Here is a 72,089-nt window from a genome sequence, read left to right on the forward strand (position 1 = left end):
GTTGTAAGATACATGCGCGAGCATGGCAGTCAGCGGGTTAGACGTCATTAGTCCTGCTTTTATATAATTTTCAAAAAGAAATTTTTGAAATATTTTTGTCGTTTGTCTCCATCCAGTTAATATCGAAGTCGATATGACATCATTTCTTTGTGGAAAACTTGATAATTCCGTTTTAATGTCAAACTGCCATATTCCATGTTTTTAGACAATGATCGATTGACACGCGTAACACTCTTGTAATGAAACTATATCGAATCAAAAAATTGGCGCTCTCTATATACATTGAATGTGGTGATGCGACAATACGCGATTCTGTGATCAGCCACTGATCTAATTCTTTGATCCAAATCGAAAGGACTATTAAGAGATCTTTTATTTAACAAACTAAGATTACGTAACGAATCAATAATATTTTAATTGATAGTACAAAATTTCCATATATTTCAAATTTGTTCGAATTGTTCAAATGAATAGACTATAATTATATTAGTTCTATTTTGAAAAATATTTTTTTCGATACAGATAAGTGAAAAAAACCATTTTCGGTCAAAGCGTATGTTGATGCTTAGTAATATTTTTTGCATGAATCTTACAATTGCCGGTACATAAATTATGTACCGATTATTTGTCGATCCTAAATCTTAGCTGGAATACGTAATTTCATAAATTAAATTAATTTAATAAAATAATTTAATAAGATAAAATAGAACAATTGAAGGACTAAGAGCCAGTTATGTAATAAAGAACATTTAATTTAAAAACATAAAAATAAAAATAATTACATAAACAAATGTTTCGACGCCGATCGGATCATTCTCAATGTTATAGTAAATACATTATAAATTAACTAGTAGTTTTTTTGAACATGGTCGGAGATACTACCGCGTTTCCTGATAATTAGGGTAAAACCGCCTAAAAGTGCGCATTGCTCCAACGTTCGCACTTTACGACGAAACTATTTGATCGTAAGAACTGTATTTCACATAAAATATATCTTTTTGGTTTACTGATCTGTGTATAAAAAAATCGTTGTGATCGTTGCAGCGATAAAGGAGATATTAAAAATTTTGTGATTTTGATCATTTTCTTTCTATATTTTTCAAGGATGAATCGATCGATTTCTACATTAAATCGTTGTTTAGTGAATCCATACTATTTATATTGTATGCATGTATGTTCTGCTTCGTATTTATTGATATATTCACTTAATATTTGTAATAATGTTTATATAGTTATATTAAAAGTAAAAAGTGAAAATTGCGAATTAATGTGAACTCTTGAGAAGACACTTGCTCAAGAGTTCGCATTTTCCCCTTTCCTTAGTAAAATTAATCTCCTATAAAAACAAGTCATAGTATTACATTGATACTTGATAGTTTATTTTAGTTTAAAGTGTAAAGAATAAATTAAGCACCATTTTACTGTCTGAACTCAGATCCTTATATAGGTTATATAATCTCAAAGAAAAAGTGCGCACTATTGGGCGGTCTTACCCTATAAAATTATTGGAAATCTGTAAAATATTGCTTCGTAGTAGTATTCTCGTTTTTTTTCCTTATCATAATGTTGCAAGTTAATAAATTAAAATAGTCAAATTGGTTGTTGAAAAATTCATAGCAGTAATGCAGTAATAATCTTATTGAATAAAATGTTGAGAGTCAATGAATAAAAAAACGCAAAAAGAGTTCATCGTGGTAATACGCAGTAGTTGTATAAAAATTTGTTGGAACAAGATTGCAAATGAAGTAAAGAGTAAGTGATTTCGACGATGTCAAATAACTAGCTTTTATGGCAAATTTCTTCACTTCCAGATAAATTGCGGATAACTTTATCCAGGAGATATCTCCATTGTATTTTAGGAAATATCTCGTAGATAAGTTATCTAGAGGTGAAGAAATTGAGTATTAACCCTTCAATTGTTCTATTTTATTTTATTCTTACAGAGCTTTATTATTACTTATTAATTTAATAGGAATTTATGTGGTTTTTGCTTATTTGTATTGAATATTTCTTGGTTAATTTTTACTTATTTTTTTCAGTGTAAATTAAAAATTGTTACTATCATTTAAATTGCGTGATAATTATTGTTGACAAATGATTAGTAAGTTTCGCTTATTGACACGTTTTTACATATATTTTTTAGTCTTATCTTTGTTATATCGCAGATCGCGATCCGATTCATGCGAGTGTCTTCTGCGATGAGATAAAGCGCAAACGGGACATTTATTCCCCTAATGTCGATCTCATAACAGCGGGCCGAATTGTCTTAGTGAGGCCTAAGTGTTAGTAACTAGTTTTAAGAATTAAACGAAGAACATAGTTTCAAGAAATGTCCGTTTGAAAAATTCGTATTGACGCGCGTTGACGGGAATACGTCCAAATAATCAGTTTTTACAGTGATGCGCTAAAACAGAGTTCAGTAAACGCTCGTTAATGATCGAATGCCGATTCCCTTGTAATGGCTCGCGTCTTAAACGGCTATTTGGTATCAGTCGAATAATAATTAATGGTAGAACCAACGAACTTTTGTCCGCGAATGTCGTTTAATTCGTCGAGACACATTCGAGGGATATATTCTTTACGTGTACTCTTAGTATTTGCCGTAGGTTTTTGCATTTGCGTGGCCTTTGTTTACAAGACAAAATAATAGTTACATAAAAATAATAGTTACATAAGACGCGGACTATCAGAGTTGTGCGCTTCAGAAAATTGGGCGATAATATCCTTTAAGCACCGATGATAGTGCGAGAAAAAGAACTAATCTAACTGAAAATGAGGATTGGAAAAAGAAAGAAAGACGACCTTCTCTCGACACTGTCGAAGTGTACGCCCATCGTAAGATCGCATTTTTAAACATACAAGAAGACTAGAAGATCCTCGGTTTTTTTTTTTGTACCAAGTACAAGATGCATTTACGTGAGGATAGTACCACAGGCAATACCACGCTAATATCCAGTGCCATAACATAATGAAATATACCCCGTGTGAACGAACGGCGAGCGTTTCCCGACGATGACCGTACATTCGCATGTCGCAATGTAACGTTACTAGAGCGTTCTCTCCCCGCGGAATAAGCAAACACAAATGATCTATTTTACATATTGCATAATCACCGAGGCAAAAGCGTTCAAGCGTTCTCGTTTTGTAGCGCTGTAGAACCGCGTATTTCGGCGCTGTTTGCTAAAGCGACGAATAAATATTAATTTATTAGCGGATGCGTGGCATTCGAGGCGCACGTGTTTTATTTTTACTATACGCATCGTAGGAAGAATCGATGTTAATTCCGCGCAGCGAAGGAAAATCCGCGGGATCTCACCGTGTTGAGAAATCCTGTATAATATCTTTGAGATATTATACATGTAAAAGAGGTATCTTGGAAAATATTTTTCAGACTCACGTAACTGTCGCCACATATATTTTCACTATAGGGCCCAAGATATTCTCAGAATGCGTCTTGAATCTTTTCTTTGTGATTGCTATATATATAATATTTTACTGAGATAACTTCTAAATATTTCATATAAGAGAGAAAGAGACAAAGCGTTTTAGTTTTTTGTGTTTTGTAATTTTAAGAAATTGTGTTTTGTAATTTTATAAGAAAATCAGCCTATAGGAATCCTAAAATGGCGAAATTAACGACATAGGTTGAATAATTCTTTGAATTGATTCAATTTTTAACGAGAAAATTGAAAAGTTAAAAATTTATATTTATCATTATAATTTTATAATTTTTCTTGTTAGATCGACTATTTTTTCTGTCAATATTTTAATTGTATATGTAAACGGATTTTACAATCTGTATTTGTATAGCCAATTTGAAGAATTTTTAACTTGTAATGTTGATCATTCTGTCATTTGCTCTCTTTATACAAACTATTTGTGAACTGATACAATTGGAAAGATGGTGATTCTATATGAAAAAATACATAAATCGAAAACATAAATAGAATAAAATTTTTTTATATAATGCTTTGTTTTCTAGAAAAAGAATTTATAAGAAGGAGCGAAGAGTGACTACGCGACTTTCTCATGCAATCGATTCACGATTTGTAGTTCCGAATTGCACTCGTGACTTACATATGCATATATGTTTTTCCATATTTAAAGAATATTTTTTCCAATATTCACAGATTAAGCATATTTATATTGCAGCCTTTCGGGCATTTTCAATGGAACTGTATGTAGCTGTATTCATGTTTTGAAGTTTTTTGCAAGATTTAGAAACCTTACAAAAATATAAAACTTCATATAAAAAACTCATATAAAAATTTATATAAAAACCAATTAAATATCGAAAGCCAATGCGAGTCAACACAATTAAATCGTGTGTAAAATCCATATATTTGAAAAAATCGATTACAGACGTTTCAACCCTTTGTTCGGATTCCCTTCAGTGTGCGAATAACAGTGAATATAATAGTATAAAACTAAATATATATGCATACAGCTCTTATTGTTAACAATTATTAAATTGGTATAAATATAAAGAGGGCAACGAGCCAAGTAAATTATGAAATTATAATTTGATTTTAAATAAAATAAAATTATAATGTGTTTTCTATATCGTCTGACGTATCTAATAGAATACTTACAATTAGATCAAACATTTAACATTACCTGTAAATTAATGAAATTTTAATTTGTCAAAATTAAATAATTTCTTTAATATTAGGTTTAATTTTGATAAAACTTACAATTAATTAACAATGATCTGTTAAATTCAACGTCCCAACACCACGACGTTCTGAGAGTATATGAGAGGTCACGAAAAATTATCAGTTATTAGAGAAAAATATATGGAATAATAAATTAATAGATCAATACAAAAACACAACTTATAGATATCAATCTTAACAAATAAAAATAAAATATGGAAATGTCAATCTTTTTTAAATAATCATGATATAACGAATCCAATAAGTTTTATCCTTTTGTAAATTCAGTCTATTTTTTCCTATAAGAATATTTTATACGTTTTCGATTTTTTTTTTATATAGAATCACTCCCTTCCCGGTTATAATTCATGATCATTTTGTATAGAATGTCCGGTAATGATCGTATAATCTCTCATGAGTAAATAGAGCGGATTAAACTGTCAAAAAGTTCTCTACCATTTTGCAAGTTTCACAATATTTTTTAGTTACTCACTAAACAGAATGACTAAAATCGATGCATAAGACAACTTTAAGACATCTTTAATGGGCTTTTTACAAAAAGTCATTAAAAATAACTGTGTGATATTTAAAGGCGATAAGAGTCAACAAATAAGAAACATTCGAAAATAAAATTATGATAAACATTAATAAATACTAAATAAAAAATTTAATAGAGCTAACAAAAATATAAATTACATGTTTTGGCTTTAAGTTCAAGCCCTCTTCAGATGTAATACAAAAAAAGTGTACGCAGCGAAAATAGATACTAATAATGAATTGCAAGATGCAAAAAAATGCAAAAAATAATTTCGTTGAATTGGTAATGTTGGATGAATGTATGAAACAGAGGAAACGGAAAATTGCTCGCTAACTGGTTAGATAATCGATTGTGAAAATAATTTTTCGTTGTACTAATAAGAAAAAAAAATTAAAAAAAGAGAAAAATATATATATATACAAGATATAAAGAAATAAATTAAAATAAAACCTTAAAAAGTAAGAGCAAACAAAGCAAGCAATGAAACGTTTCTCTGATAAAGATTCGCCCCAATGTCCAAATATCAGAGACACTTGTCAGAATGTAATGATCATCAATGGTTATATAAAATAGAAAATCTATAGTCAATTTAAAAAGTCATTACTTCAAGTCTTAAATTATAAGAAATTGACCAATCACAGTCAATTATTCTTTTTACATTCAACTCTGATTGGTCAATTTCTTACGGCTTAAGACTTAAAGCTTCAACTCAGTATTTAGTTCGCTCTACTTACGAAAGATTATACCGGACACTGTATACTTGAATATCTGGATATATTCAGGAAGGTTTTAATGCATCCCGCAAATTTTTATTGTTGCGCAGAATAATATCCGTATATCGAAACTACAACGACCGATGTTGCTCTGTAGCTTGAGAAAATAGGAAACGCCATCGGTTGTTCTAGTTTCGTGTTTTGATATATTTTGATATGATTGACAATGGAAAAGGCAAAGTTCGATCATCGCCGTTCTGTCAAACAATCTCAGCGAAAAATTTGCACAAGCTAGAAGCGGACAAGATGTATTGTAAATTTAAGAACAATAGCTCATCGTGCGTTTAGCGTTACGTTTTCCTTAATTTGGCTTCTCGCAAGTCTTTTCTTTAAATAACATAAACAAGCACATTTAAAGTCTGTTGCGCCACTGATCTTAGCATTGATAGCGTCCAAGCTTATTGAAATTTCTTTCTCAACATTTCCATAGTACGAGGTTTGTTCATTTTAGTTGAACTTGTATTGTTCATCTTGCCTCTTTTTTTCTTCAACGTGAAAAAGAGGAAAGATGAACCATATAAGAAATTTAGCTGAAAAGAACAGGCTGATGGAAGTGAGGCATAATTTGGCACGATTTAGCGTTATTCAGTCGACATAATTGATTCTTAACGCTAAACGCGCGGCGAGAGTGCAGGCCTACGTAAGCACAAACACCCAAGAGGAAGTACCATTTGTACATAAAGAGGAATAATTTATTCTATTTATGATAAGGAGGAAGGGAGGATGGAAAGAAGAGTCGGCGATGAGTCGCGCACTGTTGTGTTACATTTGAGTTGTTTTGCATGTGCTTCGGTGTCTGTCACACGCGGCTGCAAGCCGCGTGGTGAGTTCGTAATGCATTCTATATAAATAAATATATATATATATATATACATAGCGCAGTTAGAGAGTGATAAACCGAAATCGAGATACGACGATGACGTGCGAGGCGTAAATGTCCGTTCAGGTGGTCCCGCGCGCCGGCGTCGCGCGAATTCTCTCTTGCAACAATTATCGTCTTGGCTGGAATTTCGCGCTCGCCAATTATCACGTAATTAAGTTTACTTTAAGCACGGTTTATTTGTGTGCCGCCGCCCCGCGAGAGTCGACGGATTGCTTTACGGTCGGTCGCATGTCCTCGCAGAGTACCTAGGAATATATTCTTAATATGTGAAGAAGATATAAGAATTACACGGTGTCTCGTTGTATTTGTATAATATGGTGTAAAGAGAGAGAACGAGAGAGAAAAAGGAGGGAAAAAAAAAATGGATAAAAGAATGGTATCATTCTCATGGTCATTGAGCGACTCGTATTTCTTAAATGATGCTACGCGTACAGGGTGCATTCTAAATTGCGTTAACGCGGCGTTAACTGCGTATTCGTATTTTTTATCTTGGCAAGATAGAATTGGGACGATCGACTCTGTGATTCAGTAACGAAAGGAAGACGACATTGAGAATTTTTAAAGGATCGAGCCTCGTACGAGTTGAAATTCGATTAAATTTTGATATGTAATCGACATTTACATCTCAAATGTGTTGATATATTCTAATGTCAAGTTGAGCATGATAGCACTAATTTTCCTAATTCTAGCGTATTGATGTTCGTCGTGGAATTAAAAGTCGATGTTTGTGCAAGATAAGTAAGCGGGAACAAAGTGAGATCGTGTGGCTAAGGGTGGGCAAAATATTGTGACGGAATTAAATCACGTTTCACGCGTCTCGCGTATTATTAATATCGACGACGTTTTCCAAGGAGAAACGATTGGTAGAAAATATTATAAAAAATTACAGGCATAGTGATGTGAAGGTAAAAAGATGCTTTTGGACGTGTTACTTTTTATGTCGTTCAGCTCGCGGCTGTGATCATTTTAGAAACATCCATGTACGAACCCGAACCAGCAATCAACTTTGTGATAGTCTGTGTACCGAATCTGAACATCGTTAAATTAATCCCATCTCCTATAGATAAGGTGTAATAATTATTAGACTTTCATCACGTACACGCAAAGGACAAAACATATTTACTACGTCATAAAGTGATAACGAAATTGTGTTGTTCCCTGATTTGTATCATGTAGGCACGTTTAATAATAAATCGAAATATTATCTATATCACCTTCATTATTTTCACCTTTCATGCTGATTTCCCTTGAGACGTCGATGTTGTTGATGATCGATTCAATCATTTAGAAATAACTTATGTATATAAAATGACTTAATTTTTTCTAAACAATTAAAAATATGCATTACGTACACTGTTAGATAAAGAGCAATGGTAACGCAATCCCTTAAGTTAAATAACTCAATATTATTTAACTTTCATGTATATATCAAAATATAAAACAATTCATTTCTATGTTTAGTGTAAAAAATCCATATTAACGTGTTATGCATTTAATAAATAATAAATTAAATTTGAATAAAACTTACATTTTCTCGAATTGTTTAATTCTATTGTTTTAGTTAAATTAACAACGTATATTGATACAATGGCGATCGGTAGAACTTCTTTTGTAGGATTACTCATCATCTTTGAATTTCCTACAAATTATTTTGATAGTCCAAAACAATTATTTTTACATTCTATATCTACCTATAAATTTTTAGATATATCAACAAAGTCGTTCTTTCCAGGGAATGGAAGTAACTCGTTACTTGTAACGAAGTTACAGTTACAAGTTATTTTTTTGGTAACTTTACTGGTAACTGCGTTACTTTTTTTTTGGTAACTGTAACGGTAACGAGTTACATTTTTTGGATAACGATAACGAAATTTACAGTTACTTTTGTCGTTACTTTGCACACGATTGAACACGATTCGATTGGATACGTGCCATTTATAGCTTATCAATAAGGCTTGAAAGCCCTTAAGCATTCGGCCGTCATGATTCAGTAATTATTTTACACTTCTATCTTCTATGTAATAATACATAGGATATACAAATATTTCAGTTTGCTGCATATTTTACAGGTTTTAGAATTACAAAATTGTTTAAAAAAAATTAAAAAATAAATTAAATAAAAGTAAAATGAGAAGGGCTACGAACCCAAAAGCGAAAGAATCTGTGAAACTGGCACGACATTCTGTCGATATCAAAAAAATTACTACAGTTCCAGTAGCACTTTTCATAGTTCTACAGTTCTACCTAAAAACAAAAAATAGTTCCGCAGTTTTAATATGAAAAAACTAAAGTTGAAAATATGGCGTGCTAACTTCGCGAATCTGGCATCATTTACAGACTCCAACTTTACAGAGCTGCTTTGTGAAGTTGGCATCTTAAATGCGAATATTGGTAAAATCATTATTGCATTCGTTTCTACACTGTTTGTTCACGTTTGTCCACCCGTTATTTTCATTTGTCCACCCTCCAAAAAACAGTTATACAAAAAAAAATTGTAACATCCCCAAGTGGTTATTTTAGACTATTACGGAAAATATAATTAGCATAGGGTGGACAAACGAAAATAATGGGTGGACAAACGTGGACAAACAGTGGACAAACGAATGCAATAATGATATTATCAATATTCGTATTTAGAGATTTCAACTTCAGAGAGCTGCTTTGTGAAGATGACAACTTAAATGCGAATATTGGTAAAATCATATTATTGCATTCGTTTGTCCACTGTTTGTCCACGTTTGTCCACCCATTATTTTCGTTTGTCCACCCTATGCTTATTATATTTTTCGTAATAGTGTAAAATATAAACTACTTGGGGGTGTTACAATTTTTTTTGTGTATAACTTTTTTTTGGATGGTGGACAAACGTGGACAAACAGTGGACAAACGAATGCAATAATGATTTTACCAATATTCGAATTTAAGGTGCCAACTTCACAAAGCAGCTCTGTGAAGTTGAAATCACTAAATTGGTGAAAAAGTGACGTGCTGACTATTTCTATCAGTTTTAACGGCAGTTCTCGTTAGTTCTCACAGAGTTCTATGCATTGCAATCATTTATATTTTCTACAAGTGTCGTGCTGTACTCAGGTATTAAAAAATTGATTAAAAATATGTAGAGGCCGGAACTCTACTTATAAATGATTGCATTGCATAGAACTCTGTGAGAACTAACAAGAACTGCCGTTGAAAATGGTAGAAATAGTCAACACGTCACTTTTTCTAGAAGTTTTATGCGATTTTCTATATATAGGATGTATAAAAATTGTTAAATGTTATTTTTTTATTTTGAAAATGCATATCTTAGTTGGTTTTTAGTAGCACTATCGGGAACTGTTGCTAAAAGTGCAAATATTAATTTTGTTCTCGTACTTTAAAGGAAATCTGACGTGCCAGATTCGCGAAGTTAGCACGCCATATTTTCAATTTTAGTTTTTTCATATTAAAACTGCGGAACTATTTTTTGTTTTTAGGTAGAACTGTAGAACTATGAAAAGTGCTGGAACTGTTGTAATTTTTTTGATATCGACAGAATGTCGTGCCAGCTTCACAGATCCAAAGCGAAACAGTTTATTTCCAATAAGACGATGACATTAGTGTCGAAACGTCGTTTGTTTTTATCTTGTTTTATCCATGTTATTGTTCTAATATATATTACATTTAATTACATTGTCATCGTCATTCTTATCGGAAATAAACTGTTTCATTTTAGGCTCGTTACCCTTCTTATTTTTCTTTTATTTAATTTATTATTTAAGCCATTCTACATTGACTTATTAAAAAATAAAACTATATATTTGTCAGAGTATTACATATAAAAAAAATGCAAAAAAATGCAAAAGTACATTTTTAGATTGATTTTAAAAAAGTAACGGAAAAGTAACGAAAAGTTATTTTTCGAGTAACGGTAACTCGTTACATTTTTTACTTGGTAACGAGTAACTGTAACTAGTTACTTTTAAAAAGTAACTTTCCGTGTGTGTATATTTCTTGTGTTTTATGTAATATTTTTACATTCAGATTCAAGCATAGAGGAGAGGAAGAGAGGGATGGTATCAATCCATAAATTCGATGTATTGGTCTTTTCACTGGCACGTATCATCCATGTGCGTCAGTAGAAAAATCTTCATTCCCTTCGTTTTACGAAAATAGTAGCACGGCCGTCCAATCTATAATTAAACGTGGCCGCCGCGTTAGCGAATGCCGATCTGTTCAGTACGATAAAGTTAGCGGCCAGTGAACGATGTTCTCGCGATAAATCTGACCTAATTATTTCACTGGGAAGTAATTGAATACGCGTTTAATAAAATATAATAAATATATATTATATTTTAATTACGCGTCTATTATGTTACTTCATTCTCAGCTCTTAAATCAATAAACTGTAAGTATGTATCAAATACATTACATAAAGCTTGAGAAAAAAATTGTTATGCAAAGTACAACGTACTTTCCATTCATACATTCTCAACTGTTCTTCTTCGCAGCTTAATTAAAATTATCGATCAGATTCAAAAGCTTGAATGGTCTAAGTTTGACAATTAAATTCTACCTGGGCAATGATCTTAAGGATTAACTAATCATGGACGGTGATCTGAGATATGGAATATGCCCGGTGTGCGGTAAAAATGCCACGTTAAAGTGCGGCAGCTGCAGACGAGAGTTTTACTGCGACAAGTCACATCAGTCTCAAGACTGGCCGCGTCACAGGTCCACGTGTAACGGTTGGGAAATAGATCGCGACCCCGTGCTCGGACGGCACTTGCTGGCGACTAGGGATCTAGCACCGGGAGACGTAATTCTCACAGAGACGCCTTTGGTCTGGGGACCATCGATCCACGACGCGAATCAACGGGTTTGCGTTGGATGCGGTGAACGATGCGACGACGTCGACGCAAGATGCAGTGGGTGTTGCTGGCCAGTGTGCAGGCTCGATTGCGAAGGGTTGTCCGATAAGAAGAGGCACCAGCTGGAGTGCGTTCTCCTTGCTCGAGTTAGGATTGTTCCTAGGTATCGCATACTTCATCTGACGTAGATAGGATAGTGATAGAGTATCTATTTCGAAGCTAGAATTAGAGGAACGTTTAACAAGGAGATAGCCTAGATAGCCAAGCATTTCTTTAACGTATATAAGAAAGGAAATAATTGTTTGACATAAATTTATAGTTAAGCGTTTCTAGTATTAAAACAAAATTATCGCACAATTATCGCGGAAAGTTAAATTTTTAAAAATGCTTTTAAAGACGTTTCTCGTTAAATTTATTTACGCCATTAATTTCACGCTGTGTTTACGTGACAGATGCGAAGTGCTTTTAATAATTCGTCTACTGATATTGTGGCGCATGAAATCGCGTCGATGGACGTCTTTGGCCAATCTGCAAAATCATGTGGAGTCGCGAGGACCCGGCACGGAGGCTCACGATGAAGTGTTGAGTGTGAGCCAGCGTTTGGGACCACTTTTGTCGATGGTATCCGATTGCAAGGATGTTTTACCGATAATTTGTGGCCTGATTGACGTAAATGCGTTGGAAACCACGCCGCCAGAAGGTTCGGTAGCGATTTACGAGCATGCATCTCTTTTGGAGCACTCCTGTATCGCGAATACGCGGCACAGCTTTCGCATCGATGACAAAGGCAGGCCGCGAATTACGATATACGCAGTTACGTCTATTAAAAAGTACGTAGTTAATTTATCTCATCAAAAATTTTTTATTTCCCTAGTAAAAAATTTTTTATATTTTAAATTTATGAAGATTTCTAAAAAAATATTTAAGATTTTGTAAGATTTTTTCTAAGTTTTCTTTGAAAATTATAGAATAAGAGGAATAAATCTTATAATTATAGAATATAAAGAATTATTAATTTAAATGTAAACTTTTTCATTATAATATAGGTATGAAAACTCTCATAATATTTTTCTCAATACTTGTAAAAAGTAAAGTGTTTCAATTTGTATAAAAAAATCTAAGAAATTTTTCGAAAAGAGAGTTATAAGATTACACAAAAAATCTAAAAACATGTTTAAATTGATTATATAAAAGTTCTGAGAAATGATGTGAAAAATTATAAGAAAAATTCTCATCAATGCTATTTTGTGAAAAATATATATATCTGATATTATTGTTATCTCGCATTTTACAATTGATATTTTCAGAGGAGAACATTTGAGCACGATGTACACGCATGCGCTTTGGTCCACTAGAGCCAGGCGAGAGCATCTCCTTACCACGAAATACTTCGCTTGTCGATGCAAGCGTTGCGCTGATCCCACGGAATTGGGCACGCATTTAGGCACGCTGAATTGTCCTTGCAAAAACGGACTCATATTACCAAATGACCCCTTAAACCCAAATACCAACTGGTCCTGTGACACGTGTCCAGGAACAATAACATCGGCGGAGATAGCGGAGTTGACCCATAGACTGGAGGAAGAGGTCGTAGAAGTCATGAAGCAAGCGACTGAGTATACTCTATCCGAACTTCTTTCACGGTAAGATATTATATTTTTTCATTTGATTCTCCTGCGACTATTATTAATATTAATTTCTATCAATAATTAATAATAAATAACTAAACCTTACAAAATACTAGAAAGTCGCATTCATACATGGAAAAACAATTTTAAAATATTATATTTAAAAATTTAGCTAGATGCAAATCAAACAAATAATTTTGTTGGATCATCAAAATAATTATGTAGAATGCTAATTATTAGAAAGCAAATTATTAAAAAGTTAAAACTTTGACATAGTAATATGTTTAAGCATTCTACACACATAATTAGAGTCTGATAATTTAACAAAATTATTTTCGTACTTATATTCAGCTGAATTTTTAGATATTTCAGGAAAATCATTTTTTTTTTTCATTATGTTCTGCGCTACGCAAAAGAATAATTTTTTTTAAATATCTAAAAATTTTGCTAATTATATGTCTAAAAATAATTTTGTTAAAATAATAATGTAGGACATTCAAGTTGATTACTAAAATCAAAACTTTTTGCAGTATTGCTCTTGTATTGCTATTGTACTTGAGTTTTCTGCATAATTATCTTGTTAGAATTGATTAAATTTGTGTTACTTGAAAACTCAATGAATTATTTAGGCTTACGGTGTTGCTGCATCCCGGCCATCAGCATTGCATATCCGTGAGTCACTCTCTGATACAGCTACTGCCGGCAACCGATCCACGAAAGTCAGAGTTATGTAAACGCATCATGGATACGGTAAGCCGATTGGATCCGTACGGCACTCGTCTAACGCTTTATACAGCGGTCACTCTACGAGAACTCGCAATGTGTCCTGGCGAGGATAAGCGAGTTCATCTCGCTAAAGCGGTCTTGTTGTTGAAGGCGGAACCACCGAATTCACCAGGAGAAAGGCTCCGCAGGCTCATCGAAGTGGAACTCTGATTTTAGCCCGTTGCAGAACGGCAGAAGTAGTTATATTTTTGTTATTACACAATCCAACATGTAAGACAAAGAAGGATTCTTATAGTTTTTACTACAAATGAGAAAGTTGCGCACGCCAGATTTGCGCGAGCAACAATTGCTTGCTTGTCTGTCTAGATATTTGTTTATTCGTTTTCTCAATTTCAAGTGTATCTCTATTCACAACTACAGGTAGCCGTAAAAAAAAGTGGTAAAAATATTCATTGTACTTATTTAGAGGGTGAAAGGAGTACGTATAAAAAACTTATAACTATATAAAGAATGTATACATACATGTTATACAAATATCAAAATATATATGTGTACGCTTGTGGTCGCTTCGCATTTATTACGGATGTGTGTGTGTGTGTGTGTGTGTGTGTGTGTGTGTGTACGTATTTGTATGGTTGAACGTGTCATAAAATCTAGACTAGATGACTGTGCCTCTGCGATTGAACGTAATCCGGAAGTAACTTCTCGTACGTATTATTTTTACAGTAATCTGCGCTTCCGCAATTGGTTGGCAAGCAAATATAGCGAGATAAAATTATTTGTATATGTGAAAACAAAAAGAAAAATGTTTATCGAGAGAAATCCGTTTTAGATGGGATCGTCGTTTGTACTTGTATAAATAAAATTTTAGAACACCAAAATTTATACAAAATACTAACATTGACACGATTTGCGTGTATGTACTTCGATAGATCTCTGCCCAAGCAGAACAACAAGTTACGATAACGTTAAAATGACGTCAAAGTGAATCGTGACCGATGGAAAAGATCTTTAATAATTATTTTAGAACTATTTTAACGCCATTTTGATGTTATGACGACTCTTTGTTCTACTTAGATAAAATTCACGTCATTGTTGAGATAAATAATTTACACGTCCAATTCTCCAAGTCTCGTGGACGTATTTTTTATGGTATACATCATTTGATGAGAGGACAGATCTATAAATCACCAACAGTGCTCTTATAGACTACCGTCTCATCGGTCATATAATTCGTTTAATAGGAATCATGTGAATTACGCGATGCAAGAACGTCGTGTGCGTACACCCAGCAACGGATAGGACAAGGACTGGCCTTTCAGCTGCGCTGTGACCTGCAAGAGGTAAGCTTTGCCCGGTTGTAGCCTCTTCAGAGTGAACGGCAGCGCCCGGTCCTTCGGTGAGTTTCGTTTCTCCTCGCAGACCTCGAATGTGTACTCAGATCGCCTGCGCCGGTGGAGCCCGCACTGATCCGGCACGGTCGTGACACTCGCTAAGGACGACGAACTCCGCAGTTCCTTCACTAGGATACAATACTTTGCGTCGCCGGCTGGATCTACGCCTATCGTCACTTCGTGGCATGTTCTGAGGGATCGGTACTCTCGTGGTGGATTCTTGGATGGTATCTGTGTTAAAAGAATACGACGCTCAATTCGCTTTTTGAACAAATTTCTCATCTTCGAAGTTTACCGAGAGAGACGATTGATAGTAATTTTATGCAGCTACGAGTTGTATATTCTTATAAATTGTAAATTATAATCCGAAAATTAGTTACCTAATTTTTTTTACGTAAACAATCACCTGAGATGTTCCTCCCAATTAAAAATCATACTATTATTAACAATATATTATATGTATAATATGTATATCATGGACTGCTTTCTGATTTATTAATATTTGAAAATATTATGAAAATGTGTGAACAACTTTCTAAATAAATAAGTAAACTAAATTTTAAAGAGAGGAAACAAACATGTTAAATAATTTATTATCACAGTATTTAAAAAAATATTAAGATGTTAAAAAATAATTTCTCTCTCTCTCTCTCTCTCTCTCTCTCTCTCTCTCTCTCTCTCTCTCTCTCTCGTGTTTTCAATGGAATTGTATATTAACTCGTTTTATTACTCGGTAACGAGTAACTGTAACTTGTTACTTTTAAAAAGTAACTTTCCATTCCCCCTGGTAATATCACATATTAAATTGATTAGCGTAATTTAATAATATTGATGTTAATAATAATATAATAGGATTTCTTTTATTCAATAAAAAAAATTAAGTTTCCTATGGGAAAGAGGAAAAAATTTTTATAATATTTGATGGAAAATTAATAACTAATCAAATAATGTCGATAAAAACAATATTTTCTTATCATGATCAAATGTCATTTTCATGTCAATTGTCATTTTCATTTTACAATCCTCAAAAGATTTTACGAGTTTTTGTTTCTAAATAAATCACCTCTTTGAAGTTATAATAATTTTGACAATTTTTAATTAAGTTAAATTAGTTTATTTTTAATGACTGATAGGATAGTATTTACTTAGTTCATTCATAATGACTTAAAAATCATGTTTTGAATAGTGTTACTTTTAAAGTAAAGGAACGTTATTACTTCTGTGCTGAGAAAGTATCGGAAGATAGAACAGAGCATAATGGAATCTTTTACAGTGTTGTTCGAAAGGAAATATTAGTTTGCACAGTCCGACATACTTGCGGATAAATAGTGGACGACTCCTGCGTAGCCAGCACTTTTATAGTGGATACTCGGACCAGCTCCTGCGGTGTAGTCGATATACGCAGAGTGTACATCTTACCGGGAGGTAAAGGAGGTACGCGCAATGAAGCATATCCGACCACCTCTTTTTCCTGCTGATCACACGAGACACATTTACACACTTATATGCTTATACGGACGCTGTTGCAAAAGCATTCCGATTAATGACAGGACGGCCAGTCCGCTTGCGACATGCGTCAATTGTTAAATAGACTGTTTCGCGAATTTGCGGTCGACGCATATCCGATCGCTTTCTGTAAACACTCGACGACTTTTACCCGCAGTATTCCTTGTCCGTTTAATTTCGCCTTCACGATGCCTCCACCGCAGGGAAGTATGTGAAAGGTGCTCGAGGTGTTGTCCGGCGGACGATAACGGAAATTGACGAAACCGTCGGTCTTCCGCAGATTAGCCGTGGTGTAACGACCGGTTCGCAAAGTCAGCTCTGGCGTCTTCTTAAATTTGATAGCGTCGGTGGCGACTCGATTGGAGACGTTGTTCCGAGTATTTACCTGTCGAATCAGTGTATATCGCTTTGATAATTTAATGACAAACAGATTTACGCGCGCGCGAACTATTCAGCGTGACACAGCTAAATCTATATTCTATCTAATTTTACGGAGAACGCGTAAAGCTACACGTAATATCGCGTAAAGGAATTGCGGAAATTAATAATTTTTACGCCTTGTTATAAAACGTATACGTGATTCTTGCGTGAAGATGAACACGATGCAAAAACTAAACAGAAGAGCGTCCATCGTCTTTTTCTTTTTTAAACTGAGCGTGTGATCCGTGCGGTTTACAAGCGATCGATTTTATTAACGTATGACAACGAAGACCGACCACATATAGGGTAAAGTTGTACGTAGTGTCGTATCTCATCCTGTGAAGCGTTAGCTTGGTCTGCCGTACGCAGTGCAGACCTTCCGGAACGCCCCGATGATGATGCTCCTTTGAAGACGAGCCGGTTCTCGCCGACGAGTGCGGATGAGCTTTCAGAATGTTCTGCGCAGCACAGAGGGTCGATGGGTGCAGCTGCGTGCCCGAAGTGACAACTAAACAGTAGTTCGAAAGGTGAGGATCCACATGGCTGGAAAAACAAATATTCCATCTCGAAATTTTGCGAATCAAATGATAAAATATATAGACTCATTTAATGAGTTTTTTTTCATGCTACCAAGCGCTATAACAAACTGCATCGAAAAGAACAAAATTACCATGATATCGCATAAAAATCTGCATAGTGACGATCATAAGAATAAAATCTCGGATTTTTTATACTATGGAAAAGAAGAATTTCCATGAGGCCAGCTTTTTGCTCAATTTGAATTTCATTTTAAACTATCAGAAACGTTATTATAAATTGGAGAAATTATGTAATCAAGTAATTTTAGTTTAAACGGACATATTCGATACTTATTTATCCTGTCACTAATTAGTTGCATTTTTACTGTCAACAACACTCTTATGTCATCATATTTTTGTTTAATACCCTTCAGTTTATTTTCTTTTAAAATATTATCTTTTAAATGTTTTTTTGCAACTTTTTCTTGAATAATTATACTTCTATTAATATAATAAATACATTAAGTTTCATTTGTGCTGATAACACTACTAGATATAATGAACTTTAGCAGCTCTTCCAAAAGGAATTATAATACTTGATTTATTAACGTCTATTTTGATTGTCAAGAATTAAAAAAAAATGAAAATAACATACTTTTATTAATTAATATACCCTCAATTTTTACAATATTATAATAGGTATATTACAAAATGAACACCATCAGAGTTTTTGCTCTCTATAGGTGCTTTCGTTTTGTACGCACTATTTTATTATATCTTCCTTCCACATATGTAATGAGTGATAAAGATAGAATGAAAGTTACAGCATGTACAAACCGAATACACCTTAATAAAGGTGAAAAGAAAAAAGGAAAAGGAATAGACGTAAACAAGGCGATATATATATCAAGTCGCTATCTAGAATCTTGATAGTATTGCAGTTTAATTAAAAGGATAAGTTGTTTTCTAACACACATCTAGAAAAATGTGCGCAAGACACGGTAAATGCAGTAATACCTCTTGCCCCAGGATATTGTCAGCCGCCGTTTACTTCGTCGCTGTTGAAATCTCAGTGTGCGATGTCGATGCTCTTTTCCACTCGCGTAGGTGCCCGATATGTGGTCCAAGGCGCTGGAAGTCGCGTACAAGAGCACCGTACCAGGCGAGAGTTTCGCAGGGTCCATGGATTTGATTTCGAACCAGTAAAGACCGGCCCGCGTCTTTGGTATCGTAAAATTCTGATCCTCCGCGCCCTCGTATATGAAGAGAGGAGATCCCGGTTTTAGGGTCTTCACTGGCCATCGCGTTTGCGCTACGTGGTAAAATTGATTCGGAAATTATTCGACCGACTGGATAATTTTAGGGACACCTCGATTACCCTCCGTCACACCCGAAGTGACTGCAAATGTTGTTTTGTAAAGTACATTATATTTTTTTTCTCGTCGGATACGCATTCAAATTACCTATCTTCAAGTTACATATCGATCTTCAATAAACTATCACTGAGATAGTCGAAAATATTATGATCATTGTAAACAGAGTATATAATTGAATGAATGTGAAAATATAACCAGTTCTATTGATTATTAATTATAAAAGTAATTAATATTAGCATAAAACTTTGTTTTGTCAGTGATTAAATCACACTATTATATAAATGTAAAAACAAATATTTAAGTAAAATTTTATTAATATATTACACATATCATAGTTGTACCAGTAACCAAACTTTTAACAAAAATTAATTTTTTTAATTTAATTTTCAATATCTCACAATCATGAAAAACACATTACAGTTTAAAGGTAAATATAGTATATTTTACAAATTCGAAAAAACAGACATTTATGTTTTATACAAGATGATAAGAAGATAAATGAAAATATAATTTTTTGTTTAGAGACAAATATCTTAACAATTACAAATGTATTATCGATTTTTCAATCACTGGATACATTTGATTATTGAAACATTCATCCTATAATAGAAATATATATGCCAATTGTACATATATTGACATATATATATATATAGATATAAGACAAACTGTAAACAGTATCTTTTAAATATTTATAAATAGTATAAAATAACAAGTAAATATTGTTGAGACTTGAAGCGTTAATTGACAAAATAGTAAAATGTCTTGTTTTATTGCATCTTTCGGTTGTTAAGAGTTAGCAAATTCACATATACTTTGTACCTTCGGCTTCTTGATTATTCTCGGGCGGTTCTACGTAACTGACCGTCCAGGATATCGGACCGCTGCACGGGCTAACGAGTAACGTGAGAGGCGGGCCTTCTCGTGGGTTCAGGTAATAGAACCTGTAAGAATTTCATCTGCATCCAGTTTGATATTGGTGTTCGCGGCACATCGAACGTACGTAAACGAACAAAAATGCAATGTGCAACGAGATGCAATCTTCTATAGTCTATTCTATAATGTATCGGAAGATATACTTGATATCCTTTAAGCTCGGAAGTAGTCACCTGATTTTCTTTTTGCGTAAATGATTAACTGTGGTGTTTTTTTACACCTCAATTAAAATCACTATTATTAACAAAATGGCATAAGTATGTTGAGTAGCTTATGAAAGTATTTTTTTAAAAATAAAAATTTAATTAATATATAATTTTCGATGAAACTGCATATTTAAAAATCTTAAAATTCTAAAAACTATTGTTAAAGAATAATTATTAAAATTGGAAAAATATATTAAACATACAGAATATCTATATATAATAAAACAATATTTTACCACAGTATCATATTTTTTTGCCATGTGGGGTATAAAATATGCTGCAGAGAGAGAGGTGACTATTCCAAGTTAAATATTTTTATTGACCATTGAAAAATGAATTTCCTGCCGATTAATTTATTATTTCGCTCCATTTTCGATGACGTTTCACGCGTCGTCGAGCGCAATATCGCAAAAATCAGCGCCGGTCGATCTATAATCCGGTGTAAGCCGGTCGCTTCGTAAGCGCTCCTCGTTATCATAATCGATGTGGATCGGCAATGTTAATCCGATAGAGAACACCGTGCCGCACGGCGGATGTTGCATATCGTAATTGAAATAATTACCCGGTAATTGCCGCAATCTCGTAGTCACGCAATACACATACATGCTATACGCACGCATACACTGAATTCCGCCGCCGTTATATTTAGACACAATGTTGATCAGTTCGATACAATTCGTTTTTTTCCTCCCTATCCTCCCTGCCACCCTCTCTTTCTTTCTTTTCGAAAATTACACTGGTTAACTTTACGCTTCGACGATGCTGCTCATCCTGTACCGCCCCCGTTCTTCTTCGTGCCCTTCCTCACGCCATTGGGGGCGCTCTTTTTTCCTCTATTTTGCGTCGATGTCGACAACGCACGCGGTTTAACCCGTTCGCTTCCGAGCGTCACTGCCGCCACCGCCGCCGCCGCTGTCGTCGTCATCAACATCATCATCGTCGTCGTCGTTGTCGTCGTCGTCGTTCGCATGGAACGTCGAGACGCCGCCGTCGTTGCAGCCGCCACACGTGCTCCTTTCGTTCGTGTCTGGCGGTGAGACAGCTATTGTAAAATTAGCGTCGGGGCACAATGCCGGCGTCGCGGCGTCTGGGGTCGCGCAGCCACGACCCCCGTGGTCTAAATCCGGCATCCGTGAAGTCATCCTGAACACGAAGAAGAGAGAGAGAAAGAGAAGAGTAAGGGCAGAGGGAGCGGCGGGGAGAACTCCGAATTGATTCTGTTAGACGGTCTGTTCTCTCCCTCTCTTTTGTCGCGAGTCTGCCGCAAGTTTCGTGGAAAGTTGCGACCGAGATAGGTAGGGCGCTTTTACGCGGCGCGTGGCATCCTCTTCATCCCGACGCACGATGTGTAAAAGGAATGATCCTATTCCTGCGAAAGGTGCAAGTGGAAGCGCTGCGAAAATGATAGTAAATGATACAGAGTATGGTGAGAGTAAAAAAATATGTCAGTCAGTTTGTTTATTGAGGAAATAAATAAAAATTAATTTTAAAACTCACATTTATTAATAAATTTATTTTTAATTTCAAACTGAGTATACATATTTAAGTAGGTATAATAAAAACTTTTCTATTATAAAAACAGAAACTAGACTTGGTGTTTTTTAAATTCGTTTAAGAGACAAAGTAAAAAAGCAATACTTAAATTGATACCGGTACAATATAAAGACCAGCGACAAGTACGATTTACCCAACTCTATTTTTACAAATTTGCCAATAGAAACATAACTTACAAATATTTTGCTAATTCGAATATTTTGCTATACTCGAAAAGAGTTTAAATATCAATTATAATCTTGAGGGACGCTATAATTCAATTACCCACCTTGTACTGATAACGCCTTAGATAAATTGTAAAACTTAGATCAGACACCGAACAAAATCAATTTTGAATGTCACTCGTAAACGGATGACTCGAAGACAAAACAAAAATGATAGTTCTTAACCCATATTATCAGCATCACGTTAGTGTCATTATTAAAAAAAAAAGGTTTTGTTTAAAAAATACAATGAAGGTACGATTTAACCGTCGGTACGATTTAGCCAACTCCACCCTAATTTTCTTAAATTATGAGCGATTGGAAAATCAAAATTGAAAAACGAGAGAAAAAACTTAAAACATTTTTTCCACACTTTTAGAAAAATCATTTAGTAATAATTGTAAATAGAAAAAAAGAGACTGAGGAGAGAGGGAGAGAGAGACCAACGTTTCTATTCCCGACAGATGGATAAACATTATTTAACAACAGAATTTCACGGCACGTGAGCAACATAGGAAGTGTCCATGGTCTTCGTGTAGCACGAATAAAGATATCTGAGGCACGAGGAAGTAGTGTCTATTAATGATTGCCGCGCTCAAAGTTCAACAGAAGTATTTTGCTACATTCTAGGAAATAGTACCGAGCACGATGCGAGCAGTCATAAGTATTCATATACATATATAATTTACGTTCTAACTAAATATTATATGAAATTTTACAACACAAAAATCATGTTTCGTATCAAAAACCATTTTATTCGATTATTCATTAATTCTCTTTAAACTTCTCTTTATTTTGGTTCAAGAATTTTACACGCTACTGCGATGTTTTGTATGTAATCACACAAATATCTCGTTTTACGCGAGTGTCATTCATCAAGGATCTTCAACAGTGATGCGAACGTATACCAAATGGAATCGAAAACGTCATTTCAATGTGTGATCTTTAACAGTGCGTCCTCGATTTGCAAGGACTTTCCTTGTAAATCAGGGATATAAATATCTGTTCTTTGCAAAATTGTAAAGTCGAGAGTGAAGCGTGTAAATCTGTACTTCGACTTCAGTCAAAGTTTCGCGGAAGTCATCCGATAGGAGGACTTTATGACGCGTGGCGTCGCGACGGATCGGACCATTAGACACCGGGTGGATATTGTGAGGGCGTAAAGGAGCACGTGGACAATAACGGACCGACCAAATTTTATCGTCCGTTTCCATCGCGCATGCAACAGTCAGCGTGGCGGCGCGCAGTCTCCGTTTTCTCTTATCGTCGGGAAACTTGAAACAGCTACCTGGCCATATAAGATATACGATGTGCCTTCTTTGATGAGAGCACGAGCTAACTACATGAAACATAATAAATTAAAATAAGCGAAAACGAATTAAACTAGTCTAACAAGTTATATTCACTTCTGTATCCTTCAATCAGTTTTCTATCTATTCTCCATCATCCATGTCATTTATCGGCTACAATTAAAGTAGTTATTATAAGATTCCCTCTTTTAATAATTGTATAGTAATTGCAAATTTATATCGTAGAAAATAACCATAATCTTATTTAAAAAAAAGAAATCAGATAAAAGTTTCGTTGATAATTAAGTTATTTTCGATGGAAGCAGCAATTAACAGCGTGATTTTTACAACGCAAAAAGCCTTTTCGCGTGCGTCGACATAAACATCTTGCCGTATTCATTACACATAAGTGACGAATAAGAACAGAATTACGTGTATGACCGTTCACTCGTGGTTGACGAAACGCGGCACGGGGTGCGTGACGTTGCTGTAAACGTTCGCAGTTCCACCGTTGCGCGTATCGAGCAAACAATTTACACACGCGTGAACTGCGGTTGCTTAAATATTTCCCGCCGATTAGAGGTACACGCACGCATTGTTGTAATTGCGCGCGCTAATTTTACCGCGATAGAATTTATTTGGAAACAAATAAAACGCGATTGCTGCACTGGATCTTATATTGCAAACGTCTAATACAAAAATTCAAAATGTTCTCGATTTTAAATCTTGATCGATTTCTAATTGTCGATCGATAGTTTGAATGTATCTTAATCTTTTTAACACACGGTTGACTTACTCGTGTCTCGTAATTTTTTTCTTTGAAGTATATGTATATATTTATACTAGAAGCATTTGGCTAAATAATGATTTCTATTTTTTCTCCTTTAATACATAATTTTATAAATAAGTCAAAATGTATGTAAGAATCACTTAATAATTTTTGTATACTTGGAAAAGTGATGAAAATTAACTCAGTACATGCATTATATGTTAAAATAAAGGATCAAAATCATCATACTAAGGGTTAATTAAATCAGCAGAATAATAAGTTATAAATAACGTAATACAAATAAAATTAATTGCAAAAATGCGAAACACGAAATAATTCTCCAGTAAAACTGGAATAAAAAATTCAAGTCATTTCTGTCATATTTAACAATTAACAATTTACACAATACATAGAGTGTCAATAAAGTATATTTTAAATTAGAGAACAAAAGAAAGCGGAAATGTAAGTCAAGGAATCGTTTTTAAAGTAATGCTTAAAATTTTAGTAATAAAAGAAATTAGTTCCAAGTTTAATCAAAATTTCTTTCACAATTTTCGTTAAAAAAACCTAATCCTTTCTGAAAAAAAAAAAATATATATATAAAAGATTTATATTAAACATAATCAGATCTTACACATATAATAGAGTTCACGTCGTACTCAAACTATAAATAATCGCTCGAGCATTTTTGCGGATATAATTGCGACAGTGCGGCATTATAATTATCCGGACTAAACCAGTGGTCCTTCTCGGATAATTAAACGGTAGCGAACGAGGTATATCGATACCGCGGCCAATTCAACATAGTGCGGTATCGGACTTTCTCGTCGCTGCAGGTCCAAAATCTCCCGTCAAACAATGTCATGGGAGAAGAAGTCTTATATGTGGTGTAACAACAATTTATTGAATACTCACTGAGACACGTTGCCGGGCCTGATGGTCGCTGGTATCTGGTATTCGGGGTGCAGCACGCCGGTCCGGTTGAACTCCTGGACGCGACTCGGTCTGTCAACGCCGAATGGTCTCGGACTGCCGATCGTCCGATAAAATTGCTGCTGCAGTTGTGGCTGTGTACGCTGCTGCAACTGCTGCAGTTGCTGCCTGGCGCAGAACGGGCAACCGGCGCAACTACGTGCGATCGACGCGAGTATCATCAAGACACCGATCATGATGCACGACATGATGATCGCGCTAAGAGGTGGTCCCCCCCCCGGTCTCTCGTGGATGAAGACGACGACGACGACGTCCGTCGTTCAGTGGCGAAGGAGTTCGACTGTGTGCCGAACGAGCGAGCGAACTGCCGTCGCCGCCACCGCCACCGCCGCCGCTGCCGCCGCCGCCACCGCCGCCGTCTAGGAAACCACGCTGGCAGCGAACGAAGTAACCCCTCTCGGTTCTTAATCGGACGACTCCCGTGTTCGCCACCCGTGTTCTGATAGAAATCCCCTTTCTTCCCCGCCCCTCACCTTTCCCGCTTGATGATCTCGAGTAGTCAGCCTGTTAACTCTTACGTTTCTCCTGACCCGAGCAATTTTACGAGAAATGTTAATGAAAACAATGCGTTATCCACTATTAATATACACGATATGAATAAATTTTATCTTGACTCTGGAATACGACACTGTCTTGTAATATTCTCTTTTATCGCAATGTACGTTTATAATAGTTTTGTTATAATAACTCCGTTTCACCTATATTTTTTATATTTAAGATAATTTTTTTTATTTTTCCGTTTTTATATTATTAAGTATTTTTACTCTTATTAAAATAAGAGTAAAAATACAATAAATTGTGAATACTCATGTATTATAAATACTCAACCTTTCAATTGCAAGAATTAAATTATTTGATCTTCGAATTTTTTAAACATACTTTTTATCATTATTACTTTTTTAAAATAATCTCTAAACACAATTATGTGTATTTATTGTATGTTTCTCTTGGCGATCGATTCAAACCCCAAGTAACTGTTTCCTTATTTCTTCTCAGTTTGATTTCTTTTCACATTTAATTTTTAATCTTCGCGAATACATTACTTATCCAGGAGAGAATCCTTTCGTCTTCTCCATTTAATTTTCTATCTACGGTTGTCTTTTAATCTACTCTAAAAGAGTAAGATTGATCATAAATCTCGAGTACATACGATAATAACGCGATAACGATATTCAAATCGAGTTTGCGAAATTCGCACCTCTCACCCACATCAGGCAACATCTTCTCGATGAGAAGGAAGGTGATTGTCGGCTTCATACAGCAGTGGGTATCGGCTGGTTAAGGTAAAACAAGGTGGACCAGAGGGGAGCCGGCGAGAGGCACGGTGCGGCGCAGCGAACGGCCTTCCTGTATCAACGGAGCGCGAGGAAAGAAGGAGCCGATATGACGCGAAGAGATCGTGCATAGAGGGAAGTTTATATACGGCACGGCGCGCTGTATCATGGACCAACCATGGGACGATGATGACAGCAGGTCTGGCGAGTGGCAGGCCAATAAATCATGGCCCGCGGTGTGGGAACCTCTGCCTACATGCTACGTGCGTATGGGCGTACGCCATCGGTAAAACCTTTACTCCCGTGCAGGGTAGGTAGGTAGACCCGATCGCGGTGTGCCGACCTGGCGTTGCGTGTATATACGTACACGGGGCGACGTAAGCACGCACACGCTCGCGCCCACCACGTGCTCGTCCTCGTACCGATCGTATATGTGTTTGTGTGGGGCATCGTTATGCACACATCGTGTTACATTGTTGCGCTGTGGAAGCCAATTCGCCGCGATGAGTGACGGTCCGACTTCATGAAGTTGAGCCTTTTTTGGCAGTCATTTTTGTGGGTCTGCCGCTTGGACCCGGATGGCCGGACCTGCGGGACGCCACCGCCGCCGCCGCCGCCACCGCGGTGCGGCGGCGAAAAAGGCGTGCGACCGTTTCGTACTCAATGGTTTGCTTCCATAAACAGAGTTGCTTATCGACTCCAGAATGATAGTGAGAGGAGAGCTCCTCTCTCATTTCTCGTAGGGTCGAGGGTTAATAGACTATCAGTGCTTGTGTTATTATGAGCTAATGAAACATTGTTTTCACAAACATTATTGATTATCATAAATTCTATATAGAATACGACACTAGTTTGCAACTCAATCTTCCGTTTGCAATACGATTTTATAATAGTTTTGCAACAATAGTTTTTTATTCGAATTCATATACTTTCCGCATTAAACAAAAATTTTTTTCTCATTTTATTTGTTCATTAACTATTTTTTATTCTTATTAAGTACTAATGTATATTCAACCTCAATTTTACCGATAAACCGACCTAATTTAAAATGATGGTTTAATTTAAAAGTCTTCAAGATTATGTATTCTTATATTGAAGTTTTCTATGCACATTAGCAACCTACGATTTTTGTATACCTTTGTCGACTTTGGCGAAAGGGAGGCAATTGAACGCTCGTAAAGGGCCAAGATAGAGTCTGCGAAGCTGGCGCCCATATCCATCGACCGACTTCTCTCGGCCTCTGCGAGAAAGAGGGGGCGGGGCCCTCGCATAAATTTCCATTGAATGTGCGGCCCTATACTGGCCCGCTAGTCAATTCAGCGTTAAATAAAAAATACGTTTACGAGCAAAAATGTCGGGCATTACGGTTCTTACAAACCATTGTTAAGTATTTTAGAATATGATGAATGTGTAAATTATATATAGCATCTTCCGATTAGTTTGACAAATTCTTTCTCATGGTAATACTGTTGTCTTTTAGTTTATTAACATTACACATTACATTATACATTGATATTGCATATAAAACTAAATAATCATATAGGAATTACCCATAAAATTATAAAATTAATTTCTCTTGAATTCTTTGTACTGTAATAAATTTGCAAAATAAAAGTTTAAAGGAATGACTTGCGCTTTACATGTTATAATCAGTAAGACTGAAACGAGCGCGAATTTTTCGATACGTAGTTACAGAAAAAAATCAAAGATTACCCTGCAGGTCAGAAAACGGTGAAATGCGAGACTCTAACCGTAAAACGAAGAACAAGGATCGCCGTGGCTAATGCTGTCGTGCGAAATTTCTAAATTTAACATCGTCTGAAACATTTCGCGTGTATGTTTCCCAAGCTGCAACAAAAATTGACTAATCGATTGAGTTTAACGAAATATAATCTCTCATTAAAAAAAAAAGATTAAATAAATGTAATTATATAGAATAAGACTGAAAAATTTTGCTAAGATATTACTTATCAAAGCTACCTTTTATCGCATATAAAAATTTTCTACATTTTGCAATACTTGTTTATTAAATACATATAATAAATTTGCATATACATATGTTATTTAATTGGATTTATAAAATATACTAAATATTTTTCAGAATTATTCACTCAAAACTATAAACAATAAAATCTTGTAAAAATATATATATATATATATTTCCTATTATTTTTTCATACAAATACTCTGTTCTTGTTGTACTTCTCGGGTTTTTGGAGTGAAAACACTGAAAATGCGTTTATTGAGAGTATTCTATACGAAAAATGTTCCCTCACTTCGAAGCTTTGTGTGCATTATTCGCTTCATCGCTCGATTGGAAGAGCCTCGAATGTCAGCTTCGATGATCCACCTGTTCATCGAGCCTAACTTGCTCGAATAGCTCGCTCCCCTCCTTGATTCCCCCCTGCTCTCGGCAGCGTGAAGACCTACCCCGTTTTAGGTGTTCCCTACATCGTAATACTGACTCTGACAGAAGACTCGCCGACACCTTCCAAGTGTTACACGTGTTCAAGGGTGTCGAGTGTCGCATTGACAACCTTAGATCTTATTTAGATTACGTTTGTACATTATGTGTACGTGCAGCGAACACGTTGGAGTATGAGAATTGAAGTAGTGATTTTCTTCTTCAAATAAGGAGTAAAATATTACATAATATAAATATAGATTCCTTAAGTGGTTATAAATTTAAAAACTATAATAAGAGAGGGCATTGAACTACAGTCGCTAGATTATATTTGCAAATAATATGTTAATTTAGTTAGTCAATGTAAAATATTGTTTTAAATGTAATACAACTAAAAAAAACATGATTTATAACTCAAAATGATTCAGTCTTATGTATTATGTCCGTTTCTAACTTTTCATCTTTTTCTAATTCTAAGAATTAGAAAAAGATAAAGAGTAAGTTGAACTAACAATAAGATTAAAATTAATTACATTGATAGAAATGGGGAATTAAAAGGATATAAAAATCGTCACGGTTTAAAAATGATGATTTTTAAGAGTTGTGGAATAAAAATAACAAAAATAATATTTTATCACACTTTTAAAAATATATTTTTTATTCTGCCAATATTATTTTTGATAAGTTAATAACTTTCTGTCAAGTTAAAAAATAGTTTGTGCTCTTTCCTGGGAAACTTAATTTTTTTAATCAATTGATAGGCGCTAACTGCGATTAAAATTAGATATGTTAGAATAATAACTCTATATGTAATTTTATTTTAAATATATTACTTACTTTAGATATACATATAATGTACCAAATACTTTTGGATTTGCAACACAATGAAACTGGAATTATATATATAAAACTAATAATATAATCTTATAATTTAATGTTTTTTAAATTATAATTTCAGGATTTAGTTTTTTGAATCGTATCACTTTGGAAACAAATGTATATAATATGTAATTTACATTTAACTTTTGCGCAACTTTAAATATATAAGATACGAATAAATCATATCCATAAAATCTTAATGTGTGTAAAGATGTGTGTGTGTGTGTGTGTGTGAGAAGATAAAACAAGTAGTCTTTTTTTAACTATATCAAAATATACGGTTAGCTCTATTTAATTTGTTACTAAATTAATTCGGCAATTATATTACAGTATATATATATTTTTTTACTTAGAGTGCTTATTATTCTTAATAGAAATTTAAGTTTCTCTTTTTTATTTCCGATTCTTTTTTGATGAATGTTTCTGCAATACTTAGTTTACGCTTTTTATTAATTACTGTTACTGTGTGCATCGAACTGTTAAAAGCAACGTCTGTGCTATGCACCGTGATAATTATTGTTTTTGTGGCTCCAAGCAACTTATTCAGTCTTTCAGAGAACGGTTCTTAGAGGATACTTGTAATGTAAAAAGATCCTCTAATTCATTTCTCTAACTAAAAATAACGCACGAAACGTTTCTTTGATACGGAACATAATTGGAAAAGTATTAATTTGTGTACATGGATACGTCTTTCGGACAGAAGAAGTCGCAATTCATAGATTTTATTTCGCAACAGGGAAATAAAAACACTCCCACGCTATAAATTCGAGTGGGCGATTTGACTTTTCTTCTCAACCGCGTGTCTGCAATCGTTTTAATAATTTGTCGTCGCGGCAAACCATGCGCGCACACGATATTCGGATAATTAAACGTTCAATTTAAACCTCGCGTACACCGTAGAATATAATTCCCTCGAGAATGGCCTTGAACGCAACGCGTGCGTGCGTGCGTGCGCGCGAGTGTGCGTACGCATGTGTATGTATACGCACAATGGGTTACGGTTAATAATTAATTTCTCGTCGCGACCGATTTTACTTAAACGGCAGACCAGATACGGTATGTTTGCCGTCTGCGGGAGGACCTGCCGTATATTGCCGTACGGCATGCACGTATTTATAGGTATCTTTAAAATAGTTCGAGAGAGCAAAGTGTTGCAAAGACCGTAGAAATTCGAGCGAATACACGCGCGCGTGATATGTCACATCGCCTTCTCCCCCCCCCCCCCCCCTCCCCTCCCACTCCTCTTCTTCAATCTATCCGTTTTCTGCAAGGATTACTTTCTGTTATTCGCTGTAAGTACCGAAAATCTATAGATTTTTAGGTACTTGCAATGAATAATGGAATGCATCCGATACTTATATGTATTATGCCGGTATTGTGTCGGTAACGGTATTCGAAAGTGGTCTGGCAACGAATTAATTAGGATTTTATTCTCAATAAGTATACAAATTCTTACTGTAATTGCCGTTTCAATAATTGGACGATTGAAATTATTCATATCTAAACTATTCATTTATTAATCCTAAAAGGTTACTGATATTGAGTAACACAGTATCGCTATTAAATCTATCGATACGTAAATTTTCCTAGGAAATAGGCTATTGTTAATTAATATAACACACACCCATTTTTTACAAACAATTTTTGAATAGAGTTAAATAAGATTTTCATACTTTTTACACTGTTAATAACAAAATAAATAACGTAATCAAGATCTCACTTCATAATATTTATGTTTTTAAATACATTTTTTAGTTACATAAACTACATTTATGTATTTTATATTTAAAGTCGAATGATTGAAAGTATTTTGCCAACTGTCAAACGTAATCATAAACTACAGCTGAAATAATAATACCACAAATTAAATTGTTCGATAATTTAATAATGATGCTGTTAAGCATTTTAAAAACATTGAAAATCCGACTTATTGCGAAAAATATTACTCCAGCCAGGGTTTGAACCTTGAACTTCCCGACTATTCAGAATGAGCGTCTTTTAATTAGTTAAAAATATACTAATTATTATTTGATTTATAAGTAAACACATGCATAATTCTTCAATCTGTTAATCAGATCTCAGTGGCGTCTGGTAAAAATGGTAATTTTAAAATACGACGAGTCTCAATAGGTTCGACGATTGTCTCGGAAGAGCGCGCATAGTGCACGCTTTGTTTCGGGCATCATTGAAAAGTATATACTTGAGAAAAATGTGTGCATGTGTGTGAGTGTGGGGAGCGCGAGTGAAGGAAAGAGATCGCGCGCTTGTATATATGCACGTAACACACAATGTATACCGGAGCCTGTGCGTCTTCCTCCCGGAATCCCGATCTTTCAGTTCACCGACGTATTACTTATTTATTAGGACCGTGCCCGGGTGGTCCGCGACATGACGGAATCGATTACGCGAATTCGCGGAATCGGCCTTCCTGGCCCAAGCCCCCTCGGAATTATGGCTCCACTCCTTCAGATTCGGCCTCTCTATCCTTGTCTCTCTTCATCTTCTCCTTTCGCCTTCTTCCCCTCTCTCTCTCTTTCTTACGGCCTTCTCTCCTCTTCTTCTATCTCCTCTTTTATTCGCACTCCGTGCCCTCCCTTCGTCCTTCTTTAAACTTATACACCCTCCCTCATCCTTCCTCGAGTAACAGAGACTACTCTCATTTTATCGCGTCGTCCGTCTTCCTCCTTCTGCCCCCTTTCTTTTCTCCTGCCCTCCTCCGTACCCTTATCCCTCAGCTTATTACGTAATCAGAATAACAATAATTTGCTTCGAAACTGCTTCGACTGCTCATCAATCTGAGTGACAACCGGTTACTCGCAGCTATGCGTATAGGTATTGACCATTTAGCGATCCACCGGCTGCATTTCTCGGGACGACAGGGGAAAGGGAAGCGGCAGGTAAACAGGGAGGCAGTTTCGAGTTATCTCCGTCGCACACTTCGCATACTCTCTATAGGTGATCCCGTTGCAATTTGACCGATATCGTCGAACATCTCGACAATTAATCGGACGAGTATTAAATTATATAATATGATACCATGACAGACATATTATATACTTAGCATCTCATTGATGCCGGTTACGATCCAGGTAGGAACGTCTAGAGTATATTACGAAATTACTAACTGTAAAAACTAAGACCAAAAAATTAACATTGATAAAACTTAACAAAGAATTAAAATATTTTCTGCAACGATGGGGACGATGGGAAGAAATACGACGAGTGTTGCAATGGTATGTACAGATTTTATTAGGGTTTAGAGTGAATACGATTGGATCTGTGTGTCTGCGTATGTGTGAATGTGTGTGTTTGTGTGTAATCCGCATGTTACATGTAATCTGAAGAATGAACGTGGGGTTTAGGTAGCTAGCCTCGTCCTAGCCTCGTGTGCGCATTCACACCATATAATTGATTCGCATATTGTAACTCTTTCTTGTTTTCACATTGTAGTCTCTCTGTTTAAGTATATCTCACCTAATTTAATTACTGTTATACGCAATAATTCGATATTACTCAATAAATCTGTAATAATAAATCCGTATAAACGTTGAGTCGTGTGCGTGAGTGAACTAGTGGTGCCGAGCCTGTCGTAGGATCGGCTAGGAAGTCTCTGTAGTAACCAGCGGTAAACGTATCACAAGTTATGTAGCGTTCATTTATCCATTATCGGCACGGGTGTTGGAAGCTCGAGGCCAATCGCATGTAACATGTGTTTCCTTTAAAGCTTACATATCTTTCTTTAAGTTCCTCTCCTCTGAAAGAAGGAAAGCCCATTTCTTCGTAAAAGGCCAGCTGACAAGAATAGATTCTTTTTTTTTCCTTCCCATTTTTTTTCTTCTAGCTGTCTCCCAATTAAACGATTTGTGCTTCCCAACCATTGATGCTTGTGACCGTTAATTGCTTCCATTCTTCCGGAGAAAAAAGAGCGTTTTGACAGAGTCACAACACCTCCGGTCGAATATCAATTTTAACGACACAAGTTGTCAACACAAGAGTATCGTTATGCCTTTTTCAGCGTTTAATAAATAACAGAGACAGAATGACACACTTGTGGCCGACCTTGCTTCAAAGATGAGAAGCATCCCGACAATGTTATTACGATTTATTATCTCCCGTGGCGTCGATCTTCCAACACTCGGAAGTATTGTAGTTATAGCGTGACGCAGTGCGCGCCGCGGCGTCTTAATCGTTCGACTGTTCTCACCCTATAAATAGACGAGACGCGCCGGCTGCCGCCGCGGGCGTGCGCTGCGCTTAGGTAATCGTTCCTTTTTTTATTGTATATCAAACTTTATAAACTGTAATACAATGTAAACCTGTAAAAAATATACTGGGTGGCGGCGGCTCTGTATAATATAATAAGTAGTATTATAATCGTTATGGTACAATTGTAATTAGTATAAATATATCGTTATATTATAATCTGCGATGTGGTGCTGCTTCTGTAATCGAGATCCCTCTTTCTCTTTCTCTCTCTCTCTCTCTCTCTCTCTCTCTTGTTTCCTATAATTCCTCATTCGTATCGTACCGCACACAACTACAGTTATCACACGCTCTATCCACTTTTTCACGACTCTCTCAATGCGTTCATATCACACACACACCGTTCTTTCTTTCTCTCTTTCACGCACCCTCGGTCTCTTCGTCCCACTTACTTCTCTTTCGTCGTACGGTAAAATACGATCCACCGGTATCTACATATTTCGCTTCTTACGAGAAACAGTATATATAGTTGCACAAGCACGTCGCTCTTTACGCCAGTTATACCAAGCTTTTTTGGGGAGACGACTTTAGCTAAAAGCGTCCTCCTGACACGTTAATTCGCGTATGACAGACGCTTTTACTTAAATCGCGCCTAAAAGCGAGATAAGAATACCAGTCTTTATTCTTCCTTTTTCATTCCCACGAACGTATCAAATGTGACATTCATAAACGCGTTTGCATCAAAAGGCGCATACCTAGTTATCGAAATTACGACATTAATTGGAATACGATCGCGTATCGGTAAAAAATTTTGTATTAAAATCACGTAATCGGATTCTTTTCTCTTTTAAAAAAGCATAAATATGTGCGTTTCTTAAAAAAAAAAAAAAAAAGGATCTTCAAAATTTCAAGTAATATCCAAGAAGATCCGATTCATTAATTCTTGATAATTATACATTATATAAAACAGTTCGCATAAAAGAGTCCAACTACTATTGACATAAATATTTTACAATCCACACAGCACAGTTTATTCCAATAATATGCAATAACACTGCAACGTTTCGGCAATATATTGCAGTAACATTGTAAACGTTGCAGCAATGTCGGAAGCTTTTGTGCTGTATGAAAACGATTTTATATATATATATATGTATTTATATATATATATATATATATTATAAGCCCCCGTTTTAAAAATAATATATTTAAAATATTCACACATGATCTTACGATCTTAAAGAATTGAGAAATTGATTGAATTTGTTACATTCAATCCTAGGCTTCCAACAACACGATAAAAAAGTTGGTGATAATATCAATATACATTTACGTCGAAATAAAAAGAACCGAACGGTGTATCGTCTATCGACCGTACTTCGAAATAATACAAATCTCATACGTTCGTTCATTCTTCATTCATGCATATATTATTTTATCATGCGCTCGGGGCGAGGCTAGGGCGATTTAGGAACTACGTGACAGCACAACCGATGCAAGTAACTATTTCATCTGTTCTCGTTTTTCTGGTTTTTTCTATTTCTTTATACAATATGGAATTCTTGATGTGATTTCGAAACAGCGATTTCTGCGTCGGTGATATCGATGACGAGTCGTGTCATTCATCGAATGGAAAATAATAAGCGCACTAGAAAAAAAAAATCATCTAGGAAAGGTAAATTCGCGCGTCGCACCTGTGTATATCTTGAAACACGGTGCTAAGATAATAAAGTATAACCGCGAGGTGAGCGACGATGGGAAACGAGTTTTGTACGAACCATCGGTAACTCAACAACTACAGATTGCTCGAACGTGCCACCAGTTGGTAAATCCCTTCTGGAGAAGTGTAGTTCAGAATGGGATTCCCCGAGAGTGTATTTCAACGCCATCTTCCAGCGGCCGCGTGTACGACATAATGCAATTTCTATTCGACTTATATTCGGCGGGAAAATCAGTAGCTGTCAAGATTAAATTTTAGACAAGGCTTGCGTGTGATACTTTGATCGTCGTTGACCCACTTAGCAGCAATATAACGTCATTAAGAAATACTAAATGTTACATATAGACTTTTACATTAATTACGACGCAGAAATCGCGTTTTTACAATGTGCTCGCCTACTTCGTCGTTTGTGTTTTGTTTCTTGCCTCTCAATGCTCATTCGATCAAAGATTGTATTCGAAGAACAATGCTCGCGACGCACAATTATCGATAAATATACGTATATGTATAATATGTATATATATAAGTATGTATACCTATATATTACGCATAAATAATCGACAGCGCGTTTATCTCTGATCTTATGTACAATTGTAGATTACACGAAATTAAAAATAATATTTTACGGAGGCATATCCTCTTGTTTTCCACTTTTTCTCTGTCTCTCCTACAATTACTCCCATTCTTTCTTTCCCTTTCACACTCCGTCTTTCTTTATCACTTATGCGATAAGTAAGATAATACTACTCCCGTTTCATTTTTTTACGTTACTGGAAAGTTATATTAGTTATCGTCGTACTGTACTGTAGGAACTAAAATAGTGACTCCGCTTAAACAGAGTTCCGGAAAAATAAAATATTATTTTTTCGTCAGTCGCGCGGTATCGGTGCCTATCCGATATCCCTTTTATAAATAATAACTTAATAGTTTTTTTTTTCAAAACGTTTTTTCATGAGACAGCTATTTTATGTAAATAATGGATATTAAATATCCAGTGATACAAAATTATTGTATAAATTAGCGTACGTTAGATGATGGATTCAGAATTTAGAAAAGCGCGTAGTATTTACTAAATCAAGTAAAAGATGTTTAATCAATGCAGTTCGGAAAATTAATCTCATTAGAAGAACTTCCTTTGTGTGTGTGAACACTATTTGCTGAGTAAGAACTGTTTTCTTAGTGAACGCTATTTGCGATTCGCTGTGAGTTTCATTTTTCTAACGTCCTGTACAATGAAAATAATGGCACAACGTTATTTATAACTTGTCCAATAAAAACATGTAATTCCAATACTCGGATATAATCCTCCTTGTTTTGTTATTTTTCTTTCGTGCATATATGTGCCCGCGTTTAATTTTAACAATAAATTACATATTACAAATTTTCCATAATTAATTAAGAATCATTGTAATCATTATTACAGCGACGATTGTACTGGCGCCGATTTTATCGAGCGTATAACTGTGAAAGCGAATAAACAGCGAATAAAAACTAAATCGAACTCTCGAGCGCGAATTGATTTAAAAACTTTCACATTCGCTGTTAATTCACTCGTTAAGATATAGCGACCTTAACACGACACCATAACACAAGTAAGGCAACAATTTAAAATCAATCAATAATGCGTTACTTGTATTTAATATGTATTATCCTTTCGCTATAATAAAGTAACCAATCGATACGCGTCTCTCTATCCACACCCTATGCCACAATAATAATGCTCCTTTTTTTCCGTGCCTGTGTGCCTATAACGTCCCCCTGTTGTCTTCTCTTTCTCTTACACGCACACTCTCTCTCTCTCTCTCTCTCTCTCTTTCACTTTCTTCTCCTTTTTCTCACTCTTTCATTCCCAGGATATTCTCTCATCTTCTCTCTCCTTTAAAGCTTTGCGCGTCGCCTCTCGCAAGAGATGCGAGAAACGATAAACATTGCGATTGGAGAAAGTTCTCTTAATGTTTAATATGCTAAAGGGGTGCCTACGAACAACAAAAACATTAATTGAAAAAGAAAACGTGCCGACGTTTCTTTTTCCAATCATCTGTAAAATAATACTGAATTCTGCACATGTGGTGCCTATCACAAATAGACCTATAAATAGTATTTCTGTACGCTCTCGCACGCACTCTTGTATGCATACAAACAGTCATTGTTTAACTGTATTTTAACTCTGCGCGATTTGTCGCATACAGTTAAGATATAATCCTACTTCTCTGTTACTCATTCTCTCCCTCTCTTTCTCTCTTTCTCTTTTTCTCTCTTGTTCTCTCACTCTTTCTCTCTCTCTCTCTCTCTCTCTCTCTCTCTCTCTCTCTCTCTCTCTCTCTCCTTCTCTCTTTCTTTCTTGTCAACAGAGTGGATAAAAAATTGTTAAAACTATTTTCAACGTGGTTGTACCATCTTAATCGTCCGAATACAATTTCATGATGCTCGATTAAACAAAAATAAATTAATTATGAAAAAAAAATGAGATATTTACATAGTTATTTCACTTTTTATCAAAATAATTTCGGTCTAAATATTATAAAACAGAAATTTGTAGATTACTTTCTCTGGTATAAATTTTGTCAGTTTTCAAAAAATATTTACGACTAGATGACGAATCAATCTTGAAAATAAATATTTCTAATAACAAATTCAATTAGGTATACTTTAATTGGTACAAAATTAAAGTTTTTCGTCAATTTATCTAAATGTAAAAACATGATGTAATATAAGCGTAAGTCTAACTTTTTATATATTTGTATACACATATACATTTACGTCAAGCTAGACGAGAACTGAGGGTACAGCCCGTTGGAGCAGTTATAAACTCTTTTGAAACACCCTGTATATATAATATATATAATATATATAGTATTAATAATCAATAATAATATCAGTTTGTATTGTACAGGTTGTTTTTGGGGTGAGGTCCGAAAACCTGTGGTCTCTCTAATATTCACTTCAAACCCCGTGTCGCACCTATACGCTCCGTCTGTCGTTTATGTTCTACTTAAATCGCTATTATTATTATTATTCGTTACTTTATTATTATTATTTTCTCATAATATATCTTATCCTGTTTCTCTCTAGGAATAGTAAAGAATGTGACATAACGGATTCTATCATATGATTCTTATTTCTGTCATTCATTCACTTTTTGTCTCTCTTTTCTTCAACTTCCTCCTTTTTCTTTCTTAATCTCTTTAACGAAATAATCATATCGTTATTATAACTTTAATAATTACCTAAGTAATCATTTACCATTACCTTTACAATTTAATATGTAGCATTTTCTTTATCTATCGTAGATTTGTCTGTGGCTATCCCTGATGTGTTAGTTACCCTGCGCTTCCGTCTGGTTGTCGAAATATTGTTGTGAAATTGTGGTCTACGATTAAAAGTATATTCAACGTTTGTCACGTATTTATATTCTTTCTCTCTCTTTTCTTGCTTTCCGGATATTCAGATCAGTATGATTTCGGTGAATTTCACTGCAGACACCGCGCAAATGCTTTTTTCACATTTCTTTCGTGTGATTGAGAATTGAACTCTCCGAAATTATACCGCTGTCAATCCTTAATTTCCCTTGAATTACATTTCGCGTTTCGGTACTCGCCAAAATCGGCGATTGCGCGTGCTTGCCTCGTTTCTCGTTTAATTATCTGTTCGCAACGAGTCAAACGAAAGATAATTCGCGTCTCGACAGATTGTGCGAATTTTCATTTTGCTCGTGTTGTCGGATACTTCAAAACGTATCGCGAGAAATTCCAATAAAAAGAAGCGAGAGGAATAAAACAGCCAACAATTAAAAATATTTACAGACGTATCCCTACCGAATAAGCGAAATAGACTCTAAAAATTATACGCATCGGAGCATACTGACAACAGATAAGATTCTCGGGGGATTGGCAAATGGAAAATCTTGGCAAGTTGTCACTATTACTGCATCATTCACGTCGCGCAATTCGACCAGATTATTTCTTATCAGACATGAAAAAACGCGAACGACTTGCGCGAAAGTGATACTCGCTTTCATGTCAATAATATTCTCGTCATTTTATTCAATTGCATTCGAGAAGCTCTCTTTAAAAACCGTATCAACCAATGATCGCATAAAAATATATTTCATTAATTAATTAGAAATTAATTAGATCAATTAGGAATTACTTTAAAGTAAAAGCTAACTAAAGAATCATCGATTTATCAACTAAATTAAAAGCTAACTAAGAAATTATTGAATTATCACTAAATATAATCTACAAATTAAAACTAAAAGTATTATTTTAATTAAGAAAATTCAGTTAAAAAAATAAAAAAATTTATCATGTATATATATATATATATACATATATATATATTACAATAATATATAATGTTCGTTAATTTTGAATTCAATTCTGAAATTTTGAATCATAATTAACCATCACCTTATATACGGGGATCATTTGTGGCTAATTTTTTAAATTATGAATATTTTGAAAACAAATAAGTTTAGGCTGTTCTGCTTTTAAAAAATTTGTGAGTTGGGAAAAGGTGCTCGAGAAAGCCCGGCAGTGGACATCTTCTTGTTGAGCAGCAGATATTTAAATCACAAGCGCGGATACAAATAACCCCCGTATACATTGCAAAGCATATTTGTCGTTTAAATAAGTAAATAATCTTTTTCGTATTTCTTCACTATTTTTATAATTAAAACATATATACAAACAAATTTTTATTCAGTGTTATTTTAGAATAAAAATGACGAATCGCTCTGCAGAAATGATTACAATTTCTTTGTTCTCTTACAATGTCATCTCGTATGTATTTTTTCATTTACGAAAGTGTATGAGATTATAAATTTTGAAAAAAAAATTAATTTTTTAAAATTAAATGTCAACTTTTTATAGGCACGCTTATTTTTGTGAGTTTCAAAATTGTAATATTTCATGTCCTAAACTTAAACGTTTAAATAACAAATTTTTTGAGATATATTTTTTTATTAAAATATGAATTTTAAACGTTTCCATTTTAAGTTATTGGATTTCATTGATCAAAAGTTACAAATTTTATATACATACTCACTATCATATACACATTTGTGCTTACATATTGACAAAAATAAAATATCTAAACAAAAATATCTGTTAAATTATGTATAAATTTTTTCGTTTAAAATAGTTAAAAAAACTATATGAATTTTTAATATTTTTTGAGCCAACTTAATCCGTTAAAAAAAATACGCTGAACATGAATGATCCCCATATATGTACACTTAATGAATAGAAACGTATATGCGTTAAATAATTACTTCCATTAAATCTAAAATATAAAAATTACATTAAATCATACATAACTTATTTAAAGATATTTTAGCTATACAATATTAACTAAAAGTATCAGTTGAATAACCAGCCAAAAGAAACTAATAGTAGTTAATATATTATTCAAAAACTTTTAATAATATTAGTCTGTAAATGTATCTCGAAGCCAACTATACAAAACAAAATAATAATTTGTAATAATTTTATGCAACAAAATATATATGATTAAATTTTTCTACAATTTAGCTAATAACTTTTATATCAGTAAGTGGATCCAAATAAACATTTGCAAGAATATATTGTTTATTATTGTTTAATCAGTAAAAAATTTAATTATGTATAAAATTTGATTTAATTCGTAATGTTATTTTCTTATTAAATTTGCAAATAAGTAATATATAATGCAATTTTAAGAATCAAAACAAATTAAACAATGAAATAATTTTTAAACAATAAGAGAACTTGCACTCAAATTTTACATACATTCAAACGTAATAATAAAACAATAAAAAATTATATAAAATTTTAATAAATTTTTAGTATTATTTTTAGGTGTAACAACCTAAAATGCTAAATTTAATTTATCAAGTACTCAAAAAAATATTTCTTTAATTGTCAAAGATTCTTCATTTATCATTATTAAAATTAAAAATTAATTTAATTTAGATATAACATTAACAATCAGTTGTTTAAATTATATTGTGTAATGTAAATAGATATAATAATTAAAGTTGAAAATCAACTAATAATGCATATTGCAATATTAAGAAAGAAAATTATAGTTAATTTAATAGTTTTATATTGAAACATTCAATATGTGTGTGTGAGTGTGTAATATCTAGTTCATATTTCATATATATTTTGCATAATCTTTCCGTCTGTTACATATACGTATATTTTTTCCTTTAATTTTAAATTAGCGGTTTAAATCGAGCTTCTCAATGTCATTAATTTTAGGCTATGGTCCATGTAGCTGATGCTACGAATATTTCGAAGCATTTCTTGATTGATCAATTAATAATAAAATTCTTTCTTCTGATTTGTCAATGAAAAACTTCGAAACATTTGTAGCGTCAAGTGGATCGCACCTTTAATCATCATATATATTCCACCACTAAAAAAAAGTTTTGTTCCATCTTACTTCAGGTTCTTTACCTATCGTAAACATAATCGTCATTTTCCGTTCAAAAGACGCCTGTTATATTGACAACGGACTGTGCGAGCTTTCTCCGACGATCGCGAGTTCCATCGTAGCAGACATCGTACTTTGTTCAGCCGTTAGCAAATACTATTTGGTACATGATCACTTTTGCAGCAGGAACTATTACGTAGCAGTAGCGCCGAGAGTTTGTCTCGCGATCGCGTCGCAATGTTTTCGATGCCATTTCGTTCTCACGAAAAGATTCGACAATCTTCAATTCGCGTCTCCCAAGAAAGAAGTGATTGAGAGGACGACATTAAAACAAGACGATGCGACGTATCGTCTGACTGAATAAGCCCGAATGTGAAAAGCGGAACAAACGCTCGAAGATTTTGTTACCAAGATTCAATATTTTGATGAATACAAATTTTACTTTAAATTTTATCTTCACTAAAGAAGTATTTTTGGAAAATAAATTTATCCAATAAATACTTGTTAACAATCAGTTTCCAAATTATTGTATTCATTGAGAATCAAACTATATGAACGACATCCGACAAAGAGCTCTTGAGTATTGTTCTTGACAGCGGTAAAAATCTCACGCGGCCTAACCACCGACGGAGGAAAGACACAGCAACGAAACCCAAGTGGCAAGCACAGAAACGAGCGGAGAGCAGTTAATGGCGCTTAAGCGTGGATTGAGCAAAGCTCGAATGTTACATCGAGAGTATACCCTGCGGAGAGCTGCGAGTCGGTTGGTAAAAGTCAGTCTTGTGAAGGATAGTGTCTCGTGTTGAATCGCGCGCGTGTAAATCTATATAACCCCCGTGTGATGAAAAACCTCACGGAGGGGTCTCTTAATTAACTATCGTGCGTTTAACCCTTTGGCTGCGAAAAGTGTGAAACTGTTTTTCTCAAAATATCCAAGATCCACAGATGGATCCCTCAGTTCTAGTTGTATATTAGCTATTGTATTGTATATATTGCTTTTATGATATATTTTTTGTAAGTGAAATATGTTATAATTGTCTAAAATTGATTTAATTCTCTTTGAAATATGTTGTTAAATATCAAGATGTAACAATATTAGCTCTACAACGCTAACAATATTGAATGATACAGTTTTGTTATATATGCATATACAAACAAGAAAATAGAGAGAGAGAGAGAGAGAGAGAGTGTGTGTAGTCTCTAATATCTCCGTAACACTTACCAATAAAATATATTATAACACAAAACCACTTAAAAATGAAATCACTTTTCATTGAAGCCGATTATGCTGATTGACATACTCGTTTCGTTTTCTTCTTTATAAAAAAATAAAAGAATTCAATATATTGAGTAACACGTCAACTTCAATACCCACGAGTCTTAACATATTTCAAGGAGAATCAAATTAACTTTGAATTATACAGCATATTTCTTGTCAGTTAAAAAGCATATTGAAATAAGCTTTATAAACTTTTCAGTTTTATGTATGTGAGTGTATGAGATAAAGGCAATAATTTTGTCGATATCAGTATCTCTAGAAAAGTTCAATCTCAAATCTCCTAAGATGTTCTCAAGATAATTAGCTAAATTATCACATTTGCGACATACATTCGTGAATTAACGCGAGTTTATAATCAGGTCTATCACTGACCGATTATGATATAGATATTCGCAGCCAAAGGACTAATCGACTATCTGCTTAGCCCTCAGTGGGCAAAGGTAACAAATCAATCATCGCTTAACATCAACATACAAGAACATACCATTCTAGCCAAACGATCCCACTCAATCCTAATCGGAACCGTTCTGTTGTAGCAACGCGGGCGTCGATTGCGTTGGTTGCGGCTGCATCGACGACTCCTGGTGATGATGATGGTCAACAATGGGGGATGGTGTCTCGCTGGTCTGGGAGTTCGTCAGGTCGCCACCACCGCCACTGTTGCCGCTCCCATCCCCTCCCCCACTTCCTATGCACCCACCCCCGCCTCCATCGCCGCCCGGATTCGCGGACGATTCGAAGGCCTTCTGCTCGCTCGGAGGTAACATATGCACCATATTCACCAGGGGAAAAGACGCGGTGGCATAATCGGCGGGATAGAAGCCCTGTGGCTGCGGCATGTTGCCGCCGAGTAGACCGCGATGGGGATAGCCGCTGTTGTCCCCCGGATGCTGCAGCGGCAGACCGGTGAGCCCGTGGCTCATCTGCGCGGACTGCTGGACGGGCTTGATGTTATTGTTATTCATGATTTCAGAGTTATTGGTGCCGGTACAAGTCCTACGTAATTGCTCAAGTTTTAGACTCTTCCCGTATTTACCACGCACGTACATCAGCAAGCTGTTATAGGGAATACCGAACATACGACTAGCCTGCGACGTGGTTAGCTTTTTTTCCCAAACATGTTGCAGAGCCAATGTAAGTTCGTTATTCGTCCACGACCTTGGTGGTCCTCCTCGCGGAGCGCTGTGTTGTCCTTTGGGCCTATTAACCGCAAGAGCTCGAGTGTTGTGATCGGTCCATCTACGTGGCGCGTCACCATCATTACGATGCTTTTTTGCCTTTTTAGCGGGCGGAGGGCCGAGACTGGGAGTACCAAAGAGATTTTGCAGTGCCTCTGGCTTGAAATTATCCGTAAGCAGCGAATCCGCGAGGATGCCTCTGTCATACGTGGTGGCATGGTGCGAGAAAAGTCCGCCGCCTAAAGCTGTCACACCGTCTAACGTCGGAGTGAACATCGCCATAGCGCTACGTCGCGGCAAAGCTGATTCTTGTTGCTGCTGTTGTTGATACGGATGAGATCTGCTGGAACCATGCGGACTGTCCTCGCGTGGATGGTGACTTGGAGCCGGCGGCGGCGGCAGTTGACTTTGAGGATGCCCGGGCAGCCATTGGCTGAGGCTTGTCAGGTACTCGGGAGGATGCGGTTGCGACAGTGACAACGTTGGCATTGTCGGTAGCGACAATGCTACTGTCGCCGCTACAGCTGCCGCTACGGCCGCCGGGATGTCTGATACAGGACCATCCGGATGATGTAGTAGACTTGTTCCTGTGAGTGGCGAGCCGCGAGGACTACTCGTCGCTTCACTGCCCTCCGTCTTCACATGATGCTGATCTAGTCCGCTCGGCGATATAGGTTTCTTCATCGATAGATTCTCCGCCATGTCCTCTTGCAGCTGCTGCTGCTGTTGTTGCTGCTGTTGCTGCTGCTGCTGCTGCTGCTGTTGGTTCTGTGCATTGTTAATCGAATGTTGTTGATGATACTGAGTTTGCTGCAGCAATAGCTGCTGCTGCTGCTGCGCCTGATGTTGACCGCTGAGATTAAGAACACTCGTCAATGGACTCGAGCTGACCGGTGGGGTCGAGCGTCTGCTTAGATCTTGCGGTAGCAATTCGCCGGATCGTCGACGTGGACGCGCCTGTTTCCGACGTGGCATTGACGGCGAGCCGCAACTCTCGCGAATACCAAAGTTCATGTGGCCAATATGCGACTTGGCCTGATGGTCCCTCGTTGGTGGAAGCAAGATAGGCTTCATCTCCGCTGTACTCTCCAACGCGTTTTCATCCTCTTCCGGTGTGCCGTGTCGCGCGACTTCTGGCGTTGGTGATTCAGCCAAAATGAGATCGCGCGTCGGCGTTGACGCCAACGACAACGGCCTGGGTTCCGTCGACACCGGCCTCGGTTCCGATGACGACAATCCACGCACCTGCAGACACTCCGCGGCTTTCATCAACCCCGGTAACTCTTCCTGGGCGATCTGCACCTCGCCGCGATATATAAAGTGCACCAAAGTGGATAATTCATGATGCGAGAAGTCCTTCAGCACGATCACGGGGTGCTTGCACGGATTTTCAGCGAATATCCTCTCGAAGAAAGGACTGTAACATAGGAAAAACGACTCCATACAATTACGACTAGGTCATCCCTTTTTTAAATTTGGGAATCATTCCAAAGAAGCAAAAAAAAAAGCGTTTTTCCATTTTGATTGATCCACCATGCATTTGCGCTAAGTACGTTGCGGCACAATCGCGGAAAATTTTGCACCGTGATATTTGCAACGTTACATGCGTCCCAGCGTGAAACGTTGCATGTCTTCGCTCCGCAAGACAGAACGATGGCCAGAAACCGCGAACAAAAAGTCACCGCAAGGATTAGCGCTCCTTCCCTGATCGAGCGACGGCGAATCAATCAGATGGTACAAGACTTTCGCTCGTTGTCAACTTTACGTCACACGTCCCGCGTGAAGTGAGAAGAGCATTGTGGTAACGTATAGACGGTACGAAGCGGCACTCAGTTGCCCGGTAAACCACGAAGGTAAGAAGCAACGAAGAAATTTTTCTTCGGATAAGAGAGACCCGCCGAGTGCAAGAACCACTCTCGGTTTTCAATGCGCGTCGCTTCTTTAAAATACACTATATACTTCCGCTGATCAATAAAACTCGACTGATTATTTTTAATCGAGGAACCGCTAGAAAGGCAAGTAGTGTAGGAAGTTATTGTCAAGAGATACATGGGCATAAGCGATGCAAGAGTTTAGAAAGCTTTAAACCTTTGCCGTCGAATTAATATTTCTTATTTTGCATCAAGCATTCTTTTTCTGTAGTTATCGAGAGGAGGAATTTTACTTGCAGCAACATGAATACAGTGTATTATTGGTTTCATAAATATATTATATAACAAAATTGTTTTTTATAAATGATAAAAACAACGCGTGGATGTTTGATTTTGCAGAACTGCAGCGAACATAAAAATAATTGTTTTTTATGCTATATAAATCAATAATTTCTTGATTTCATTTATTCACTAAAAATAAACATTTAGTTTTAATCATCACAAATAAAGAAAAAAAAGTCTTATTTGATAAAAAAAAAAAAACGTAGTGCCTACTAATATTAAATAATAATATAAAATAAAATATTAAATATAATAATAATATTAAATTTTGAAAATATCTTTTTCTATAAACACGTGTCGATCGAATTCGACTCGCATCAACTGAAGCTAGAAATAATATCAAAATAAATTAAATTTGTCACTAATTTAATAATAATGCTAACAAGCATCTTAAACATTGCAAAGAATTTATTGTGAAAAACATCACCAACTAGAGTTCGAACCTGAATCTATCAGAGACGGGCGTCTTTACTAATTCGACCACTGAGGTATGTGGAGATAATTATATTATCGAATAATCAAAAATAAAATAATAAGAAAACGTCATTTCAGATGTTTTCGTGAATAAACAATAGATAGTTGAAATGGAACATATCGATTTATTTCTACTTATTACTGTTCAGTCAGTCGTGGCATCGTGTTGAAAATAAAAAAAAAAAAAAAAAAAGATTAGAATGAGACTCAGCATCGGGAAAATTTAGTAAAAAGACACTCTACTTTTAAGGCTTACCTGCAGGCGCTGAGGACAACTTTGTGTGCCTTGACGCTGCTGTCAGCGCAGATCAGGGTCACGTCGACGAGCATCTCTGCTTGCAGCAGCTCCTCGAACGCCCGTTGTATGTGAGCGAGATGGTTATGCCATCGTAAGGAGTAGTGCGATTGCAGAGCCATTCTGTCAGGACTGTCCCCGACGCTCGACATTTTTCTTCCGCCGCTACCGCCGGAAGCTGATGAGTTAGCAGAGTCGCCACCTTGTCCCGCTCCGTTCTCTCTCGTGCGTCTTTGTGGTCCTGCGTAGGTCTACCTTTTCCATGCACGCGTACACGTGACCACGTACGTATTGTGGTACCAACTACCTTTTCGTTTCTCTTCTTCTCTGGCGCCTAGCCGCTACTCTGACCGTTTTTCTAAAATTTGAAAATGCGACGAAATCGGTTAAAGCTAAAGTTCTCTAAAGCCGTAATCACACTACCAGACTCCCGATTCTCGATTCAGAGTCGATAGAGTGATTTCTATTCTCGAGTCGGCAGTCAGAGTCGGCTGCTGCATTGCTGTGATTGGTTGAATTATAATCCGAGTCGGGAGTCCGAGTCAGAGCCTGTAGTGTGATTACGACTTTAAGGCTCATGAGTACTTAAAACACTATAAACGTGAATATTCGCGTGTCCGCCATTTTTACTCCTTTCCCCATTTCTTGCTCTGTTTCCACTCCGCCGCTAAGCTGAGAAGGTTGTAAGAAACAACATTTTTGATGTTACAATTACTCCGTTTTGACATTTTAGCGTAAAAGACTTGCTATATTTCTATAAAATAAATACATGACTTGTGAATAAACATCACTATATTTCCTCGCAGATGAGAAATTTCAATCCTTTTCTTCAAATTGGCATACATATTTGGCACCTTATCTAGAAATAACTTGAACGCCAGACACTCTTCAGGTCCTGCACTAATATTATGATATAGATATTCAACTGATTTTGAGAGCAAAAATGGAATGAACGCGGCGGAGCTACAAAATTTCAAGCAGCAAATACAAATTATAACTTGTAATGACCATAACCCATCACAGCTCAGTGATGGAATGGGGACAGAGCAATAAATGGGAAAAAGAGTAATGGTAGACGCGAATACCTACGTTTCTAGTGCTCTAGAGTACTCAACCAAGAACTACGTGTCGATGATAGCGACACCGAATTAGTCAGTGGCCTGACAAAACTGGTAGTTACACACATAAGTACGAGCTCATGTCTGTGTGCTGATTTTCGGGCCGAAGGTGAGCACACAGACATGGACTCATGCTTATGTGTGTGTATAGCCTCGCTACGGTAAAATTGAACTAACAGGCGTGGAAAAGTGACGACAAAATTTTTGTTGCGTGCCATTTCGTTAATATTTGCTTATTTGTAAAAATGTGACTTGCTTCGTACTCGTGAAAGTCCCAAAAATGGGTGGAAACTATAATTATCTTGAAATTTTATACGTAAAAACGTATATTTCACTCGTTTTATCAAATGTTTCTGCCTGAGTATAGACTCACTTTACGTGCTCTCTTTACGATCATTTATTAACTATCAAAGGAGGAAAGGATAGTTTCCGTTTATTTTTACAAGTGTTTTTAAGCGATCTCGTCATTTACATTTATCCAAATTGTCTTTATTTTACAAATGACACGCAACAAAAATCAATGTGCATTTCTCGCTTATGACGTCACAATTCCAACACGGCCGTCGCGACTACTCAGGAGCTTTAAGTTTTGCGTCCACGATGCTAGAAATCGGTCCGAAATCTCAGACACAGAAAAAATTATTAATAAATCGCATTTAAATAATTCGGTTACATGATCAGTGCATTGCGATTAGTCAATTCTTTCTCCATCTGAAATCTAGGTCCGAATTTAGAATAACTTTATCAAGGAATAAAGTAAAGTGAGGACAACGACAATAAGGCTTAAGAAGGAAGTCACTCAGGTAGCGACGTGAAGGTTATCCCTTCGAAGGAACTAGTTCTAAGTAACATGTTCTTCGAACTTTTCTCGCAATTTCGGAATTAAGTTTAGGAGATTCTACAGACGTGAGCTCGCGCCAATATCAAGTTGGGCATTTATTAATTAGTATTTACGTGTTCGAGATGAAAATCAACGTGTTGCATACGGATGCTGTTGATTGACACCGAAGTGTCAATTTTAATGTGAGATTAGATTTTTCCCGCTTATATCACTTTATATATTTCATAGCCATATCTCCATTTATCTTTTGTACAAGTCGGCGTAAAATTAAAATTTTAATTCATTAGACTTTATCGCGCTCATATGGCGTGAAATTGGCCATTTTAATAACAAGTCGGTGTAAAATTAAAATTTTAATTCATTAGACTTTATCGCGCTCATATGGCGTGAAATTGGCCATTTTGCTTTTCACACATATTATCTGTGATGCAACATTATAAATACAACATGTTTACAGGAGATGTGCTAGCACACACATTAACGAATATATGAAGCACGTATAGATATAGATGTATAGATGGGCTCGTTTTTGTGTCTGCCGATAACGTATCCTTTCCATGCACACACAGAGTAAACTTTTACAGTCTGATATCACTACTGTAATAAATTATTTTGATTGGCAGTTTTTATAGATATGGAAATTTGAATCTCCTTATTATCCTGGACAAACGTTCTTACGAATTCCATGACTGAAGTATATATGGTAATATGGTAACAATTAAAATAAAATTTTCAAACGTCATTTTCAAACGTTATAAATAATCAATAGATAATAAATTGAAATGGAACATATCGGTTCCTCTTCACTTATTACTATTTAGTCGAAAATAACATCAAGTTTATCTTGGTCATTATAAATAGGTATGTGTACTTTTTCTTTTCTTAATGAAGAATTATACAAAATGCAAGTAAGACAAGCTAAAACGTTACAAAGTGATTTGTTTGCAGGAATAGTTTGAATTATGTTTTGTACAAAATCTGACAGATATCTGTCTTTCGGATAAGAAAAGGTAATGGCCGCATTGAGAATACGATTTTATAAAGATTGCGGGCGTTATGCTGGCATTATCGTCACTAACTAAGACAGCCGATGATTAAATACGTGCTGCTTTCGAGATGGTACACACGTTAATTACTTATCTAACCGAATGTACGATGATTATGGAATATCGCACTCCGTGCGTTTTACCCGCCAATTTAGCGGCGTCAGTACTCGCTTCGTCGACAATCGGATATGTTTGGCTTCATTAAAAAGAAAAAGAGTAATAACTGTCAAATGTTGAATAAAATAATTTCAATCAAATGTTAAATTTATATAACTAAAAATAATTTTACTTATCTAAATATTTAATGAGTAGTACCAAATATAATAATGTAACCAACATTTGATTTAATAATCACTGAATATTTAGAATAGGAAAATTATTTTTGGTTATATTAATTGAACATTTGATTGAAATTTCACTCAACATTTGATAGCTATAACCACTCTTTTTTTTAGTATATTAATAATTTCGCGTTTGTGTGTGATAAAAGGGGGTAATCAAAAAAGAAGAATACAAAAGTGGCGATTACAATTAATTTGTATGCTTTCTGTGGCGTCACCGGATGTTGATATTCGTTGTGTTTTTGGAGTTTTCCAAATCGATACATGGAAAAACAAAAGAACACGATACCGAAAATGTCAATCGCGACCATCCGTTTCTAATTTTCCAACCAACTTTCAAACGAATAAGAACAACAATTAATAACAATTGTACGATTTATATGGAAGATTAATCAAGTTTATCCGTCCTTCATGTCTGATCACTGACTGACAATGTATCCGTCTAATTCTTGGAGAGTTGCTAGAAGACACTAATCCACGAGAGTAACCCATCTCTATCAATCATCCATTAAATTGCAGCGATTCGTAAACTTGTCGAGGAGAGGCACATTACACAGACACGAGCGAGACTTTGGTTTTTTCTCTTTAATCGTAATGCTTTTATATAAATATACGACTTTAAAGTAGGTCGATGAGGTGCCCATAACGTGAACTGTACTTAACAAAATTGCAAATTCATTTTTAATTAGTTTGTGCAACGACTCCTTTTCCTCTTCCCCCCCTCTCTCTCTCTCTCTCTCTCTCTCTCTCTCTCTCTCTCTCTCTCTCTCTCTCTTTCTCTCGCTCTTCCGTCAAAGTACTTCGACACAAGTTAAGGGGAGGGGGAGGAGGGGGAGGGGGTTAGAGGGGACAATAAAATATACTATTTAACATACAGGTAAGTATGTTTTGTACGCAATTCTAACGGAACGAATGGCCCTCGAGTTTCTATACGTTTCTCTAGTTGTCTGTACGCGACACGAATTGAAACGAATGACGTAGCGTTCGTGCGTTTATTTTATAATTAAAACGTAATTAATGCAAAAGGCGACACACGTGCGTAGGCGCACGACGTGACCTGGAACGAGCGTACACTTCAACATCACGTCATTTGCACATATGCGACAGCTTCGATTATAAACTGCATATCCAGTGAAAAACCCACTTATGGATACGCGCTCGATAAATCACTCCGCTCGCAATTACGCGAGCGATAATACAATAACGATAAAAATAATAAAATCGCGCGGGGTGAAAAAAACTCAAGCACACCGCATGTGAAATGGGAGACATCTCCCGCTCAATTTGCGTTCGAAAGAGCTTCTACGTGAAACGAATATCTCGATAGTACCACGCGACTTCAAAAATCTCGAAAAATAGAATCGCGGTATCAAAACAGAGAGTAGAGGAGTAGTTTCACCCACATTCCTGCCGTTGTCAATCACCTACCGTCAGAATCATTACGACACTATCGGCGCTAAACGAGCAATTAATAAAAGCGTTCTCTCTATACCAACGAATAATTAATTGCCAAGCATTCTTGCGATCGTAAAGTTATTCTTGTAGACGATTGAGGTATAGGCATACAACAAACGATGATTAATAACAACGAGATAAGCACATAAACTGCAAATAACAATAAAATGCAAATAAACAACGAGATCTGTGGGCTGCTATCCAATTCACGCTCCTAACGTTTAAGAGTCATTTCATCCTTGTTGTTTATTAAACAACAAGTTTAATTGTTTATTAAACAAGGACAGTGATGTTCATGAGCGTTGTGAACATGAATCGGATTCTAATGTCACGCAGTCGCAATCAAGTAATCGAGCTGGCTTTTCGACCTACTGCTTTTAATTCACGACGGCGAGCGTAAAATCGGCGCGCGCGTGAAAGCGGCATTAAAAAACCCGTTATTTTTCTTTGACAAGAAGTACCCTGTGTAAGAGGAGAAAAATACTTTTCTCTTCTCATTGATCGTAATTCACACGGAGCGTGTCCTCCCAGGGAACCGCCGGTCCGGGATACGTCACTGTGCGCCGTCGAAAACTCTCCGCAAGTTTGTTGTCAAACTCGCACGTGTTCGGAAAAAGCGCGGATTTACGTCGACTACTAGTTACTCTCACGCATCATCTTCCATTTTCATTTCCGCGTCTCAACAAGACGCGTTGTGCGTTATACGCGAGCACTATTAGTCATAAGACTGTGTCCACAACCTCGCTTTTAAGAGGGCCTAATCCGTAAGAAATTGACCAATCATAGTTGAATGCGAGAAAAATAATCGACTGCGATTGGTCAATTTCTTACGGCATTACGGCTTAGAGCCTCTTAAAGCGAGGTTGTGGACCCAGTCTAATGATACGTAAAGTCCGAAATTTCTCATCAGACGAGACGACGATTTATACGGAAAAGAGGAGGAATACCCGCGATCCGCGATTTTCGCGAGCAATGAAATTATTTTCTGCGTCCACATGCAGAGATCGCACTTGTGAAGAAATTCGGCTCATCTCTAGATTCAACTTGAGATTTAAGTGAGCATATAGAGTTACATTCTAATTGGTGCTCGCAACATCTGTGAAAATTATTTGTCCTTATTTGACATTTAATAAACAACAAGAATAAAATAATTCTAAGAATGCTATATGTGCATGAAACGAAACTAGCCTAAGCGAATTATATTTTTGTCGTGCACAATAGATTTTTCAAGCCTGTTGATTGGCTATAGTATAGAGCAGGCCTGTCCAATTTGAGCTCCGAAGCCGAAACGCAAAGCCATCAACGCAAAAAATTTAACACGATAAAGATTTCATGGACTATAAGCGCCGCTTAGACGCGTATCAACACTTTACAGTCTCCGAAATCTTATCCATATTGATTTTTTTTTGCGTCGATGACTTTGCGTTTTGGCCCCAAAGCTCGAATTGAACAAACTTGGCATACAGTAACGATTTTGTTATGCGATAAAAACGGAACAATGAAACAGTATCCTATCACGATGGCCAACTATATATACGAAATTTTAAATTTTCATAATAGTTAATATACGCGATAATCCGGTCGAGAAGATCAGATTTCTAACCTTGTCATAATTTTGATGTCTAAGAAATACATATGTGAGAAAGTTGTTGCAATCGTTCCTGAGCAAATCGCTTTTCAACTATAAATCTGGCGGAAAACAATGTGGAAGAAAGTAACAAGTCTACATTGGATAAAACTATTATTATTTTAAAAGACTTTATAATATGTACTTATATAGCTTCTTCAAACGTATGGATTTTCCACATTTTCTATCCGCACTTTAAAACATTTCTCAGAATTCTTTTGTTCCAAATACAAGGAATACATTTCTTTACAAACCGGAACGTGCAAGGTACCTACATTCCTTTACTGGTCAAAACGTACCATTGTCTAACTACCACAAAATATTTCTCGATGTTTCACAAATTGCAGTTTTGTTGAATTTGACAAAACTATGAAATATTTAAAAAATTGACAAAAACATAGACAATAATAATCAAGTATATATTTATATCAAATGTTTTTTTCTCCCAAAAAGTAACAAAATATATTCTATTAAATACAGTAAACACAACCCCATTCGGTCACGAGCGTTCATTGAATAAAAAAGTCTACGTAAATGACTGTGCATAGTTTCTTTCATTTTTTAAATCTCGTTCTTTTTTGTCAGAGTTCACACACGTTATGCTCGAAAATGTATGTAGACTACTTTACAATTTACTGATAACATCATAAACGTCCATTTAAAATTGACTCATGGCTTGCAATCATAAATACCAGATATGCAGCGAAGCTCGGATGCGATCATCACACAAATCCAAACAATAGATTCTGCTAGCAGAGGATTAAAGCACCGGTCTCGCATGACTGGTCCGATCTCCACTCGGAACTCTTATAGATCTCCACGATTAGATCTCGTGAGTTCAATCCCTTGGCGTATAGAACACAAATCCTCTTCGTTAATACAACCCGTTCAATTCCAAATTAGAATTCTCCAAGCCGGTGAGAGGGCATAGAACTCGAGAAAAGCCTTGTCCTTCCCAAACATGAGCAATGTACTTAAGAAGTCTCGTTGAAATAATCGAGTTGGAGCGTTTGCCAATTTTATTCGCCGTGCAGAAAGAACGGCATTTCAAACTTTCAAAGTCGCGCAGAGAACATCACTTTAAAGTCGGAAAAACACGTGCAGGAAGACAATGCACCGTCGATGCAATTTACGTATTAGATCTGAGCACTCGCGTCATCAGCAATCCGGAGCACGCAGGCATATACAATGGTTCTATCATCGTCACATCACCAAACAATACCTTCGAAGGTCATCTTCGGAGTCTCATGGCATTCTCGCAGAATTCCGAAGGTACGATAGGGGTTCCGAAGGATTCATTGGATCACGCGCGCAATTCTATGGTCAACGACGACGCGGGAATTTGCGCGGGAAGAATGGAAAGACGTGTTTCCAGAACAATAAATACGTCTCTATTGTGATTACGTGTGTGTTAGGGTAAAAGATGAAACGAAGAAAAAAGGGACGAGTAATGAATCTATGTAAAAAGAAATTAGAAAAACAGGAATTTTTCCCTCACTTGCTCCGGCACTCACTCCGTTAATTCAAAACAAAGAATTGCACGAAGAAAAAATCGCAGAAGAAACATCGCGATTTAAGAGAGACGAGTATGCGTAACAAAGAGATACGTATAATTCCTGAATGAAGACAACTTCGACACTTGTATTATGGAAAGCTAAATGACGAGATCTTTGCACTGTGAAAAAAAATGACGAGATTCGAATTCACAAAGGTCCAATCCACTAAAATCACATTAGTCTCACACCTACCAACTGACAAGCAAAGACACGCCGATTGCAACACTAAAGAGATCTTCGGCATCATTAAATACCACGAACGAGACAGAGAGGGGGAGAGAGAGAGAAAATGTACGAAAAAAAGGGAGCACTGCGCCTTTAAATCAAATCAGCGATCAGCTGATTCTTCACTGTCACCCACCGTAAAGCGAAGAGATCACAAAAGGGGTAACCACCGGCAACATCGGCGCGGCGTCGGTGATGCGTCACACGTGACAGGTTTTTCGCAAAAGTATTCTGGCGCTATACACGTGCGCGACACGTTTTTCGAACACCGCACCAAAACAATCGGTAAGCGCAAATTGCGAACACTTTCAGCGTGTACGAGAGAGATCTCGCGTTAACTCCCCGCCGCATGTACTACCGAGTAAACACCGCGCGAGTAAACACACTGGGCTTTCAACTTTCACAAAGTCGCTCCGGGACACCACAGGGGGGAGGGAAAATTCACTCCGCGACGCGCAGAGGGTGAAGGATTGCGGGGACAGTGCGGGGTTACGCGTATCTCACGCAGGAGGGAAGCGCGTGGGTGCGCGCCACAGCGCACGAGGGGGTGGTCGAGAGAGAACTGACCGTATCGTGGCGGATTGCGTGTGCCACACACAGCGGCGTCGGCGACGGCCGGTGAGTGAATGCGCCGTGACGTTATAGGCGCCCCTCCTAAGATTCCCTCTCTTAAGCCTTCATACATACCCCTCCATCTCACAGCTTCTTCGTCCAAGTTAGTAGCGCGCACCTCTTTCTTCATGAAGGCTGTTCACTCGCTCACCCTCGTAGCGTTTTAACCTGCCTTCTCTCTCTCGCTCTGTGTGTGTGTGTGTGTGTGCTTCTCCCTCTTTCGTTCTCTCACTCATGTGCGAATCACTCTCCTTCCTTTCCCCACTCTTCCATCTCGGTTTCTCCACCGTCATCCCCTCCTACTGTCCCTCGCGTACAACCGTACTTGTTTGCTTCTCTCTCTCTCTCTCCCTCCCTCCCTCCCTCCCTCTCCTTCTCTCCACCCTCTACGTTTATATCGTGCCGCTTCAACCAATGTCGCGGACCGCGACACCCTTTTCTTGTTTCCTATTTTCAGAAGATACCAATTGTCCGACACTGTGAATGTGCATTTTTCAAAAAAGACTGGTCTCTTTTTTTTTTCGTGACCTATTCATTAATATTGATTTAGGTAGACAGTTCTTGCTGTTCGACCATAAATCTTTTTTTCAAGTGTATATTTAAACATACCGTTTATAGATTATAATATCTACGATTTATACGGAAATCTTTTTAATGTTACAAACACCTATTTGTGATTGTTGCAATATTGCGAGAAAGTTATGTTTGTTGAGAAATTTCAAGATACGTGTCTTAATCCGTATACCTTGTAATGTAAAAGGTTATGATAAAAACTATAACTTTTCAATGTTTTCGATTCACTTTGGATGTATATGTGTGCAAACATTTATAACTAAATTAATTCATTTATAAATAGCTTTATAATTTTTTGCTCAAACTTATACGTACATCGGTTATTGCATTCATTAACGAGAATTATTTAAAAGTTTACAACTTTTCGAAAAAAAAATTATCCTTTTCCTTTTTCTTTATAGAAAATGATTAATTCAAATGCGATGCTTGTGTACAATTGACATGAACGATAAGCGTAAATTAACATGTATGAATACATAAACATAGAGTACAGCGGGACTATTTCGTCCATTTCTTACGATATTATTTATGTTTCTGAGCAGTGTATACTGAACATTTAAAGGTCATACTTGTGCTCTGAAGAAGCAATCATGATTGTATAAGGTAGTATAAGCACGTTACTGCAAAAAGATATCGTTTGTGTCTGTAAATTTTATATTACTTTAAGGTTGAAAATGACGGAATAGTCCCACTCTACTCTGTGTGTGTATTATGATCGCGATAACTTTTATTCAAATATCGTTTAATAGAGTGTGAAAAAAAGTTTGCCATCCGTGTATATAATAATAATAATTTTGTTACTTGAGAAAGCAGAATCGTGCAAAATATATGTCTACTATATTGCCTCTTCAGAAATCTTCAATTCTTGAAGGAAAAAATGTGAGATTAATTATTTCAAATTTTATTGACTTTGAATATATATTTTTCTTTAGTTTCAAAAAGAAATTGCCGGTAAGTGAGTCAAATCTGACCTTTCTTTTAGAGAATACAATACAGGATGGTAACAATTTTATAATGCTGGACGTCTCTAACTGAATCTGACCTTTTGACTACCTGAGAGAGTATATTACAAGAAAGTTACTTTCGGCAGTATATAGTTATCAATTTCCAGTAAAGTAGTAAGACCTTTGATATTAAAAGAACCATAGATCTCCAAATTATAATATAACACTAGTCAAAAGGTGGCATCCGTAATATTAATAGATATAAAGAAAGACAATTTTAATGAAGACTTAACATTTAGGAAGTTATGCGATTTCGTATTTGTATATTTCAAGATGAAAAATGAAAAGAGTGCATCGTTTTCTTGGATAATAACAATAAAGACGACGATAGTAATGACATTTTTTAAACATAAATTTACCGATTTAGAATTGTATTGTAATATCTCCAATCAGGACACGTAGAGAAAAAGAAATGAAGATACTTTTTTGATAATTAAAACTCAAGTTATATCGATTAAATCTATTAAGTACTCGATTGATCCAACCAATTCTGGGATATGATAATCTCACAATCAGACTATGTCCAAAATTTGTAGTTTTTGCCTTGAAATTTAAATGTATAGTGCCTATTAACATTCCTACTCTTCATTATAACTGTTTTCTCAAGTAGCGCTCTGTTTAAAAAATCAAACTAGACTGAAATCATTAAAATTCTTTTACCATTTAAAAGAAATGCTGCACTTGCAATAGTATTTTATAGGATGCAAATGCGATAAGTTTTTATCAGCCTCTTTTGGTAATATCATTAATAATTATATATTTTGTCCTATTATATATTATAATTATAATATAAATAAATAATAATAAAACAAAATACATATAATAATTAATAAAATTATTTAGTCTATCAACTTTTCGCATCCGCATCCCATATTCTTCAAACTTTTTGGATTTATATTTCACTCTAAAAGAATTAAAATAGATATTTAGTAGATACTGCTACTATTAAAAAACAGTGAAAAATTTGCACTCTTAAATAAGGATGGCAGATTTTCACTCTTTTGAAGATTTATTCTAGGGATGTGTTTTAAAACTCGACTCTATCAACCTATTTTTTCTTTATTATTCATCGAACATGTTAAATAAGGATAAAATAGTAGGAGTTGACACAGTCGAGTTTTCGAACGCATCACCGCAAGAAATAATTCTTAAAGCGTGAAAATGAATCCCACCGATTTTTGATTGATCTCAGGTAACTACTCTATTATTGCATCTGTTTGCGTTTGATGCATACACTTGGCAGAATGTTATATATGTTCTTTGTAATTGTAAACTTATTCTTTGCAGTATACACTCGTAAATAAAATGTAATTAAAATGAAATAGAATATATTTTAAGCTTGGCGAAAGCAAAATAGAAAGTTTTAGAATCGAGAGCAACAACAAAGAACAAGTTCATCAAGAGACATGTGTGTTCTTTGTCACTGCATTAAACTACACTAAAATTTCCTATCTTATTTTATTTTGTATACTAATATGAAGAACGAATCTTCTATAAAGAAGCGAAATCCTTGGTCCCGGCTTTAATTAGAAATAGCCAGAACCAAGGGTTTAGTTTCTTTATGCACGCATATTTGCGTGTAGACATGTTCTTGTTGTTTAAATATAATTTTGGATTCTTTTTTTATATCTAGATGTTTAGTGTATTATAGAATTAATCTTGAATACACTCAATGTTGTTTTATTATTGAAGCTCAATTCTTTAGTTAATTCAGATTTATTCAATAACAATATCGCCTACTTATAGAAGTATATAAACTTAAGTACTCCTACTTATAGAAGTATATAAAAAAAGGAAAACCTAGAAAAAGAAAAAAACTATTTTTCAACTTCATAGACAATTATTGACTAATGAGATAGTATCAATAACAACATAGTAACAAATAGAATATATTCTTAACATGATCAAACATCATTTTTGTTATTTTCATCTCGCAACTCTCGAAAAATCATTTTTTTTAATTATAGCAATTTTTTAATGAAGTTAAATAAGTCTTAATAATTGACAATGTTTACTTATTTATGATAATAATTCAAAATTACTACGATACTCAAAAGTCACTTTCGGAATAAGAAAACGATATGTCACAATAATAAATATTGTATATGTATAATAATTATTAATAAAAGTATGCAATTACTCTTATATGCTTTCCAAATATTTATAAATATAACAAAATAGTAGTTTTTGCGCATAAGTGTATTATAAAAAATAAATAGTATATATGAGCACATATAATACATGTAGACACATCTCGCGTTATAACTTACGTTATAAATCATTATTTAATTTTTTCAATTTAACCTTTTGAGATTCTATTCAAATATGTTAAATCTCTGCGTGGCTTTTCTTCATTATAGAATAAGAAATACGAATTCATAAAACTGTTTTGCAAAAATATAGAATAGAGCAGCAGGGATATTCCGTCAATTTCAACTTTAAAGTATCATAATACGAAAATTTGCGATAATATAAACAATATGTCTTTACAGTGATGTGCTTATAACAACATTATACAATTATGATTGCTCCTTGAGAGTACAAGCACAACCTTTAAATAATCAACATATGCTATTCAGAAACATAAACATTATCGCGAGAAATGAACGAAAAAGTCCCGCTCAATGTATATATTCAATCGTAGTAGTACTAGATCGCTCGGCTGCGTTGTAATTTGTAATGACATGAAAATAAATTAGTTATCGTCTGACGTGTAAGAATATATTCTTGCGAATATCGTAATATCTACATACAATAAAATTTTATCTATTAGATATATCAATAATTTTTTGAAACGATAAACAGTATGCCGGACAAAGATACAGGACGAACATTTTGTTCTTTAATTTTGCCAATATTAATAACTTAAAAAAAGATTTCGAAACAATTTAAAAAATATTAATATGTATAAGAAGACTCCTAGTCACAATACACATATTTATTTATTTAATTAAAGTAATAGATCTAAAATCCTCCCCTCATAATGCAAAAAATATATACTTAGAATTTTCGTATTCCGAAAAAAATATTCCTTTTTATTTACAAAAAAATTAAGAGAAAAAAATTGAGAAGAACATTTTTACAGCTTATCTTAATGAATAGTAAAACAATATTTTTTAAATTTTGTTTGATTCTACATTATATAAGTTCTCTTTTAGTTATTTTATATTTTTAATTTTATTCATTAGAAACGTTTTAATTACCTTTTAAATATCACGGCCCCTTTATTGCTTACTCACAATTAATGTTATAATAATAGTATTTCATAGTTATAAGCAAAGCGACAGTTTGGAGAATAATATCGGAGTCTCCAAAAATCCCTAGCAATCTCTCTCATATGCTATAAGGTATATCAAAGAGAATCAAAACCTTGATTATGTGCGGTCTCACTCTCACATAGTTATTCTTACGATCGTTACTTCATGATGTTCTCGTGGGATTCTTGGCGACAGAACTACATTCAGAATAAATCATCAGGAGCAGACACATACACATGTGGCACACAATTTAACACCGAAGGACACATACACGCATTTACGCGCTTAAATAATTGCCAGCCGTTTGCAGGATAATATTATTTTGTCTACGAGACTATCGCGCGAAAATGCATTTTTTCCAACGTCATCGCCGTCCTATCACGAGTTTCCTAGCGGTCGTGCACCCTTTCGCACGTGTGTCAACAATTCACTTACGAAATTGTATCCTTTTACAGCTCACGACATGGAGAACGCACGCACTGCGAATTCCGTGCGCGTTATTCCGCAGGTGGCAGTCGCGACGCGTGTATAATCGTGTGCGCACACATTGACACACGTATACCGGAAAAGTATGCGAACGGACAAACCCGGCTCTTAAAACAGCCGAGTTATAACTGCCCCGCGTTGCAGAAAGTGGTGAACGAGATGAAGAGTCCCACCTCTTCGTGCCACCTCCAGTCGGATGGGAACCAGCCCACGGACCCTCCTTCGCTCGCTGAGTCGGTCTCTCTCTCCCTCTCTCTGACGTTCTCTATCTATCTAGCCATCTATTTTATTCTACGCTTTACTGTGTGTCTTCGACTCTTGTACAATGCATGCATGTGCATATTTTTGTATTATACAATGCCTTCTCTCTTTCCTCTCTCTCTCTCTCTCTCTCTCTCTCTCTCTCTCTCTCTCTCTCTCTCTCTCACTCTCTCTCTCTCATTTTCATCTTTCTCTCTCTTACCCACCCTCTCCCCTTTCTCTTTCTCTCGTCTCTTTTACTCAATTCCTTCAATACTACTGTCTTCCTTTGTTGCAAGAAACTGATTTTCCTCTCGTTTTCACGTTACACATAACAATTAGCTATGCACTGGCAGGTTTCTGTTATGGAATTTTCCACGTAGCATGCACCCTCGTTCACGGTTTACATTTCGCTTCGTTGATTTTTTCTTACTTCATATGGTAAAATCTTCAAGGGAGACTCGACACACGTAGATAATTAAAATCCAACTTGAAGGACACCTATGTTATAGTTTTAAGTGAATGACGCTCCATGTGTCTTAAGAATTAGGCCGTTTGTTGGTACCGAGAGATCGTTTCGGCCTTAGTTACGACTGATTGTAATCAGTCTCTTGTTAAGTTATTGCTCCAAGGTCGCATGACAGATAACATAGGACTACCATAACAAACGACTACCGTAAACTTTCGGATTAACAATAAGTTCGACTAACAGTAGATGTTGCTTAGTGAACATAAAGCTATAAAAGTAAATTTTAAGTTATACATACATTTGTGTGCACACATATAAATACATAAGTGTTCTTTGTTCTTTACACGTGAGACTTACGTGTAATTAAACTCAACAGTTCGACTGATTGTGAGTGGCCCCAAATCTTTTAGCCAGACTTCAAGATTTTATAAAAAATTTAATTTTGAACAGAGAAAGTTTTCTATAAACGTGGATCAAAAAATGCTTTCATAAAAAGTTATTGTTCAAAAACCTCTTTGTAAAGTAACGATTATACGTTCTTATGCTTTTTAACGAAAAGTATCAAAACGAGAGAGTTATAGAGATAATTAAATTTCCTCTAAAATCTCGAAGTCTGGCTGAAACATTCGGGGGCACCCTGTAAAATGAAAGCAAAAATTATCGGATGATTCAGAATCACAACTTTAAATTTTATTGTAAAAGCTGATTTGATAAAGAAAATAAAAATAAAAAAAGAAGTCTTTGTTAAATTATTTATTATAATTATTTATTACGTTATTTATTATGATTAAATAAAATTTGTTTACAGTAATAATCTATATCCTATATGTGAGACATATTTTCAACTATTTTCTATTTTGTACTTAATTTTTGTTATGTTTCAACGAGTCGAGAGTAAAAGAAATAATATGATACTGTTCCGTTTAAATGCAACAGCTTTTTTTTTTCTTTATGTCATCTTTAACTTTCGAAAGACATTTTTCGAAGGACGAAAGACTTAAAGATTGTTCATATATACATACAGTTCTTAAAACAGTAATAAAATGTAGTGATTTTCGAGTTTGATATTTTATAAATATGCGATATAAAAGGAACGTAATGAGTAACCTGAAAATTAATGAATACCCATTGAGTTTCAAAGTCTCAAATGTTAGTCAAGAATTAATAAGACGCTTGATCCTTTTGATTAGACAGTCGAATCGGCCAATATTCAATTGAATGATGACGAATGTTTTCATGATATGGCAACTAATTTTTCTGAATACATATTGCAATGATTGTCATATAGTATCTACTGAACAATACATAGAATCGAAACATTTTTTAGGTGCGTTTAGATTCCCATCCGAGTGTAATCCTTACAGATATTATTTTATCTTTATTTAACATTTGAACAACAAGGATAAAATATATATGATACCTGGGTGACACGTATGGGAATCTGAACAAAATAGAGAAAAGATAAAAATAAAGTAACAGACTTAAAAATTTACCTGTAGATTTAGTTCACGTTTACCATTCGATATTTTATATTAAATAGAAAAGTTAATTTATTTGCTACGTCAATTCCTATTTTATACGTATTTTATTTTGAATAAGTCTTAAATTTTGGGAAAAAACATTTTTTCAACTGACGCTACACTAAAATGGTGATACTAAAATACTGAATTAAAATTTAAAATTAAAAACTTTTAAAAAAACCCGGTGATAAAAACCAGTTTTTGCTGGTGTAAACTAAGAAATGTAAAATTTTTTCCAATCTCGCTGTGATATCAATAAGAGAATTTTCATTATACTCATCCTCTGTTTGTTTGGTGTTACAAGTTTAATTTAAGAATGTTGCTATATCGAATTAGGCCATGAATATGAATATTATGTTTTATCATATAGCGTGTATATGTAATACGGTAAGATTGACCCCGGTGTTAACTGCTCAATGAAGTAGAAAAGGGTTTCAGATATGAGCAGGTAATCGAGAAAGGATTGTTCCAATATATCCATGGGATCCCTCTTTTTCATGCTGATAATCGTATAAGTCCAAGAAGTCCATCGGTTCGGAAGAAAAATGTCTTTCAGTATGTTAAAAGACATCGTAGGGAAATACCGATACTTTTGTTCACGCATGTAGACTGTAAATTCTTATTACAGTCTTCCTTAGTATTTTCCGATTTGCAACATTCGATATTGTAAATCATGACTTCTGCAGGATTATATTGTATTGCATACGCGCGTTGTACGCGTAAAAGATACGTCTCCTTACGTCTCCCCTAAAATTGGCAAACAGTTTATAAATAGCAAACTGTTAACAAATAATTCGCGATTAGTTGTTATTTTGTATTTATTCACTTGCCGTTTGCGTGCAATTACAAGTTCGTTGTAGGAGCGGTAAGATCAAAAGGAAAGCAACAAACTCAAAGTAAACATCGGGTATACGTATTGAATTTTTGTAAGAGAGCGAATTTTCAATTTTTCGTACGCACCGTTCGCGAACGGATTTAACTTACTCGAGGACAGAGTAATATTTATGAATTGTTCGCTAATTTCACGAACTATCATCTGGCAAATACACACCTTACATATTCAATGTAGACGTATGTGCCCCGTGCGTATGTGGTTTCGTTCAGTATATTTTCGCTATATATACCATTTGTAAAACATTTTTTTAATTGATGGATTTAACTATTATAATTTATAATATGTATAATATCTTCTCTATTATAATATGTATAATATCACACATTGTGGAGACATCGTTACATTTCTTAAAATAATAATAAATTATTTTAATAATATTATCTATGATATTATAGTTATAGTATAAACAAAAACTCAATATACGACATAGGATGAATGAAATCTACGTAATCTGAATGGAAAGTTATCGAAATTCGGTCTAAAAAGAAACATTAAATGATGTTGTAGATAATCTCCCAAAGTTTGCGATAACAATTTAATAATTAATTATTAATTTATTGTATGCACAGATAAAAATTTCGTTACATCAGTATTTACGGTCCATCGCTATTAAAACAAAATACTACATAAATCTTTGTTATAATTGATAATCAAACAATTATTAAAATTATGCTCAATTGATATAAGAAAGATCTACTACAAGTATAAGCTATTTAAACGACTACTATCATGACTAACATAATTAGCTAGCTACTTCATTAACATATTAGTAGTCGACCTTAAAAATACATTAAAATAAAAACATTGATCAACAAGTAATTGTCAGATATATTTTAAGGGATAATTATTTTGACTGCATTTGTGCATTGTAGTGTTGAATAATATCCCATAAATGTGCAAATCTCACGAGTATTTATATTCTACATGTTTTCAAGTGACATTCTTTTAAATATCCTTAAAACCGATTGTATATTTTTTTTATCGCTGATTTTTATTACTATGTAATATATGACGTCACTGCATTTTGCACGGGAAAGAATCGCTGAAACGATGTTTCTTCGTAACGATCTCAATGCACTATGTTTTCCAGCGCGGACGTAATACCGGTAAGAACATTAAGAGTTGATGAAAATTAGCGAGAATTATAAATATACGCACACAGTAATATCTTCCGGAGTCCGCGCGTAAGCCGCTTATTGCACAAACAATTGCAAAGGCGGGATTCGTATTGTTAACAAATTCCCTTTTACTGGATAGTTCATAATGACGCAAAAGCGCTTTTTAACTGAGATGCGAAACGCAATATAAGGAAATTTTGCCGACTGGTGCGATTCTTTCCTGGCATCAAGCATACACATACGCTTATAGATAAGTAAAAACTATATTTTATTACATTATTATAAAAAACAACATATAGCAAAAGACGTCATAATTATTAAGAGTTAGGTTAATTTTAGGTTAAAGTTAAAAAATAATTTTTAAATTATATATTAGGGGTGCGTTTAGAGAGACGCTTTAAGTGCTATTGGTGTCATTTTACTCTTAATTGTTTACGTCTAATGAACAATGAAAACAGAATGAGAAGATGAACAAATAGCGGCTCCCCAAACATATTCTATTGACAGTCTCTTAGAGGGGAAAGAGAGTGTCAAACGTAGGCACGTGAAAGGAGCTTCAATGACCGCATCCAAATTACTGAACGGGGGCATGTGACCAGTTTTCTCCAATCCCTTTTCCATGCTTATGGAGCTTTGATGACTGTGTCCAATCAGTCACTCTCTTTCTGAGATGTGTTCCGAAACTTGTTTCTGTCAACTCTGAATATATTTTATCCTTGTTCAATATTCGGTGAAAAACAAGAATAAAATGAACTCGGGTTGGTAGACAAGTTTTGGAATGGAACCTTGAGAGATTCTTTAGTATAAGTTTTCTTATATAGATTATGTTTCTAAACGTAGGTTTAGAGCTGAATTATGTACTTTAAACAAAAAAATACGTAATATGATTTTTGTTTATAATTGATTTCTCTCATTTGTCAAAAGTATATATTTTATTTAATATTACTGATATATGATATCTAATTATATACTGATGTAGATTTTTAGTAGATTTTTATATCCAGTGGAAAAATAAAAACTCTGCACTTATAGTATTATAATTTCCTTCATCGGTCGAGAATCTATCATAATGTATTTACTTTCAAAACTTTTTCTTACTCCTTTTTAGAAAACAAAGCTGTATAAATGCTTTATATTAATGAATTCTAGAACAATCAATAATATACAATAGGTAAATAATAATAACTTTTAATTTATATTCAAAAAGTATTGGGATAATCGTTTGCAAAAAATCTAGATGACTATTCCTGAGTTATAAAAATATTTTGTTTGCTAACAATTAATATATTATAATGTTTTACTAACGTCTTTTTATCTAGTAACCTTTGACTCGTTGCCCTTTCCTTGTTTGATATTTTTATAAAAATATATTATAATTTAATAATAATCTTATTTTATAACGTTTTGCATCTTTCTATATAATTTTTGTATAGCTAGACGATAGATTCTTTTTCAATAGATTTATGTCACGTAATCAAAAAGTATAATGTTCTCTTAGAAATTTTCAAAGTAAATAAAAAAGGCATGCGGTAATGTCAAAAGTGATGTTAAAATAAGTCGTGAACACTGATTAAATTTAATGTCTTTAGTGTCGCTTAGCAGTAACATCGCTTCAAAATAACTTTAATAGTCATTTTGAAGCAATGTTGACACTATTTTGATATATCATTTTTTGTTTTGCTTGAATATAAGATGGAACATATGTTGACCACATATATGTTGATCTTATGCTTTCTTAAATCAAAGAAACGCTAAATAACTCATTGTTTATAATGATAAATATGTAGAAAAGTTAAAGTAAGTCTCAAAATTATTTTTTATCAAAACATCTAATTGCTACAAGCTAATAGACATAAAAATATAAGAAAATTCTTTAAATAATTAGATTGTATTGTCAATCTAACTAAAGTGATATTATCGCGGTAGTTATTTAGAGTTGCGTTGTAAGTCTGAAAAAATGTTCGGCACGCGATTGAGAGAACTACATACGCGATATATAAATTCACACATAATGATAATAAGCATCTTGATCTAGCTTTGACCGATAGGCTTCGCTTTGTGCTTCCTTCTTTCTTGTTATTGTTTAACAATGTACGGTCGTAAAATAAGATTCTATTATTCTTTAAATAAATTTTTTGTAAAAAAAGTAAATTTTCTAAAAAGATTAGAAATCAATCAATTAAATATTATTTATATTATATATTTTTATCGTGTCTTCTTAGTCATTCTTATTTATTATTCTTTCAATCACTGGTAACATAAAAAATTATGTAAGATCATAAATATATTTTTTAAATACTTTTTTCGTACTAGTTTCGAAGTTTTACCGCTTTTAAAATACCCTACAAATTTTTCGGTCGACTAGCGAAATAAATTAAAAACTAATTAATTGTAAAACCAAGAAACTGCTTTCATTGAAACCCCTCCAAAAATTTCGCCATTTCTTCCAGTCATCGTGACCACGCTTAGGGTACCGTGTCTTTCTCGAGAACCGTATCGCGCACCCTCAAGGAATTCGACGAGTAGGACGGAAAAACCGGTCTCGCATAATTTTTCGCGCTCGACGCGGCGGGAAACTTCGGCTCGCGTCCGCTCGTGTTCGTTACCTCTCACGCTCGACCCAGCCGGAATTAATTAGTATTCCATAGCGCGATAATAATCGCGGTAATTAAAAGACTCCGAAAATCCAGTTCGCCGGTAAGTTTCGAACGCTGCGCAGGTAGAGCAAAATAGGAAGGGGGAAGGAAGATTGAGAGAGTTGGGCGGAGGATGCACGCGTGAGACGACGGGGGTACAAGGTGGTCTCGTAGAGAAGTACCTCTACTTCCCGTGGCCATCCGCCCGTCCTTGTGTCCCTGTTTAAGGGTTTCGCCGGTGCAGAGCCTGGTACCACTAGCACACCCCTCCCCCATGGTCCCCCGGTTCCCTGGTCGCCCTCGCTTGCCCTCAACACGCTCCGCGCGCGGCAGCAGCACCCCACTCTCGTATCGCTCTTCTCGCAAAGGAGGAAACGGCCCGCAGTGGTTCTCATCTGCGCATTGCACCCGCCGCGCCGTCACACGTGCGCGGCGGCGCGGGCGCGTACGCGCGTACTCGCGAGGGCGGGTGGCGGCGGGCGCGCGTCACGAGACGCTAGAAAAGCGAAGGTGCCCACGGATGTATTTTTTAATTATTGATTTTAATGACGAGGGGAGCCGCTGCCAACGCCATCTTGGATGCTGGGCGGAGTAAGAAGCGTTCTTTCCCTTTTCCTCTCTGCCCCGGTACCATCCACGCGCGCTCACTCTTTCTCGCTCGCTCCCTACCATCCTATTCCTCCCTCTTTGTCTCTCTTTCCCGCTCTTTTCCTCTCGCTTCTCTGCGACTCTTTCGGGGGGGCCCTCCCTCTCTTTCTTTCTTTCACCTCGGGCCAGCTCCTTCTTTTTCCACCATCCTAGCTCGCTTCTTCCTCGGTACCCTCTTGTCCCCACCATCCTACCGCGCCGCGCCGCTCGCCGCGTGGTTTCCCTCTTTCTTCTCTACTAATGCCGAGAGATAGACAGATGATGATTAAGAAAGCGCCGGTACGTGTGAGGACAACGCCGCGACGCCCGGTACCTTCGCCCGCGTCGCTCCTCGTTCTCCACCGTCTCTTCCTCCTCCTCCTCCTCTTCTCCCCCCCCCCTTCTCAACCTCCGACAATTCTTCTTCCTCTTTTCCTCTCTCGATTCTCTCTACTGCACTTTACTCCCCCTCCTCCCTGATGGTCGCGGGCTCTCTCTCTCTCTCTCTCTTTTTTTTTCCGTTGCTTGATTTCCGCTCGTTCGTTCCCTCTTTCCTCGTCTGTTCACCTTCCCTCCTTACATCCCCCCGAAACTTTTTCCCCTCTCCGCGGACCTTCCCTCTCTTGCGGTTACACGTTTGTCGCGTGCATCATGGTTCGCAGAGAATGCCTTTGAGTAGTTTGTCCGCTATTTGTTGCTGATGGTTTCGCGGAAGGACGTTACTAGTGCAACCATTATCAAGCGACTATGGCCGATCAACAATGGTGAACACGAATTATCAGCGATTCCAGCGAAAAATATCGATCGACATTGAGATGCGTGCAATGTACCTAGCGATCTAGCGAGCATTTCTTTGAAAATCATTTGCTCGCAAGCCTTGCTATGTAACAATTAATTTTTGTTAATTCTTTTCTTGAGATTAACGTAATTGCTAATTGGTTGCACTTCATCAAATACAAAATGCTATAAAAACATTGGAGGAAATTAGGTTCATTGATACATTTATATTCTTCTGCATCAGAACTGTGAAAAGTTATGGCTTTCACTCGTTTGAATTTTATTGTCAAACGTTTCGAATTAATGCAGAATATGGATAGAGACATACAAAAATTTTTAAATTAACATTAAGGATTAAACATATAACACAAAAAAAAGAAAAAATTCTATTTTGATAAAATAAATCTTGGTGCTTAATAATATTTACATATAAATTATCAAATATATTTTTTAATTCTATAAACAGTGTATCAATTTGTTTATCAGATTTGAAACGCAGTCATAAACTGAATTTGAAAATAATATCAAAAACTACATTATTTATTAATTTAATAATAATTACTGAGCATCTTTATCTTAATACAATAAATTTATTACAAAAAGTATATATCACTTCAACTAGTATACGAATCTGAAACTTGATTCCAACTTCCGAGATGGGTACCAAGCATGCCTTATGATCAAATTTTAGGTTATATTTTCGAAAAATATTGCATACGGTAATATTAAGGAAATAATATATATAATATATATTATAATATTTTCATATGCGATGTAAAGGCAAAGTAAAGATATAAAAATCTTAAATTTTTCTTAAGATATTTATTTATAAACCTTTCACTAACAAAAAACCTAATAAAATGTCAAATTCTCATTTTAATTAAACTTTGCATACACATAGATTACATAAATAGATCAATTTAAGAAATATTAATTGAGAATTAATTTTAAGGAGTAACATTATTCCACATAAATGAAGTAATTTTTAGCTTTTTTTGTTATATCGCAAAAATTATTCGAGATGTTAAAAAATTTTACAGTAAAATTATTTTTACTTATCCACGTTAACAATACTTTTTAAAAAATAATTATTTTCAAGTCTTATATTTAAAAAATATTTATGGCCGTGGAGAGAGAGAGACAGAGAGAGAGAGAGAGAGAGAGAGAGAGAGAGAGAGAGAGAGAGAGAGAGAAATTTTATTAGAAAACTTTTGTATAAAATATTTTTTTATATCTTGAATAGTTTCTGAGAGAATAAAAGGAGCTAAAAATTGTTTTTTTTTACTTATAAAAAGTAATTTTATCTCCTTAAAATCGTTTTCCTGCTATAACTAATAATTTCTAAATTTATTTATTTACATAATTTATATGTTGATTAAAATCAGAATTTGACATCTCGCGAGATCCTCTTGTAAGAACTATTTAGATGCATAATATAGCTATTTTATCTTCTAATTATTTTTGGACCGCCATTTATTCATGCACTTACATAGTCTGGAAATCAGCTTTAATTTTTTTTGCACTATAGAAGTTTGCCGTCAATTCTTTAAACTATATTATGACTTCTTTTATCTTAACATTGTCGTCAAACTTTTCTCGGGCCAGACATTTCTTAAGATTATTCCTGAGTTCAGCGGAAAATTGTAGCCAAGTCATGATTGTATTTATGATGACACTATGATTCGATAAAATGTCACGAAGTGGTGTCATACATCAATGCAACATCGAATAAATTTTCATTAATTTCATATAATTTAGTTCATATTATATTTCATATAATTAGTTCAACTAAAAAGTTCCCGAATATATGATGTAAGAATATGGTTATCCGCTTCTCGGATAACCATATTCTTACATCATATATTAGGGAACTTTTTAGTTGAACTCATGTTCATCAGTTCATGATAATCCATTTCTATTGTATAGCCTGGATTTCGTATTTGAGGCTATCACTTGTTTCTTCATCTTAAGAACCGAGCGGGGAAAAGTTTGATATTGCAGTAAAAGGAAAGGTCATGATGTGGTTCCAACTTCAAAGGACTGTAGCGGCAGACTTTTATAACACGGAAATATAAAAACTAATTCCTGAACTTAATAGGTGTTTGGATAATGATAG

At 35.3% G+C, this 72,089-nt stretch overlaps 3 protein-coding genes across 3 annotated transcripts; 1 reads left to right on the forward strand and 2 right to left on the reverse strand.

The window, feature by feature from the left end:
* The first annotated feature begins 11,212 nt into the window (after positions 1-11,212).
* Positions 11,213-14,979, forward strand: SmydA-5 (SET and MYND domain containing, arthropod-specific, member 5). Its single transcript, XM_018543420.1, has 5 exons — positions 11,213-11,233; positions 11,337-11,859; positions 12,149-12,526; positions 13,004-13,339; positions 13,954-14,979. Exons 2-5 carry the CDS (start codon positions 11,432-11,434, stop codon positions 14,258-14,260), a joined length of 1,449 nt encoding a protein of 482 aa, XP_018398922.1. The 5' UTR covers positions 11,213-11,233; positions 11,337-11,431; the 3' UTR covers positions 14,261-14,979.
* Positions 14,980-15,282: 303 nt separating this feature from the next.
* nord (neuron derived neurotrophic factor nord) lies at positions 15,283-25,402 on the reverse strand. The gene is made up of 7 exons (XM_018543533.1): positions 25,137-25,402; positions 20,087-20,208; positions 18,906-19,200; positions 17,667-17,913; positions 17,102-17,335; positions 16,760-16,918; positions 15,283-15,675 (listed from the first exon to the last, which is right to left on the reverse strand). Exons 1-7 carry the CDS (start codon positions 25,400-25,402, stop codon positions 15,307-15,309), a joined length of 1,692 nt encoding a protein of 563 aa, XP_018399035.1. The 3' UTR covers positions 15,283-15,306.
* Positions 25,403-43,902: 18,500 nt separating this feature from the next.
* lov (BTB/POZ domain-containing jim lovell protein) lies at positions 43,903-47,702 on the reverse strand. Its single transcript, XM_018543611.1, has 2 exons — positions 47,512-47,702; positions 43,903-45,985 (listed from the first exon to the last, which is right to left on the reverse strand). The coding sequence occupies exons 1-2, from the start codon at positions 47,700-47,702 to the stop codon at positions 43,903-43,905; spliced, it is 2,274 nt and encodes a 757-aa protein (XP_018399113.1).
* Between the last annotated feature and the right edge of the window lie 24,387 nt (positions 47,703-72,089).

Source organism: Cyphomyrmex costatus, unplaced genomic scaffold, assembly GCF_001594065.2.
Source record: "Cyphomyrmex costatus isolate MS0001 unplaced genomic scaffold, Ccosl1.0 scaffold112, whole genome shotgun sequence".
Classification (NCBI taxonomy): domain Eukaryota; kingdom Metazoa; phylum Arthropoda; class Insecta; order Hymenoptera; family Formicidae; genus Cyphomyrmex; species Cyphomyrmex costatus.

Excerpts from the sequence above, each read along its gene's own strand:
- lov (XM_018543611.1), bottom strand. The coding sequence starts at position 47,702 with ATGTCGAGCGTCGGGGACAGTCCTGACAGAATGGCTCTGCAATCGCAC. Across the intron at positions 45,986-47,511 it reads GTTGTCCTCAGCGCCTGCAG|TCCTTTCTTCGAGAGGATAT; the intron begins GTAAGCCTTAAA and ends CCTATGTTACAG.
- nord (XM_018543533.1), bottom strand. The coding sequence starts at position 25,402 with ATGTCGTGCATCATGATCGGTGTCTTGATGATACTCGCGTCGATCGCA. Across the intron at positions 19,201-20,086 it reads GAATAATCAAGAAGCCGAAG|CGCAAACGCGATGGCCAGTG; the intron begins GTACAAAGTATA and ends TTTACCACGTAG. Across the intron at positions 16,919-17,101 it reads ACGGACAAGGAATACTGCGG|CAGGAAAAAGAGGTGGTCGG; the intron begins GTAAAAGTCGTC and ends TCGTGTGATCAG.
- SmydA-5 (XM_018543420.1), top strand. The coding sequence starts at position 11,432 with ATGGACGGTGATCTGAGATATGGAATATGCCCGGTGTGCGGTAAAAAT. Across the intron at positions 11,860-12,148 it reads CGAGTTAGGATTGTTCCTAG|ATGCGAAGTGCTTTTAATAA; the intron begins GTATCGCATACT and ends TTTACGTGACAG. Across the intron at positions 13,340-13,953 it reads CTATCCGAACTTCTTTCACG|GCTTACGGTGTTGCTGCATC; the intron begins GTAAGATATTAT and ends TGAATTATTTAG.